At 46.2% G+C, this 65,340-nt stretch overlaps 1 protein-coding gene across 1 annotated transcript; it reads left to right on the forward strand.

The window, feature by feature from the left end:
- Window positions 1-18,902: 18,902 nt before the first annotated feature.
- Window positions 18,903-36,857, forward strand: LOC120917038 (cyclin-dependent kinase inhibitor 1B-like). The gene is made up of 3 exons (XM_040328031.1): window positions 18,903-19,675; window positions 32,967-33,081; window positions 36,181-36,857. The coding sequence occupies exons 1-2, from the start codon at window positions 19,042-19,044 to the stop codon at window positions 33,074-33,076; spliced, it is 744 nt and encodes a 247-aa protein (XP_040183965.1). The 5' UTR covers window positions 18,903-19,041; the 3' UTR covers window positions 33,077-33,081; window positions 36,181-36,857.
- Window positions 36,858-65,340: the final 28,483 nt, after the last annotated feature.

Genomic DNA, 65,340 nt, shown 5'->3' on the forward strand with positions numbered 1-65,340 from the left:
AATATGTCCCCGGATTTCATTTTAAAAATCTGGTCACCTTACCTTATAGGGAAAACCTTATTAATAACATTGTCATTGATCCCATTGTTACCGCAATGAAATACCGGCCAGGTGGCAACCTTACCAAGTACATACTTTTCATAACAGGAATACATCGAAAACAGGAAGTTCTACCACAAAATCTTTGTAATTATCCATTGACTAGCCGACATTGAGTTCCACCTACGGGGGGACGCTGCTCGCTATGGCCAACTCCTCCCCTTTTCTTTACATCTACCTTGTCAAGGGCCCTCCAGCCCTAATGAGCAGATGGTGCCATATTCATCGGACTATATACATTCCTGTAGTCTGACAGGTCAGATAGATGACTTGTACAGCACACGGCCATCTGCTGTCCTCCATAGAATTTTTAGTTTACCTCAGCTGAGGCAAACTAGGGTCTCCACGGCGACGAGGAGCAGCGTGTTTTACTAGGCCTCATCCGGCTCACTTGTGTTTGCTGTGCGTCGGCCTATTGTTGGATTTTACTGCTTGGTTACTCAGAGACTGAGGATACATGTGTGTATGAGGTCCGCCGAGCGCAGCCCATTGTCCTCCCAGTTTATTTAATTAACTGGCTTTTCAGCAGGCTGCTGTGTTTAAGCGGCACATGTGTCAGAGACGGATAAATAATCGAAGAGTTTAGGTTTGGTGGTGGCTGTAGGGGGGGAAATGGGCACATAGGCCCCACTGACAGACCAGGCCAAATATTTACCCTTCGTGCTCTGAGGAGGCCTCCGAACCCGGGCCGCTTCAAAAGCAAACAGCTTTGTATTTTCAGACTTGAGTTATTGTAGTGTTTGACTTTAGGCCTCGTTTACACGGGGGGCAGTAAAAATAGGCGACTGAGCTGTAGTTTTACTGCCTTCTGACCACCCATGGCCATCGGCCACGTGTGGCACTGGCATGGCAAAAAATGATACCCAATAACAAGTTTGGCGAACAGTACTGTAACTAAACGCAACACATTCAAATGAATTGGGCTGAGCCCTTCCCATTCAAAATCCATGAACAGCGGAATAAAAATAAAAAAAGAAGGCATTCAGGAAGCGGCAGTATTGAATGCCAGACAGCCGTTGCTTCTTACCCACTTGATCCCCAGGCCGATTCTGGCATTTCTCACATACGTGTAAAAATCTAAATTTTTTGCTAGAAAGTTACTTGCTAGAACCCCCAAACATTATATTTTTTTAAGCAGAGACCCTGGAGAATAAATGGGTAAATCGACGTAGGCTCTTTTGATAAATAGGGAGTACTCGGAATGGTCAGGGGTGGGTAGTAGGGCCCCCTCCCCCCCCCCCCCAGGGTTCTGTCCTGGGACCAATCCTGTTTAATTTGTTCATAAACAAGGATGGGGTAACCAGTGCAATCTCTGTATTTGCGGACAATACTAAGCTAAGCAGGGCAATAACTTCTCCGCAGGATGTGGAAACAAATTATTGTGGTGGGCAACTACATGGCAAATGAGGTTTAATGTAGAAAAATGTAAAATAATGCATTTAGGTGGCAAAAGTACAAAATGCAATTTATACACTGGGGGGAGAACCTCTGGGGGAACCTAGGATGGAAAAGGACCTGGGGGCTCAGCAATGCCAAGCTGCTGCTAACGAAGCAAACAGAATATTGACATTAACCACTTAACCCCCAGACCATATTGCTGGTCAAAGACCAGAGCACTTTTTGCGATTCGGCACTGCGTCGCTTTAACTGACAATTGTGCGGTCGTGCGACGTGGCTCCCAAACAAAATTGGCGTCCTTTTTTTCCCACAAATAGAGCTTTCTTTTGGTGGTATTTGATCACCTCTGCGGTTTTTCGTTTTTGCGATATAAACAAAAATAGAGCGACAATTTTGAAAAAAAATTATATTTTTAACTTTTTGCTATAATAAACATCCCCCAAAAATATATAAAAAAACATTTTTTTCCCTCAGTTTAGGCCGATACGCATTCTTCTACATATTTTTCGTAAAAAAATCACAATAAGCGTTTATTGATTGGTTTGTGCAAAAGTTATAGCGTTTACAAAATAGGGGGTATTTTTATGGCATTTTTATTAATATTGTTTTTTTTACTAGCGATTTTTTTTCGGTACTGCGACATTATGGCGAACACTTCGGACACTTTTGACACATTTTTGGGACCATTGGCATTTTTATAGCGATCAGTGCTGTAAAAATGCATTGATTACTATAAAAATGCCACTGGCAAGGAAGGGGTTAACACTAGGGGGCGGGGAAGGGGTTAAGTATGTTCCCTGGGTGTGTTCTAACTGTAGGGGGGTGGACTCACTAGGGGAAATGACTGATCGCTGTTCATACATTGTATGAACAGAAGATCAACATTTCTTCCCCTGACAGGATCGGGAGCTGTGTGTTTACACCCACAGCTCCCGGTCCCCGCTCTGTAACGAGCAATTGCGGGTGCCCGGCGGCGATCGCGCCCGCCGGGCACGCGCACAGGGGTCGGGGGCGAGCGGGGGGCGCGCGCACGCCTCGGGCGGAGCGCACACGCCCCTAGTGGCCTGCGCGAGAGCCGACGTTATATTACGTGCTCTCGCGCGGGGGAGCCAACCTGCCGCCGTAAAACGACGGCGGCAGGTCGGCAAGTGGTTAAAAAGGGGATTAACTCAGAGATAAAACGATAATTCTCCTGCTCCACAAGACTCTGGTGAGTATGCCATGCAGTTCTCGGCACCAGTCCTCAGGAAGGAAGTACTGGAAATGGAGAGAGTACAGAGAAGGGCAACAAAGCTAATAAAGGGTCTGGAGGATATTAGTTATGAGGAAAGGTGGGAGCACTGAACTTATTCTCTCTGGAGAAGAGACGCCTGATTTCAATTTACAAATACCGTACTGGTGACCCCACAATGGGGAAAAAACTTGTTCGCAGAAGAGAGTTTAATAAGACACGTGGCCACTCATTAAAATTAGAAGAAAAGAGGTTCAACCTTAAACTGCCTAGAGGGTTCTTTACTGTAAGAGCGGCAAGGATGTGGAATTCCCTTCCACAGGCGGTGGTCTCAGCGGGGGGCATTGATGGTTTCATAAAACTATTAGATAAGCCCCCGAACGACCACAACACACAGGGATATACAATGTAATACTGACATATAATCACACACATAGGTTGGACTTGATGGACTTGTGTCTTTTTTCAACCTCACCTACTATGTAACTGTGTGATCAGTTGTGTCCAATCACAGCCTAAACAGGAAATGCCGTATATCGGCTTTCCCCCCGCTCACACTGACAGACGCAAGTAGAGGAGAGCCGATCTGCTGTCTCCTAACAGGGGGGGGGGGGTCTGGGCTGATTGATTATCAGTGCAGCCCCCCAGGATGCCCACCCCCGCCCACCAAAGATGCCGACCCAAGACCACCAGGGTTGCCAATCAGTACCCATTAGAGGAGCCAATCAGTACCCATCAGTAATGCCTGCCAGTGCCTCCTCATCAGTGCTGCCTATCAGAGCCATCTATCAGTGGACATCAGTGCCACCTAAAGGTGCCCATCAGTGGGGCCTTTCAGTGCCCATCATTGTCGCTTAACAGTGCCACCTATAAGTGCCCATCAGTGTCGCCTATCAATGCCCATCAGTGCTGCATATCAGTGCCACCTAAGAGTACCGCCTATCAGTACCCATCAGTGCCACAAATGAGTGCCTCATAATCAGTGCCACCTCATCAGTGCCCATCAGTGCTGTATATTAGTGCCACCTCATCAGTGCCCATCAGTGCTGTATATTAGTGCCACCTTATCAGTGCCCATTAGTGCAGCATCATCAGTGCCCATCAGTGAAGGAGAAAACATACTTACTTACAACATTTTATAACAGAAACAAAGGTAAAAACAATATTTTTTTTGGTCAGTCCTTTTTTATTTGTTTAGCAAAAAATAAAAACCGCAGAGGTGATCAAATACCACCATAAGAAAGCTCTATTTATGGGGAAAAAAATGAAAAAAAATTGTTTGGGTACATTTTTTTTTTTTTTTTTTTAACCGCTTGCCGACGAGCCGCCGCAGTTTTACGGCGGCAGGTCGGCTCGGCTGCGCAAAATCACGTAATATTACGTGATTTCGCATTTCAGCCACTAGGAGCGCGCGTCCCCTGCTCGCCCCTGGTGCCGCGCATGTGCCCGGCGGGCGCGATCACTGCCAGGCACACGCGTTCGCTCGTTACAGAGCGTGAACCGGGAGCTGTGTGTGTAAACACACAGCTCCCGGTCCTGTCAGGGGGAGAAATTACTGTTCGTCTGTTCATACAATGTATGAACAGCAATCTGTCATTTCCCCCAGTCAGTCCACCCCCCTACAGTTAGAACACACCCAGGGAACATAATTAACCCCTTTCCTCGCCCCCTAGTGTTAACCCCTTCCCTGCCAGTGACATTGCATTTTTATAGCACTGATCGCTATAAAAATGCCAATGGTCCCAAAAGTGTGTCAAAAGTGTCTGATGTGTCCGCCATAATGTCGCAGTACCGATAAAAATCGCTGATCGCCGCCATTACTAGTAAAAAAAAAATATATATATTAATAAAAATGCCATAAAACTATCCCCTATTTCGTAGACGCTATAACTTTTGCGCAAACCAATCAATAAACGCTTATTGCGATTTTTTACGTAAAAAATGTAGAAGAATACGTATCGGCCTAAACTGAGGAAAAAACGTTTTTTTTTATATATTTTTGGGGGATATTTATTATAGCAAAAAGTACAAAATATTGAATTTTTTTCAAAATTGTCGCTCTATTTTTGTTTATAGCGCAAAAAATAAAAAACGCAGAGGTGATCAAATACCACCAAAAGAAAGCTCTATTTGTGGGGAAAAAAAGGACGCCAATTTTGTTTGGGAGCCACGTCGCACGACCGCGCAATTGTCAGTTAAAGCGACGCAGTGCCGAATCGCAAAAAGTGGCCCAGTCATTGACCAGCAAAATGGTCCGGGGCTGAAGTGGTTAATAAAACCTGTTACAGGCTGCGGAGAGGGAGAGAACCAGCAGGACTTTTTTAAGTGAGATTCCACTTTGAGAGCTTACCAGTGGCTGTTCCCATGTCACATGACAGGTTCACTTTAACAATATTTGTTGCAAACGCAATGTGAAGAGTTTACCACCAGGTGGCGACAGTCTCCAACAATGTAAACCTGTGTCCGGTCAGCTACTGGTGGATTGTTAGATCTCTCCCCATTGCAAACACAAGCCTTGGCATTGTTTCCTTTTACCTGCTTGAGTCCCTGGGCCTTTTTCTCCTAAAATCCCCTCAACTTCCACACATTATATCTTTTAAGTACTGTAGTCTACCCTCATGTATTATACTGAGGGTGAGAGATGAGATTATTATTATTATTTTTTTTTCAAATGTAAAATTTTGGTAATTTTTGACCCCCCAAAAAAATATCACAAGACATGACCCACAAATTCTGATTAACATGACTCCTGGGTGAAAACCACATCCAATTCGCACATATGTGAGCCCGGCAGTGGCGGCTGGTGTTCAAAATTTTTTGGGGGGCGCAAACGGAAAAAAAAAATTGCAGCCTCACTGTGCCCATCAAATGCAGCCACTGTGCCATGAATTATCACCACTGTGCCATGCCACCAAACGCAGCCACTGTGCCATCAATTTGCACCACTGTGCCATGAATTGTCACCACTGTTCCATGCCATCAAATGCAGTCACTATGCCATGCCATTAAACGCAGCCACTGTGCCATGAATTGTCACCACTGTTCCATGCCATCAAACGCAGCCACTGTGCCATCAATTCGCACCACTGTGCCATGAATTGTCACCACTGTTCCATGCCATCAAATGCAGCCACTGTGCCATCAAACACAGCCACTGTGCCATCAATTCGCACCACTGTGCCATTAATTGTCACCACTGTTCCATGCCATTAAACGCAGCCACTGTGCCATCAATTGTCACCACTGTGCCATGCCATCAAACGCAGCCACTGTGCCATGCCATCAAACGCAGCCACTGTGTCATCAATTGTTGCCACAGTGCCAATTGTCACCACTGTGCCCTTTAATTGTCGCCACTGTGCCCATTGTCGCCACTGTGCCCATTGATGTCACTGTGCCCTTTAATTGTCGCCACTGTGCCCATTCATGCCGCTGTGCCAATTGTCCCCACTGTGCCCATTGTCCCCACTGTGCCCATTGTCCCCACTGTGCCTATTGTCGCCACTGTGCCCATTGATGTCACTTTAATTGTCGCCACTGTGCCCATTCATGCCGCTGTGCCAATTGTCCCCATTGTCCCAACTGTGCCCATTGATGTCACTGTGCCCTTCGTCGCCGCTGTGCCCTGTAAACCCCCCCCCCCCCCCCGGCACTTACCTTTACTGGAGTCAGCCATCCACGTCCTCTTCCCTCGATGTCGAGGATAAGCTTCCGGGGACCCGAGTGCTGTACTCGGAAAGCCGCTGGCTCTGATAGGCACTTCCGTACAGCCAACCAGCTGCCGTTATTCAGATAGTCGTCGCCTCATGTCCGGCCATCTGAATAGAACAGCGGCAGCGGCGACAATAACATAGATTTGTGCAATGCATGAATCTATGTTATTAGACTCAGTGGCGGTGCGGAGCCAGAGGGGGCGGCGCTCCAGCGCCCTCTTTGGACGAACCGCCACTGGAGCCCGGCCTTAGAGGAGGCCGTCGGTAAGTGGTTAAGTTATGGGTCAAGCCTGGTGGGCCAAGTCAGTCTCTGGCTTCTTATAGCATATATCTGATGTACTCCAGTGCTGGGGTCTACCTTCTCAATTCCCGATTCTGTTCCTGTCCACCTTGGAGTTTTGGGTGTCCCCACGTACCTTTGTATGTTTGGTCCAAAATAGTAAAAAAATATTAAAATATATATATATAAAAAAATAATTTAGCTGTATATTTTTTGCTGTCACAATAACCTCCCACCGAAAAAAAAATCACAAATAAATTCTCCTGCTCCTGACCATCACAACGACACGACATATGTGTATATTATTTGTTGTTTGTACCCGTAGTGGGGCACAGAAACAATAGTGCGCATTTTGCTTATTTTTTTTATCTTACCGAAAATATACTGATAATTTAAAAAAATGCTTTTTTTAACCACTTGAGCTCCAGAAGGTTTGCATTTTTTGAAGTTGTGATTTTTATTTATTTAAAAAAAAAAATGTGTTTTTTTCACTTTTTTTTTTTAACATACTGTCACCAGTGCAGTACAGGGACACTGACTGGTGACAGTATGTAAAAAAAAAAAAATTAAATAATTTTTAACCACTTCCATACCAGGTACTTACGCAGCTTCCCGCCCAAGCCAATTTTCAGCTTTCAGCACTGTCGCACTTTGAATGGCAATTGCGCGGTCATGCTACACTGTACCCAAACAAAATTGGCGTTCTTTTTTTCCCCACAAATAGAGCTTTCTTTTGGTGGTATTTGATCACCTCTGCGATTTTTTTTTTTTTGCGCAACAACTAAAAAAAGGCTGAAAATTTGGAAAAAAAATTACGTTTTTATTTTTTTCTGTTAATTTTTTTGTAAATAAGTTTTCTCTTTCAATTACGGGCACTGATATGGCGGCACTAATGGGCACCGATGAGATGGCACTGATGGACATCGATGAGGTAGTACTGACGGGCACAGATGAGGTGGCACTGATTGGCGGCGCTGGTATGCGACACTGATGGGCACACATAGGCGGCACTGATGGGCACACATAGGCGGCACTGATGGGCACACATAGGCGGCACTGATGGGCACACATAGGCGGCACTGATGGGCACACATAGGCGGCACTGATGGGCATTAATGGGCGGCACTGGGCACTCATAGGCGGCACAGATGGGCACTCATGGGCGGCACTGATGGATACTTATGGGTGGCACAGATGGGCACTGCTAGGTGGGCACTGGGCATGGATGGGCACTGTGGGGTGGCACTGATGGACACTGGGGTGGCGCTGATGGACACTGGGGTGGCGCTGATGGACACTGGGGTGGCGCTGATGGACACTGGGGTGGCAGCACTGATTGTTGCCAGTCAGTGCCCATTTGTGGGCACTGACTGGCATCTTTTTTCTTTATGTTTTTTTTTTTATTTATTTTTTACACTTTTTTTTTTTTTTTCTGGCTTTTTTTTTTTTTTTGCCCACCCTGGTGCTCCAGGGTGGGCATCCCTGGTGGTCCATTGTGGCGATCCGAGGGGGGGCTGTGCTGATAAACAATCAGCGCGAACCCCCCCTGTCAGGAGAGCCGCCGATCGGCTATCCTCTACTCGCGTCTGTCAGACGCGAGTGAGGAAGAGCCATCGGCGGCTCTTCCTGTTTACATCGTGATCAGCCGTGGTTGGACACGGCTGATCACGTGGTAAAGAGTCTCCGCCGGAGGCTCTTTACCGAGATCGGAGATGCAGGGTGTCAGACTGACACCCCGCATCACCGATCGCCGCGATGCGCGCCCCCACGGGCGCGCTCGGCATGAAATCCTGCAGGACGTTCTAGAACGTCCTGTCAGGATTTCATAACCACTTCCCGGACGTAAATCGGCCATAGGCCGGGCGGGAAGTGGTTAATTCAAATTTTTTTAAAAAACATTTTCTTTTTAAAACTTTTTTAAATATTTTTTTGTTTTGTTATCAGAGTATTTCAGTATTACCATAGTGACAATGTACTACTCTGTGGGGGGGGGGGGGGGGTATTAGGTTTTTTTTTTTTTATTTACACTGTTGCAATGGATAAGCCAGTGTTTCTCAACTCCAGCCCTCAAGGGGTCCCAACAGGTCATGTTTTCAGGTTTTCCCTCGGATGAAACAGCTGTTGTAATTACTAAGGCAGCGAAACTGATCAAATCACCTGTGCAAAATAACGGAGAGCCTGAAAACCTGACCTGTTGGGGCGCCTTGAGGACTGGAGTTGAGAAAGACTGAGATAAGCACTAGTTTTAGCCGCCATGAATGGGGTTAAGCTTCATGAACAGCTTGCTTATGATTGTGATCTGTGATTGCCTACAGCCTCACACTGACCACAGCTGCTTGGTCTCAGGTGTTCCCTATCCATGCTGTATCATGCCAACTTCAATGGAAGTGTGCTGCTTGTTTGAATGAAGTATTTTTTATTTGATACGGACCTCAGCACCCTGCTGTTTGTTTTCTTCGACATTGAGTTGATCCTACCCAGATCTTCTGCGGAGGTTCTAGTCTCGGTCTGATCTCCTGTCCAGCCATCCAGTTGTCTCATCTATTCCTCTACCTTGCTGATGGTCTACAGATAAAAGTACCAACGGACTTTGCATTTCTCCAAGGTGCGCCGTGTTTCCTGTATACCTATACACTCTCTGGATTTGCTTAACCACTTAAGACCCGGACCTTTATGCAGGTAAAGGACCCGGCCAGTTTTTGCGATTTGGCACTGCGTCGCTTTAAGGCTGCATTCACACCTTGGCGTATTTACGCCCGACGCTCGTGCCGCTGGAGGGGTGATTTTACATTGTTGTCTATGGAGATGGTTCACATCTCCACGCCGAAACGCCGTACGCCTGAAGCTCAAAACAAGTCCCGGACCCTTTTTTTCAGGCGGCTTTCGGCGTTCGGCATAGACAACAATGTGTTGTAAAAAAAACAAAAAGGTTAAAACGACCCATTTTGTCGCGGCAAATCGCGGTACAATACGCCGCAATTTGTCGCGGCAAAATACGCTGCATTATAGTGTGAATGCAGCCTAACTGACAATTGCGCGGTCGTGCGACGTGGCTCCCAAACAAAATTGGCCTTTTTTTTCCCCCTACAAATAGAGCTTTCTTTTGGTGGTATTTGATCACCTCCTGCGGTTTTTATTTTTTTGCGCTATAAACAAAAATAGAGCGACGATTTTGCAAAAATATGATTTTTTTTTTTTTTTTTTTGCTATAATAAATCCCCCAAAAAATTATATATAGATATATATATATATATATATATATATATATATATATATATATATATATATATATATATAGATATATATATATAGATAAAAAATTCTCAGTTTAGGCCGATATGTATTCTTCTACATATTTTTGGTAAAAAAAAAACGCAATAAGCGTTTATCGATTTGGCTTGCACACAATTTATAGCGTTTAAAAAAATAGGAGATAGTTTTATTGCATTTTAATTAATATTTTTTTTTTTTTTACTACTAATGGCGGCAATTTTTTTTTTTTTTTTTTCCGCGACATTATGGCGGACACATAGAACAATTTTGACACATATTTTTGGGACCATTTTCACAGAAAAAAAATGCTATAAAAATGCATTGTTTACTGTGAAAATGACAATTGCAGTTTGGGAGTTAACCACTAGGGGGTGCTGAAGGAGTTAAGTGTGACCTCATATGTGTTTCTAACTGTAGGGGGGGCTGGACATGTGACGTCATTTATCGTGTTTCCCTATAACAGGGAACACACGATCAATGACTGCGTTGCAGTGAAGAACGGGGAAGCTGTATTTACAAATAGCTCTCCTCGTTCTTCAGCTCCGGAGGACCGATCGCGGGACACCGGCGGCGATCGGGTCCCGGAGCTTCGGACCGGGTCGCGTGCGCGCGACCCCATGGCTGGGCTTAAAGGGCAACGTACACGTACGTGCCCACCAGCCGTTCCATTCTGCCGACGTATATCGGCGTGAAGGGGTGGTTAAAGCGGAATTCCACCCACAAATTTAACTTCTGCTTTTACGGTCCCCCCCCCCCCCCTCCGGTGTCACATTTGCCACTTTTCGGGGGGGGGGGAGCAGATGCCTGTCCAATACAGGTATTTGCTCCCACTTCTGGCAATAGATCGCCACAGATTAGGACGGTGCCATTGCCGGCAATTGCCGCTGATTTGACATGTCAAATTGTACCAATGTGAACCAGGGCTCAAGGACTGGAGTTGAGAAACACCGGCCTAGTCATTGTTTTACTATACTGGGTGAGGTGCTTTTTACTATGGGAAGAGATGCAATTATTGTCCCCTGCTTTGCAGGGACACAAACTCCATACCCTCTCCCTGTCAGAACAGTGATCTGCCTTGTTTACATAGGCCGGTTGTAGTTCTGGCTCTTTCCAACGATCGGCGGGTACCGGTGGGCATCGAGTGCCCTGCACCTGCCGATCAGCATCCGCAGTGGTACTGCGTCGCCGGCGTGCCCCTATCCGGCACAAGCGTGCCCCTATCCGGAAGTGACAAGTCACGTACTACTGTAGGTACGTGATCTGGAGCAGCAGGGCCGACTTGCTGCCGTATATCCAAGTTATTCGGTCGGCAAGTGGTTGATGAAATTGAATTGTGCTGTGGGCTTTCTCTTGCTTTTCTGGGAATGCGACTTGGGGGAGTATTCTGCTGAAGGGAGATATAGGGAAATGCGGTTTTATGTTGCGGTCCTATGGAATGGAACAGTTGCTGTGATGGGAGGTCCGGCATTTCTGGCGTGTCTGCTTTGTAGAGGTCGGTGGAGTGCGACTCACTGGGTGCAGCACTGGAGAAGAAGCATTTATATCACATATAAGGAATTTCTGGTCACACACATTACAGAGGTCCTGAACACAGACGGGGGGAATTCTGGGGTGGATGGAGCTTGAGGGGGTACTTGGAGGCTAGTTCTCCATCAGGTCCACCTTATTTTTGGTGGAAAGTGCACCACAGTGGGTGGATTTTAAAGCTGCCATCAGACTAAGTAGCGGCCATGGATCCCCCTACTGCCATAGGTTGTCACTCTAGATTCTTGTTTCCCCACCAGGCTCTGCCCACGGTCCTACAAAGCACCTCAGCAATGCACCTGTCATTGTGTTCCTCCACCCCAAGCTCTCTCATCCATGTCTTTATGGACCTTGCTTTGTACACTGGTGTGCAGTCATGTTGGAACAGGAAGAGGCCATCCCCAAACTGTTCCCACAAAGTTAGGAGCATGAAATTGTCCAAAATGTCTTGGTATGCTGATGCCTTAAAGGGGTTGTAAAGGTAATCCCCCCCCCCCCCCCAAATAGCTTCCTTTCCCTTAGTGCCGTCCTCCTTCACTTACCTCATCCTTCCATTTTGCTTTTAAATGTCCTTATTTCTTCTGAGAAATCCTCACTTCCTGTTCTTCTGTCTGTAACTCCACACAGTAATGCAAGGCTTTCTCCCTGGTGTTGAGAGCCTCTTGAGGGGGGGGGGGGGGAGAGGAGTGTCAGGATGCTCTCTACTTTGCAGCTCTCTACTTTGCAGATAGAGAAAGGAGCTGTGTGTTAGTGGGCGTCTGACACTCCTGCTTGCCCCCCCCCCCCCCCCCTCAAGAGGCTTTCTCCACACCGTGCATTTTTTTTTTCCTTTTCGATGGAATGTTGGCTCAAACTTATCTTGCATACACACGGTCACACAAATGCTGTCGGAAATTCCGAACGCCAAGAACGCGGTGACGTACAACACGTACGGCGAGCCGAGAAAAATGAAGTTCAACAGCCAGTGCGGCTCTTCTGCTTGATTCAGAGCATGCGTGTTTTTTTTTTTTTTTTTGTGCGTCGGAATTTGCTACACACGATTAAAATTTCCGACAAGACTTTTTTTGTTTGTCGGAAAAATTGAGAACCAGCTCTCAACATTTTGTTGTTGGGAATTCCGGGTAGCAAATGTCCGATGGCGCCTTTTTATGCGGTCGGTTTTTCCGACAACAAGCTCACATCGAACATTTGTTTCTCGGAAATTCCGACCACATGTACGCGGCATAAGACTGGGATGCCATTAAAGTTCATGGGCTAGATCCAGATAGGTTACGCGGATCTTTAGATCCGCGTAACCTATCTGATTTACATTACGCCGCCGCAAGTTTTTGAGGCAAGTGCTTTATTCAGAAACTTGCACTTGCGGCGTATCGTAAATCCCCCGGCGGAATTCAAATTCCACGGCTAGGGGGCGTGTAAAATTTAAATCGGGTGCGTCCCCGCGCCGAACGAACTGCGCATGCGCCGTCCGTCATATTTCCCAGCGTGCATTGCTCTAAATGACGTCGCTAGGACGTCATTGGTTTCGACGTGAACGTAAATTACGTCCATCCGTATTCGCAAACGACTTACGCAAACGACGTAAAAAATTAAAAACTTGGCGCAGGAACGACGGCCATACTTAACATAGGATACGCCGCATATAGCAGGGGTAACTATACGCCGGAAAAAGCCGAATGCAAATGACGTAAAAAAAAACGCCAATCGGTCGTTCGTTTCTGAATCGGCGTGACTCCTCATTTGCATATTCCTTGCGTAATAATACGGAAGCGCCACCTAGGGGCCAGTGTGAGATTGCAGCCTAAGATCCGACGGTGTAAGTCACTTACACCTGTCGGATCTTAGGGAGATTTATGCGTAACGGATTCTATGAATCAGGCGCATAGATACGCCGTCGTATCAGGAGATACTCCGTATCTTCTTTCTGAATCCGGGCCCGTGTGTGTAAAGGCAGGCGTCCCAATACTTTTGGTAATATAGTGTATACGGCTAGTCTAATGCACAATAGAAAGGGGAATTTTTTGGATCGAGTTTTGAAAAACGAGACAAAAAAAAGAGCCGCTGCCAAAATAAGACAACCAAATTGGCGACGATCGTCTTCGCTCGTAGCGGTGGATTTGCTCTGGCGAAAAAGTGACTTGGGGTCATTTCGGGGTTACGTCTGTGACTGCGCTGGCAGCAGGTCAGGCGGTGTCACTTTCAGCTGTAGGCCAGGCTCCGCCCACTCACTACACGCAGAGCTGACAGCCGCATACTACACAGCAAACAAAGGACAAGTGTCTGCAGGGTGCTGAGGACCTGTCACGTCACTACTACACAGTGTACACAGACTGGCCCAGACTCCGCCTCTAATTGGACATCACTGGAAGCTGGGCGGGGGATAATGCTCTGCAGAGAGCGAGACGGTCTGCTGGGTCCTAGAGAAGCCCTGGCAGCGGCAGAAACCGATCAGGATGTTTCTGATATGGATATGGAGGCACGTGACGCAGCTCACAGTCCACCATAATCAGACGTTTGTTTTGTGCGTCAAAGCGGGACCCTTGGCTCAGGTCCTTGAAGACCACTGTGCCAGCTGCAGAAAAAAGTGTATTATCCTATCGAAGACCAGGCTTTTTCTGGCACTTTTTGTTTACTTCAGTCATTTTTGCTAGAAAATTACTTATAACCCCCAAACATTATGGGGTAGATCCACAAAGAAATTACGCCGGCGTATCTACTTATACGCCGGCGTAATTTTAAAATTCCCGCGTCGTATCTTTGTTTTGAATCCTCAAAACAAGATACGACGGCATCTCGGCTAGATCAGAGAGGCGTAGGTCTTCGTACGCCTTCGGATCTTAGATGCAATTTTTCGGCGTCCGCTAGGTGGCGTTTCCGCGTCGAGTATGCAAATTGGCTATTTCCGACGATCCACAAACGTACGCGCGGCCGTCGCATTCTTTTACGTCGTTTCCGTTCGGCTTTTTCCGGCGTATAGTTAAAGCTGCTATATGGTGGCGTACTCAATGATAAGTATGGCTGTCGTTCCCGCGTCTAATTTTGAAAATTTTGCGTAAGTCGTCCGTGAATGGGGCTGGACGCCATTTACGTTCACGTCAAAACGAATGACATCCTTGCGACGTCATTTAGCGCAATGCACGGCGGGAAATTTTAGGGACGGCGCGGTTCGTTCGGCGCGGGGACGCGCTTCATTTAAATGAAACACGCCCCCCTACCCACCGCATTTGAATTACGCGCCCTTACGCCGCGAGAGATAAACTACGCCGCCGTAACTTGCGGCGCAAATTCTTTCAGGATTCAAACCAAAGCCAGGTAAGTTACGGCGGCGTAGCGTATCTCAGATACGCTGCGCCGGTGCAGATTTTTGTGGATCTGCCCCATACTTTTTTTTAGCAGAGACCCTAGGGAATAAAATGGTAATCGTTGCAATTGTTTATATCACACGGTATTTGCCCAACGCCTTTGCATAAGCAATTTTTGGGGGGAAAAATGCACTTTAATGACTTGTACCCCAATTTTTTTGGACAGTGTGAAAGAGAAGATGATGTTACGCCGAGCAAATAGACCTAATATGTCACGCTTTCAAATTGCGCACGCTTGTGGAATTGTGGCAAACTACAATACTTAAAAATCTCAATAGGCAAAGCTTTAAAAAAAAAAATCAGGTTACCTGTTTAGTTAAAGCGGTGGTCTAGTGCTGGAATTATTGCTCTCGCTCTAACGATCGCGGCGATCCCTCGCATGTGTAGTGCAAATACCATGTACATACAGGGCCGGTGCTACCACTAGGCAGTGCACTGTTGCCTAGGGGGGTGCCCGGCCAGAGGACGGCTCTCTAATTAGGCAAAGAAGTTGGTCACCTAAGGCCTTGTGCTTTCAGGGACCTCGCGACCGTCCTAATTTGCCTGATGTATGTGATGGAATGAGAGGGAATGTCCCCGGTCAGTGTCCCCAAGCTGACAGGGTGAGCGGGCCGGGCTGGTAAAGGATCGCCGTCTTTCGTATCCAGCGCTGCCTGCTGCAGACAAATTCTAGATTTGGAGGCGGAGCTGCTGGCCGCTGCTGAACTCGCCAGGAGGTAGAGACGGATTGGGCCGGGGGAGGGGCAGGGAGGTCTCTGATGCCTCATAAAAATTGCGTTATTTTTTTTATCGCTTGAATTATTTTTCCCATTATGGCCATAAGTGGGGCCTCATGTCTAAGTTTTGCATAAGGCCTCACAAAGCCTAGAGCCACATCTGCGCCCGGCCACTGGTGTTTCTACACTTTTTTCTCTCTGCGGCAAGTCTCCGCATCAGCAGGCAGCCACTGCTCTGTTCGCACATAGTGTCAGAGGCGCAGCGGCAGAGGACTGTGTCCCGACTCCCAAATGAATAGAAGCAAGCAAACATTCATTGATGGGCGCTGGTGAGGCTGCATTTGATGGGCGCTGGTGAGGTTGCATTTGATGGGCGCTGGTGAGGTTGCATTTGATGGGCGCGGGTGAGGCTGCATTTGATGGGCGCGGGTGAGGCTGCATTTGATGGGCGCGGGTGAGGCTGCATTTGATGGGCGCGGGTGAGGCTGCATTTGATGGGCGCGGGTGAGGCTGCATTTGATGGGCGCGGGTGAGGCTGCATTTGATGGGCGCTGGTGAGGCTGCATTTGATGGGCGCGGGTGAGGCTGCATTTGATGGGCGTGGGTGAGGCTGCATTTGATGGGCGCTGGTGAGTCTGCATTTGATGGGCGCTGGTGAGTCTGCATTTGATGGGCGCTGGTGAGTCTGCATTTGATGGGCGCTGGTGAGTCTGCATTTGATGGGCGCGGGTGAGGCTGCATTTGATGGGCGCTGGTGAGGCTGCATTTGATGGGTGCTGGTGGACTGGGCACTTCATTAAAAAGGTGGGGGTATACATGGGCAGGGCAAAGGGGGTGGAGTCAGGTGTGGAGCTAGGGGGGCGGCAAAATTAGGTTTCGCCTAGGGTGTCAAAAATCCTTGCACCAGTCCTGGTGACACCAATCAGTGCCCATTAGTGCTGCCCAGGGCACCCATCAGAAATTTTGAGGCCCCTTACACAGCTTTAGACATGAGCCCCCAAAATTCTCTTCTCTCTCCAGCCACGAGCAGAGAACGGGGGGGGGGCCTGGGGACATTCGGCCCCCTTGCATATGTAATGTCTGTACCGCATCGATGGCGGCCCCGGAGCTGCCTTTCAGTGCCGCCTATCAATGCCCACCAGTGCTGCCTATCAGTGCCACCTATTGGTGCCCATCAGTGCGGCATATTGGTGCCACCTCATCAGCGCACATCAGTGAAGGGGAAAAAATACTTATTTACAAACTTTACTGACAGAAACTAAGTAAACCTTTTCAAAATTTTAAATATATTTATTTTTAAACAAAAAAAAATTAAATCCAGTGGTGGTTTAATACAACAAAAAGAAAGCCCAATTTCTGTAAAAACTTAATTTGGGTATAGTGTTGCATGACCGCGCAATTGTCATTCAAAGTGTGAGAGTGCTCAAGGGGTCTATCATTTTTATCATGGGTCTATTTTAGATGATACAGAATATCAACCAAACATCCAGGAAAAACAAATGATACAAATGTTATAAATGGAGTTGCAGTTCAGTGAGTAAAATAAGTATTGGATCCCCCTACCCACCAACAATATTTCTGCCCCCCCCACAGACGGGTCATGTGGTACACAGATTACCCCTGTCAGTGGAAGAAGGTTCTCCTGACGACGTCTCGTTATGTGTATGAAAGACACCTGTCCACAGAATCTTTCTTCCATCATGGGGAAGACCAAAGAGCTGTCGGGCCGGGGTCACGCTGCTGCGACACCACACTCGTCCTACTTTGGATCCGACTTGGGTCTGGTATGGATTTTAAGGGTTCCCCCAAAATCCATACCAGACCCTTATCCGAGTAGGCAGCCCAGCCGGTTGGGAAAGGGGGTGGGGGCGAGTGAGCGCCTATTAGGCATCCAATCATAGCAGAGGATGAGAGAAGACTTTGAGGAGCATGGAGGACACCGCTCGCTGCCCGCCGCTGACACCTGCTGCCCCATCGAGACAGGGTAAGTGCCTGGCAGATGGTGGGCGGGGGGACACAGTGTGGGCAATTGATAATACAGTGGGGCACAGTGGGGACAATGATTGCACAGTGGGGACAATTGATGGCACAGTGGGCCGCCCGCCACCGACACCCGCTGCCCCATCGAGACAGGGTAAGTGCCTGGCAGATGGTGGGCAATTGATGGCACAGTGGGGACAATTGATGGCACAGAGGGCCGCCCGCCACTGACACCCACTGCCCCATCGAGACAGGGTAAGTGCCTGGCAGATGGTGGGCGGGGGGCACAGTGGGGGCAATTGATGGGCACAGTGGGGGCAATTGATGGGCACAGTGGGCCACCGACACCCGCTGCCCCAATCGAGACAGGGTAAATGCCTGGCAGATGGTAGGCGGGGGGGCACAGTGGGGGCAATTGATGGCACAGTGGGAACAATTGATAGCACAGTGGGCCGCCTGCCACCGACACCCGCTGCCCCATCCAGACAGGGTAAGTGCCTGGCAGATGGTGGGCGGGGGGACACAGTGGCTGCGTTTGATGGCACAGTGGCTGCGTTTGATGGCACAGTGGCTGCGTTTGAGGGCACATTGGGGGCAATTGATGGCACAGTGGGGACAATTGATGGCACAGTGGGCCGCCCGCTACCGACACCCGCTGCCCCATCGAGACAGGGTAAGTGCCTGGCAGATGGTGGGCGGGGGGCACAGTGGGGGCAATTGATGGCACAGTGGGGCGCCCGCTACCGACACCCGCTGCCCCATCGAGACAAGGTAAGTGCCTGGCAGATGGTGGGCGGGGGACACACAGTGGCAGCATTTTATGGCACAGTGGGGACAATTGATGGGCACAGTGGTGGCAATTGTTTTTTTTTTTTTTTTTTTCTGAATTTTTCAGTTTGTTTGCGCCTGCCCAAATTTTGAGCACCAGCCGCCGCTGGCCCTCGGGCCACTGGTTGGGCACCCCTGATCTAGGGTCTATGACCAGCTTTTTCCATGCCTCATGCTTCTGATTAGTGAAATGTTTACAAGCCCCAGCCTTAAATTTTCTCTTAAAGGAATTTCCCTTTTTGGAAAGTTCCCCAGCTGGATCCAGGCTTTGTTTATAACCCCGATCTGCTCTTCTCTATGCAGGGAGTTCTCCCTCTAGGACCCAGCAGACGCCTGTCTCTCAGGCTCGTAGTAGAGTAACCTGAACCCTCCCTTTCCCCCTCCGATGAGTGCAGAGTGGGCGTGGCCTGACTCCACCCCTTCGCAGCGGAATCAGCTGTGTTAGCGTTACACCTCGGGGCGTCCAATCGCTGCGCGCCGGGGGCGGGCCCTGCCCTGTGTTTTGGGCGGGGCCCCTGAGTGTGTGTAGAAAACAGCGATTGTCCCCTGGTTGAGCCGCAGCCGGGCGGACAGGGTGGAGGAGCAGCCGGGAAGGTGATCGCGTTTGGCCCCTGGGAGGAAAAAATAAATAAAGAAGATGTGCAATGTACAGCAGGCAGAAGTGGCCCCCAGGCCGGGCCCCGCGGTGTGCAGGAGCCTGTTCGGACCGGTGGATCATGCCGAGCTGAGCCGGGAGCTGCACAGCAGGCTGCGGGAGATAGAAGAGGAGAGCAGCCGCAGGTGGGACTTCGACTTCCACAGGGAGGTGCCCCTGCCCAGCAGCCGCTATGTCTGGGAGGAGAGAGGGGGGGACTCGGTGCCAGCCTTCTACAGGGCACCCCACAGGGTGAGGGGCACCAACAACACCCTACAGGGCCCTGGGGACACCCAGACTGAACCCAGTGCCAGCACCCAGACTGCACCCAATGCCAACTGCATTCCCCCTAATGCCAGCCAGCCTGCAACCAGTGCCAGCACCCAGCCTGAGCCCAATGCCAGCCAGCGGTGCCAAGCGACCCAACCTGAGCCCAAGGCCAGCCAACGGTGCCAGGCCGCCAGCAGCAGCCCCCAGCCTGCCCCCAATGCCAGCACTGAACTCCCCAACAGCACCCAACCTGCTGCCATTGTCCAGCCTGCCCCCAGTTCCAGCACTCAACCCAACAGGACCCAGCCTGCCCTCAGTGCCAGCAGTGGACCCTGCAAGAGGAGCCACCCCGTGTCTCATATTACAGGTAATGTTACATTGTTGGAGCAAAAACCGATCAGAAAGGGCTGTTTACTATTCACAGGGATGTTACATTGTATCCGTTTATCCTACAATGTCATGCATTGCTAACCAATTATTAATCAATTGTTTTTTTGGAAACCGATTAAGCGGATAGATCGGCGATCAATGGATTTCCAGTTGCTTGGTCGGATAGATCAGCGATCGATGGATTTCCAGTTGCTTGGTCGGATAGATCAGCGATCGATGGATTTCCAGTTGCTTGGTCGGATAGATCAGGGATCACGTACGATCGCGTTCAAGGTGAACCAAATTGGGTGGATGGACCAATAATCGACGTGATGGATTATGCGCAATGCATTTCCAGTTGGCATTGGTTGCTTGGATAGATCGGCGATCGGTGTGATTAAATCTTTTACACTGGATTCCCAGTTGACCCGAATTGATCGGGTGGATAGATCAGGGATCAAAGCGAACGATTGTGTACAATGTGCTTCCAGTTGATCGGGTGGATATGTCACTTATCAGAGCGATCAATCGTATACACAATGTATTTTCGGATGACCCATGTTGGTTGGGGGGGGGGATAATCGATGATCGGAGCAATCAATCATGTACAATGTACTATCCCTCCAAACCAACACAAGGCAACGAAGTACATTGTACACGATCGATTGCTCTAATCATTGATCTATTCCCCCCCCCCCCCCCAACCAACCAACATGGGTCAACTGGAAGATCAATGGTCACAGCAATCGATCATGTACAATGTATTTTGCGGCTGACACATGTTGGTCAATGATCAGATCGACTGATCGCGTACAACGTATTTTGGTTGAATAGATCAAATCGATTGATCATGTACAATGTATTTCCGGTTGGCCCATGTTTGGGCGGATAGATAAACGATCAAATCGATTGATCATGTACAATGTGTTTCCGGTTGACCCGTGTTGGTTGGGGGGATAGATCAATGATCAGAGCAGTCGATCACATACCATGTACTTCCAGTTGACCCGTGTTGGTTGGGGGGGATAGATCAATGATCAGATCGATTGATCATGTACAATGTATTTCCGGTCGGCCCATATTTGGGCGGATAAACGATCAAATCGATTGATCATGTACAATGTGTTTCCGGTTGACCTGTGTTGGTTTTGGGGGGGGGGGGGATAGATCAATGATCAGAGCAGTCGATCACATACCATGTACTTCCAGTTGACCCGTGTTGGCTGGGGGGATAGATCAATGATCAGATCCATTGATCATGTACAATGTATTTCGGTTGATCCATTTTAGTTGAATAGATCAATGAGCAAAGGGATTGCGCTTATGTACAACGTATTTCCGGTTGGCCCATGTTGTATGGGTGGATCGATCAATCATCCGATCGATTGATCATGTACAATGTGTTTCCGGTTCACCCATGTTGGTTTGGTGAATGGATCAATAAGTAAAGCGATTTGCTGGTGTACAATGTATTTCCGGCTGACACTAACACATTTTTGGTTTTTCCATAACCTCAATCCTCACATCTATGTTACCTTCTGCTGCACTGCACAGGTGGTGTTGGCTCTTTTCTTTGCTTCCCCCCAGTTGTTACATTGTATCCTGTTCTATATACACCCTTTGTACTGAGAGAGGACCTATTATGATACATTAGATGGTAATGGGAGCTCTCTGTTTACAATCCAAATGTTCTGCCTTGGTTATCCTAGTGGTGGCTGTTAGAGTTACATTGTAGCCTGTTATCCTTCCAGTGTCCTTTGCCTGATGGAGCATTTTACATTGTTCCATTGTTACTGTTGTGTCTTGATGGATTATTGTTACATCATACCTCAAGTTGGCCAAGATTGTTATAACGTATCCTGGCCCATCTATTCTATTACACTGTAATGTCTATGTATACAATGTATCCTGGCATATCTATAATATTACCTTTGTAATCGGGTCTATATACTTGGTTACAATGTATCCCTGGCATATTAGATTACCCTGTAATGATGTCCATATACACATTACAATGTATCCCTGGCACATCAATGATAAAACCTTGTAATGATGTCTATATACTTGGTTACACAATGTATCCTGGCCCATCTATTATATTACCCTGTAATGTCTATGTACATGATGTTACAATGTATCCAGGCATATCTATACCTATGGGGTCTATATACACGTTGCAATGTATACTGGCATATTAATTAGATTACCCTGTATTGATGTCTATATACACGTTGCGATGTATCCTTTTTTTTGAGAGGTAATGACTCCATATCTATTATTACCCTGTAATGTTGTCTATATACACATTACAATGTATCCTTCCATATCTATTATTACCCTGTAATGTTGTCTATATACACATTACAATGTATCCTTCCATATCTATTATTACCCTGTAATGTTGTCTATATACACATTACAATGTATCCTTCCATATCTATTATTACCCTGTAATGTTGTCTATATGCTCATTGCAATGTATCCTGCCATATCTTTTTTTATTTTATTTTTTTGAGAGGTAATGACTCTATTTTTATTATTACCCTGTAATGTTGTCTATATACACATTGCAATGTATCCCACCCAATCTATTATAATCACCCTGTAATGGGGTCTATAGACATTGTTAAAATGTATCCCGGCCTATCTATTTATATGAACCCAGTAATGATGTCTATATACATGTTGCCATGTATCCCACCCAATCAATATTGCCCTGTAACAATGTCTATATACACATTTATATGGTATACCGTGGCCTATTATCACCATGTTCTTATACAGGATTTATAAAGCCGCCAACAGTTATGTAGCGCTTTACAATATAAAAAGGGAGACACTATAGTTGTAATACAATAAAATGCAAGAGGATTAAGTGTTTTTTATTTATTTTTTTGGCAATGGGGGGGGGGGGGGGAGAGAGAGAGAGAGAAATCAGGGGATCTACCTCCTATTATCTGTTTGTTTTTATTGGTAGGTTTGTGTTTTTTTTTTTTTTTTTGTTTTTTTTTGTATGGTATTTGTAAAGAAAAATCCATAAAGTATAAGATTATTTACTTTAATAATCTTAAACTTTTATAGATTTTTTTTTTTTTCTTTACAAATACCATACAAAAAAAGACTAACATACCACTAAAAACAGATAATAGACGGTAACTCCCCTGATGTTTTTCCCTATTTCCCTGGCATATCGATGATAAAACCCTGTAATGATGGTTACAATGTATCCGGCCATATCTATTATTACCCTGTGATGTTGTCTATATACACATTACAATGTATCCTGCCATATCTACTATTATTTATTTTTTATATATATATATATATATAATATATATATATATATATATATATATATATATATATATATATATATATATATATATATATATATATATATATAATTATATATATAATTATTTTTTTTTGAGAGGTAATGACTCCATTTTTATTATTACCCTTACAATTTAATAATAATGGGGGTCTATATACACATTAACCATGTGTCCCAGCTATTCTATGATGCTACTTTTAATCCAGTCAGCTGATCTGACCAATTTTTCTTTTTTTTTTTTTTTTTTTTTTTTTTTTTTTTAATCATCCTTTGTTAGATTGTAATCCCTTTTTTTTTTTTTATTTTTTTTTTTTTTTATTTTTTTTTTTTTTCGTGGAAGGTAACGGACCGTTTTATGCTTTTCAATAAAAGCTAAAGTTCTAAATTGGGCATCATTCTCATGCAGAATTTATTTAAAAATGTTATATATATATATATATATATATATTTTGTCTTAAAAAGAAACACGCCATTTTTGACTCGACTATCAATCTTAAATGTCCCCAAACTTCTGAATAGGTTTTAAATCAAATCAATTATTAGAAATGGTGTTGTCGGTCTTGCAATGCATCTCAACTGATGCATCCCCCCCTATTCCTGTAATGGGTCCAATAAATTTCATTGTTGGGATTTTGGCCAGCCCCTCTCCTCTGCATTCTAAAGGTGCTCCTTTTTTGTTAGGCAGCATTGGGAGTAATCTGTCTTGATAGAATCTTGCTGTATCCTCAGTTCCCCTCTGCCCTCCCCTCCCCTGCTCTGCCGGTTGCATTGTATTTACTGGCTGCATTGTGTCACTCGCCGTGGCTTTGTTGCGGTTCTTCCAGGATTGTGTCCTAACACTGATTCGCCTCACTTGTGTACTGGAGGCATTGCTACACTTTTTTTTACACTGATTTTGGGACACTGGAGATGTAAGCGCTGCTTTACGATTGCTACACCCTGATTGCAGTCTTTGGCTGAATATTGCATCACCTGCTTGTTGGAGACCTGCCCTCTCCACCGTGAAATCCCATTTACTACGTACAGTAATATAGCTGAGAGGAGATTCTGCAGCTTCTGGTGTTGGTGGGACTTTAGTTTTTAATATGACTCTTCTAGTTCCTCTTTTTTTTGCCCTCATTTTTAGGACACCAAATAAATTGCAGACAGCAGAATCTGCAAATCTGGAAGTTTACAAAACTGATGAGTTTTTGGTTACAAAGTCTCTGACGTCCTATGTGACCTCTATTCTCCAAACGCAAAATTCCCCCTTCCGTAATTTCTGTCCACCTAAAAGTTCTACGTGTCCCACAACTTTTGTGTACTCCAGTGGTCTCCAAACTGCGGGCACCTCGGACACTATTTCTCCCACTGATGCAAGGAACTATTCCTTTTACACCAAAGGGGCGTAATTCCTGTCACTAATATCAACAATGGTGCGCTATTCCTCTCCAATGATCCCCAACGATGGTGCGCTATTCCTCTCAATGATCCCCAACGATGGTGCGCTATTTCTCTCAATGACCCCCGGGCGATGGGGCGCTATTTCTCCTCAATGATCCCCCGGGCGATGGGGCGCTATTCCTCTCAATGATCCCCAGGCGTTGGGGCACGCTATTTGGGGCGCCATGCCTCCCCAATGATCCCCGGGCGATGGGGCGCCATGCCTCCCCAATGATCCCCGGGCGTTGAGGCACGCTATTTGGGGCGCTATTCCTCCCAATGACCCCCAACGATGGGGCATTCTTTACTCGCACAGGCCACAGTCTGCCCCCCTCAAAAATCTGAAGGACAGTAAACCGGCCCTTTGTCCCTGGTACATACTGTTGCTGTTCATCTCCATTTAATAATGTGAAAAGAATAAAAAAAAGTCCAGGAAGAAAAGTAGGAGTTTCTCGTAGTGGGTGTGTTGACCTCTCTACAATAGAGTCCCTTAGATATATAAAGGAAACATGTCAGGTGGGTGACTGGTACCTTTCAATAAAATAGCAGGCCTAACCTCAAACTTTTTGACCCCCCCCCCCCCCTTATATGAATGTAGCATACATGCATCGGAGTAACAGTCTTTCTGTAAACCGTTGGGATGATGCATCACGATCCTTCAGTTCCTAGCTATGGTCAAGGGGGGGGGGGGGGGGGTCTGTCTGGTGAGGCACTGATTGTCTATAAGGGCAGAGGGAGCCAATTATTGCTCTGTCTGGTCCTGGGCAGGTACTTTTTTTTTCTAGAACAGCATTTTTAACAGAGGAACCCTTGAGATGACTTTCTGATCTCAACGAACCCCCTGCTAAAAAAATGACTATATATCTACAACTCGTGATACATGATGGTCAGTGGAACGAGTGCTCCTTACACCCAGGGGCAGACTGATAACTCGTGGGGCCCCCAGGCAATAGGAGATTATGGGGCCATACAGTATGCATATACACATACACACACACACACACTAAAAAGGTACTGGAACGGCGGGGCAGCTATAATCTTGGGATTTTTTTTTTTTAGACGTAAGGGACATTTCAGGGACAGAGGAAAAAAAAAAAAGATTTTTACATACTGTCTCTGGCTTTACTGAGGCTGGCAACCCTGATGGGGGGGCCCTAGTGGCATTGGGCCCTCGGGCAGTGCCTGAATGGTCAGGCCGCCCCCTGCTTACACTTGTGAACATTGGGAAGAAATACCCCGTTTATAGATGGCTAAAAAGATTATTCATGTCAGTGGGAACTCATCTGAGAAGCATAAATTGCTCAAGGAACCCCTAGCAACCTCTGAGGGAACCTCAGGGTTCCATGGAACCCTGGTTGAGAACCTCTGAACTAGAATCTTGTAAGACTCCGACATTCGCTGACCTGACTAGGCATGATGGGCATTGTAGTTCCTGAACAACTGGAGGGCCATCGTTTTGAGGACCCATGATGTAGGGTAAGCATATGGGGCATCTTCAACACCGAGACAGACTAACAAGGTGGTTGTATTGAGAATGTAGGTCCTTTTTTTTTAACCAGACAGCAGATCTAACAAAAGAAAAATGTATCCAATATCCAGTGTTGCAACGTTTGAAGGCCAACCATAGATACAAGAGCACTTTTTCTTGTGGTCTGTCGCAGTAAGATCTTATCTGTGTCCCAACTGTAGACACATCCTAGGTGACCAATCTTGAAAATAATTATTATCCAATGGATTGCTCCATATGATTTTTTATCCTTACTCCAGTATACCCGTTTAGGGCATAGGCATGCCCACTTGGGCAAAATGATGCTGCAGGTGGTTTGTCCACAGAACTAATCCTGCAACTATCAAGATATTGAACAAATAAACATGAATGTTGGAATTGCTCAACTGCAAAAATGTGTATAATATATCCTTCGCCGACAGAAATGGTGGGGGGGGGGGGTTGGGGGTCTAATTTATATTCAACTGGCTGAGGGCACGCAATCCAAAAATCTCAGTTTGCCAAGTCGGATCTGCAGTGTTTTTTTTGCAGCAGGGCGTTTTGGAGACTCTTCACTTTGTCCTGGGAGCTTGGGCCGCCCCGCCCCCCCCCCCCCCCCCTCCCTCCCTTTTGGCTGCCTTTCCGCCAGTACAATAGAAGTGCTGGCACAGCAGTTTTGTGGCCTGCTGATCTCAGCTGAGCCAAGCAGACGTACAATGCTGCAAGGAGCTGTCAAATCACTTGCCCTAAATGGGGAAGATTTAGTGGATCCTGAACAAAACTAAAAGCGCATTTAATTAACTTTTTTTTTTATTTATTTTTTCTCCCCTGGGCCAGACAATACATTGGAGCCCCCGAAGGTTCTTAAAGTGGAATACAAGTCGGGCTATAAAAAAGTACAACAATCTAATTTTTTTAAATGTAAAAAGTGTTTTTAAAGTTTTTGATTATGCAACAAATTTTATTTTTAAATTTTCTGTAGTAACTGTTTAATCTTATCACTTAAAAGCTAAAGTGCAAGCGCCCTGGGGCGATTTAGTTTGCATTTGTAGCGCTATACAAGTTACTCATTCATTCAATTCGCCTAGAGATACTTGTGAGACGGGGTTGATCTGGAGTGGTGCTGGGGGGTCTGGGGGGTCGTCTAAATTTATTGACGGAAATGGCAGTTTGAGGTCTCCTTGTGGCCAGTAGACTTCTCCTAGACTGCAGTTGCTCTCTACCCATTTTAAGGACCTTTTGGTAATGACTAGAGGTGTCAATATGGCCACCCAGCTGCTCATAGACCAGGGTGGCATTATTGTGAAGAAGAAAGACCAGGGTTGTCTTCATATAATTACCAAAGGTTCCTCAACATGCAGAAGACCACCCTGGTCTTTTTAAATTTTGTTTTCTTCACAATAAGGCCACCCTGGTCTATGAGCAGCTGGGTAGCCACATTGACACTTCAAGTTGTTGCCAAAGGTTCCTCAACATGTTTTTTTCCTTCTTCATAATAAGGCCACCCTGGTCCATGAGCAGCTGGGTAGCCACATTGACACTTCAAGTTGTTGCCAAAGGTTCCTCAACATGTTTTTTTCCTTCTTCATAATAAGGCCACCCTGGTCCATGAGCAGCTGGGTAGCCACCTTGACACTTCACGTTATTGCCAAAGGTTCCTCAACATGTAGACGTGTCATGTGGTTATCCAGCTGCTCATGGACCAGGGTGGCCTTATTATGAAGAAGGGGAAAAAAAAGACCAGGGTGGTCTTCTACATGTTGAGGTGTGAAGTGTCAATGTGGCTACCCAGCTGCTCATAGACCAGGGTTAGGTTGCCCTCTACCCACTGAGGAACCTTTTTGGCAATAACTTGGTGTCAATGTCACCAAGCAGGCCAACCCTAGACCACGGTTGCTCACCTGTTGAGGGACCTTGGGTAATACTTGGAGGTGCCAATGTGGCCAGCTGGCTGCTTCTAGGCCAAGGTTGTGCTTTTTTACTTTTTGAAGGACCATGGGAATCGACCTGAAGTGTAGAGCTCCAAAGAGATGAAACCGAGTCGTTCAAATCGTATTAAGTCGGTGGCCAGTGAATTTGGGGGGGGTTTGACAATTCCGTCTTAACTCCTATAAGACTGGTCAGGCACTGGATTGCTACTACTCTGACTAATGCATCTTGGGCACACTGCTTTGCTCGGCTGCTCTTTGACTGTTCTGTGCAGAACTCCATGAAGAATGCCTCGTACACCCGACCGGTTTTCCCGGCAGGAAAACTGCTATGAGAGCTTTTTGGCCGGGAATCCCGACAGGAAAAACTGCGATGGAGCATACACACGGCCGGGATTCCCAGCCAAAGCTCTCACCGCAGTTTTCCCTACGGGAAAACCTCTCGTGTGTACAGGGGGAAAGTTACAGAGCAGGTTTAGAGTCTTTAAAGCGGAGGTTCACACAAAAAGTGAACCTCCGCTTTTTGGATCGCTCCCCCCCTCCGGTGACACATTTGGCACCTTTTTAGTGGGGTGCAGATACCTGTCTGAGACAGGTATTTGCACCACTTCCGGGTCTGATCCCCGCTGGGAATCCAGCCTGTGACGTCACTCCCCCCGCTGTCTTCTGGAAAACACTGTTCCCAGGAGAGAGCGGGGACCAGTGACGGCGCGCCGCGATCCTCCCACATGCGCAGTAGGGAATCGGGCAGTGAAGCCATCAGGCTTCCCTTCCTGGTTCCCTCACCGCGGATGGCGGCGGTAGCAGCCGAGGACCGAGCGATTGCTCAGCCTCGGCTGCTGACATCGCGGGCGCGCTGGACAGGTAAGTGTCCATTTTTTTAAAAGTCAGCTGCTGCCGTATTTGTTAAAAAAAAATCGGTAGAACCTCCGCTTTAATCTCTGAAACTCTCAGACGGAATTCCGCTCAAGCTGTCTTGCATACACAGGGTCACACCAAATTCCGCCAGTCAAGAACTATGTTGAGGCACTCAGGATAAGCAGATACCTGAGGCCCACTTACTTCTAGTCCCCGCAGATTTGTGTTGCTCCATAGGTTGGGCCAAAGCTTGTCTATCCAAACTCTGGATTGTATTGTATATATTTTGTTTTGCCGAGGTTCCCTCACTGCTAGGAGGTGCTTCAGCTTTTTGTCCACAAGATGCTCACTTTGGAGCAGATGTAGTTCTCTAGCTTTGGGGCAGCATTGAATTTGGTTCCATTACAAATCCTCCATTTGACCTCTTACCATTGTCATAGATTTTATATATTGATTTTATATATTGATTTTTTTTTTTTTTTTTTTTAGCCCTTGTATTGATCCTTTTAATTAAATGTATTCCATTTGATTGAGCTTTTTCTTATGCTACTTAATAAACCTGTACTTTTACTTCCAAAAAAAAAATACTATTTACTTTTAGCTTTAGCTGGTAAAAAAAATCTCTGTTCTCATTGCCAACTGTCGAGGCCTCTCAATGTAGTGGTGGTGATTTTATTTTTATCCTTGAACCCCCACCTTTTTTTTGTGGACAACAAATTGTGAAAGGAGATCCTCTCGGCAGTTGTCACTGGAACAGGTGTCCCCCGTGGTGACAACTGCAAAACTGGGTTGCTCGCACTTTCAGTCCGGGGGATGATGGACAAATGGAGTGGGGGGGAATTCCATGCAATTTTTCTCCTTGCGCTTTAGATCTTCTAAAAAATTGTGACTTATTGTTTATATACAAAACATTTTTTGCCTTCCTGTTCCCCTGCCATACATCAACTGAAGCGTAAAATCTGTCTTGACATGGGGGGTTCCTGATCTATATATTCTGTGTGCACTGGTGTAGGGGGGGGGGTCCAGGTAGGCTTGGGGGGGGGGGGGTTAAGTGTCCCCTAGAACGGTGCTCTCCAAACTTCCGTGCCTTGCCCCTATTCCTCCCACTGGCGCCCAATGACGGGGGGGTGGCGGCCCTATTCCTCCCACTGGCGCCCAATGACGGGGGGGGTGGCGGCCCTATTCCTCCCACTGGCGCCCAATGACGGGGGGGTGGCGGCCCTATTCCTCCCACTGGCGCCCAATGACGGGGGGTGGCGGCCCTATTCCTCCCACTGGCGCCCAATGACGATGGGGGGGCCCTATTCCTCCCACTGGCGCCCAATGACGGGGGGTGGCCCTATTCCTCCCACTGGCGCCCAATGACGGGGGGTGGCGGCCCTATTCCTCCCACTGGCGCCCAATGACGATGGGGGGGCCCTATTCCTCCCACTGGCGCCCAATGACGGGGGGTGGCCCTATTCCTCCCACTGGCGCCCAATGACGGGGGGGTTGCCCTATTTCTCCCACTGGCGCTTAATGACGGGCCATTGTTACCAATGCCGGGGCATTTTCTACTATTGGCCACAGTCTGGGCCCCCCCCCCCCCTAAAGTCTGAAGGATATTAAACTTTTGTTTAGAAAATTTGTAGACCCCCCCCCCCCCCCCCCCGGTCTAGAATGTTTTGTTGGGAGTCCAGAGTAGATAGTAGGTGGGCAGTGGTACGGGGTCTTCTGAATGACCGGATCGTTGTACGGTAGGGGTGGGGGGGGGGGGGGGGGGGTTGCCTTTAGCAGATAATTGGGTTCTCCATTATATATTTCACTGGTAGGTTTTTGTACACTTTGGAAACTCTTCCCCCACCACCTCCTCTGTGAATTTCTGATGTGAATCCATACTTTCAATGATGCACACTCGCTTTCCATTGTTGGGCAGCGTTTAGTACGGAGATAGACCGGGGCAAAAGGTTAAGCCATGCATGCAGATTAGATGACGGTCGGAAGTTTCAACTGGCGAACAATCGTTTGTGCAAACAATCATTGCATGCTTGGATTGCTCAAGTGTACATGTTAATGCCAACTGTGGAGAAGGGGAAGAATATCCAGACAACCCTAGTGTTGGCCTAATCCCAGGGCATCAATACCAACTGGGTTAGCAAATTTCAACCCAGACAAAGAAGTACCCAAACCCCCTCCAACGGTCACGAGAACATTAAGCCGTGGGGATGTCATCATGGTAATGCCATCCTATTCCGCCACAGGAAAGCATTTTGGGCTTGTCTCCGCCCCCTCATGTACTTTTCTGCAGGCATCCTGTAGTGGGTGGGGCCTAATTATATAAAAATTATTATAATATTATAAAAATGTATAAAACCTTAACGCCTATGGATGTAGAAGTTGATATCGGCTGTAGAACAAGACTTGCTAAACAGCAAAAAAAGCAACAAACACTGATAAGAAAATTGCCACGCTAGATATTGATCAGATATAAAATATAAATATACTGGACAAACATACAATACTCAATATGTCACAAAAGTATCATAGAAATTGTTATATATAAAAATATAATTTTTTATATATATATATATATATATATATATATATATATATATATATATATATATATATATATATATATATATATATATATATATATATTCTATGATACTTTTGTGACATATTGAGTATTGTATTTTTATATCTAGCGCAGTAATTTTCTTATCAGTGGGTGGAGCCTGCTGGGACCCTCTCAAAACACTGCACAGACTATGTGCAGAACAGTAATTACTGTATGCAAGTGGTGCACCAAAATAAAAATTCATTCATTGAAGTCGGTGAGATGCATCATGCCATTTTCGGCACTTTTATTTTATTTTTTTTACTATTGAAAAATTATATTTAAATTTATTTTTGTGCCTGGAGTTCAGCTTTAAATTTTCAGATCCTTTAGGACTGGAACACTCATCTTTGGTTATCTCTTTTGTGTACACCTTTTTTTTTATAAATCCCTTTCTAGTTTCGCTAATACAAATTCCCTTGTAGTGGGTCTTTTTTTTTGGGGGGGGGGGAGGGTACATAAAGCTTCAAAGAAACCAATCTAATCTTCAGTTACAACTAAGCACCTGCAGGATTAAAAGTACACCTGCTCTCCACCAACCCCCCCACCCATCATCCCCCTAGACTTATACTTTCAAAGGGCACCAAAAAAAAAAAGGGAAAAAATAAAAAAAATGTTGCTCCTTCCATGGGTTACTTTTTTTTTTTTATTTTTTTTTACGAGTGTGTATGTATGTATGTATGTATGTATGTATGTATGTAATATATATATAAATTCGTCAAAAAAATAAAAGTATTTTTTAAATTAAATATTTTTTCCTCCTTACGAGATATCAGGATTTTGGAGTTTTATGCGAAACGCAGAGAAGCATAAAAAAGAAGGTGATCTTGTGACCTGCACCGTGGCTTTCAATGCATTGTATTTATACATTTCTTAATGTGCTTTTGTGTGTCAGGCCACTCGGTATATGCACACAGGTGTCTGGGGGGGGGGGGAGGCACAGGCAAATAAAATACCCGTCATGGGGGGGGTGCTCTTTCACTATTCTTGAGTTTCGTGCCATGAATGCTTTGTTTGTTTTTTTTTGCTAAGTCTGTGCACTGAAGGGTACGACGGGGGGCCCTATACATTTCCAGAAATTTTATTTTTGTAAATGCACATAAAAATAAAGTGTAGAAAAATGTAAGAAAGGAAAGATACACTCTCAAAAAAATAAAAAATAAATATATATATATAAATATAATTTTGGGGGGGAAAAAAAAAAATCCTTTTGCAATTAGGGAGAAGGGGGAAAATATTTTTTGTGTGTGTGTGTGTGTGTGTATATATGTGTGTGTGTGTGTGTGTGTGTGTGTATATATATATATATATATATATATTTAAATTAAATATATATTTTCTCCCTAATTGCAAAAGTATATACACACACATAATTTTGGGACTACAAAAAATAAAAATCCTTTTGCAATTAGGGAGAAAAAAAAATAGTTTATAAATATCTATATCTAACTATTTTCTTTTCTCCCTAACTGCAAAGGATTTTTTTTTTTGTAGTCCCAAAATATATACATATAGAATTTTGGACTACAAAAAAAAAAATGCTTTTGCAGAAATGGTTATATTTTCATATATATTTATATTAACTTTTCTTTTCTCCCTAATTGCAAAGTATGTATGTCTTTGTAGACTAACGTTGAAATCTTTTCTGTTTCTTTGTTGCAGGTTTCTTTCCAGTGAAGAAAAAGTCAAAAGTTGTGAAGGCACTTTGTGACAAGTTGCACTCGCATTCCCCCATCCTGACAGAGCACACGCCCCGCAAGATGCTCCGATGATTGAGGTACGGAGATTTCCCCGCTAATCCCATTCTTTGAAGAGATGGTTTACATTTTAGGAGCGTTTTTTTTACTAGGTTTTAATATGAAACTTCCAAGGCTAGAGCTTCAAAGACGTTTTTTTTGTTGTAGCTTAAACATGTTAGTAGCCGTCAATTAGAGATTTGACCGGGACAAGGTCATCCAGTGCCCGGGGTGACGATACCAAACTAAAAACCTTTTAAAATTGGCTTTAAACAGAGTTCATTCATAGATAACCCAACAACCCCCCCCCCCCCCCAAATCTACAAGGGCCATTGAGGTGTATTGCATGAAGTTGGGTTTTACTGGACCCTACTGCTGTACTCCAAAATGTTGGTCCTGTCGCAGCAGGAAGAGAGACTAGGGTAAAATAAGCCCCATCATTGGTAGAGGCAGTAATGGGGCCCCAGCACTGAAGCCTGCAACTGCAGCAATGGGTACCCCCCAGCATTGGCCGCTGGGTCCCTCCTTTAACCAATGACATTTCATCTGTCTGTGGGATTTTCCTCCCCACCAGCTGTCTCCCCCCTGTCCTGAAGGACTGAGGGCAGTGCCATCTAAGTGCAGAATGACTGCTATTTAAATGTATAAAAGGTAAGAAATGCACTCACAAGGTTAAACAAATCCAGCATAAATAATGATTGTGGTGTTCATCCGCTGTACTCTCGGGTGGTCACTTCTGGATACGTCATCTGCCCCCCCCCAATCCTGTCTCAGAGTTTACCAGGAAGCCACCAGCACCCCCGGACCTGCGGCTACCACCCGAGAGCACATCAGATGAACACCACATTCGTCATTTATGCTGGATTTGTTTTTAACCTTGTGAGTGCATTTCTAACTTTTTATACATTAAAATTGCGGGCATACTGCACTTGTATGGTGCTGCTCCATGTCCTGTGTGTGTTACCAGAGTCCCCCTCTATCTCCTGTCCCCCCTCCCTTCCCTGCCCCCCCTTACCCCCCCCCCCCCCCCGACTGACATGCAATTGGGTAATGCCTTGACCAATGGCTGGATATTTTTTAATCTACAAGGTAAGCGTAGGAGTGCTTCTTGTCACATGGGTGTTTATTTACTGAAATCTAAAGCAGCTGTGCATGGTAGCCAATCCGCTTCTAACTTCAGCTTGTTCTATTAAACTTTGACAATACAACATGGAAGCCGATAGGTTTCTAAGCACAGCTGCACCAGATTTCGCACGCTCCAATTTTAGAAAATCTCCTGCTTGGTGTCGAATGGTGCTTATGCATGCGTCTAGAAGCTACGGGATGAGGTGCCGACACATGTTCAGCCTGTGTCTCTGCGATGATGGAACTTCCGTGTAAACAGGGCCAGACAGGGGGGGGTTGGGCAGCGGGGGGGACAGCTGCCTCAGATGCAGTGTTTACATGGGGAAAGTGGGAGCTCTGCTGCAGTGCTCTCTCCTAGTTTCCAGGACCGCAGAGTGGCAGCAGGTGCCCTGTGCTGGCACATTGAGCTTGTCACAAAGGGGCATCATAGATCAGTGCCACCCTTGATGCAGATCACCCATCAGTACCAGTACCTGCCCGTAAGTGGCAGTCCTATACTTCTTTCCCAGGTCATATGACCCATCACATGGCCATTCACTACTATGGGGCAGCTGCTGTAATCCCAGACATGGAAATATGCCTGCAATTTATTTTAAGGTCTAATGTAGTGGTCATCAACCCTGTCCTCGGGGCCCGCTAACAGCTGGGCTACCATGCACAGCCGCTTTAGATTTCAGTGTACCAGTTTCAGTAAATAAAACCCCCATGTGACAAGAAGCACTCCTACACTTGCCTTTTTAGATTAAAAATTATCCAGCGATTGGTCATGTGACCAATGCCAAGGCAATACCCAATTGCAGCATGTCAGTCATATGACCAGGGAAAAAAAAGTACAGGACTGCCACTTACTGGCAGGCACTGGTACTGATGGGCGGTCTGCATCAAGGGTGGCACTGATCTACGATGCCTCTTTGTGACCCCTGATGGAGCTCAATGTGCCAGCACAGGGCACCTGCTGCCACTGCCGTCCTGGAAACTAGGAGAGGGGCAGGGTTGATGACCACCGTTCTAATGCATATGGCCGCTTTTGAGCATCCAACATGCAGGCACCTGGAGACTCTGCTTCAGAGTACACAATACATGCCAACAGGACTGGGACAAAGGGTGGGTTGCTCTGGGTGCAGTGAAGCAAAGGGGGAGAAAAAAAATGGATGCAGGTTGGTACATCCATGTATTAATAGTGGGGGAGGGGGGGGGTGCATCTCTGGATCCTTGCCCAGCTATCACATTAGAGGCAACTCCATATCACTTAAAGCGGGGGTTCACCCTAAAAAAAAAAATTTTTTTTTCTCTAGCATTCCATCAAGCATACTAGCGTGAGCTACAGTATGCCTTTATTTAATTTTTTGGCGCCGTACTCACAGTTTAATCCCGTAGTGAAGTTTCAGACTCCCCGCGGGGAATGGGCGTTCCTATGCAGAGGGAAGATGATTGACGGCCGGCTATGGCGCGTCACGATTCCCGAAAATAGCTGAAATAGGACTTGGCTCTTCACGACGCCTGCGCAGTCAGCTCCTAGTCTGTGCGCAGGCACCATATAGCGCCGCGAAGAGCCGAGACCTACTCCGGCTATTTTCGGGAAGCGTGACGCGCCATAGCCGGCCGTCAATCGTCTTCCCTCTGCATAGGAACGCCATTCCCCGCGGGGAGTCGCTAGTATGCTGGATTTAATGGTAGAAACTTGTTATTTAGGGTGAACCACCGCTTTAAGCATGCCCGCCATTACAGGTTGACCCACCTTCCATTTTTATTTTGTTCCTTTATTATATGGTCTGCTTTAAATTTTCAAGTCCTCCTGATAAATGTTTAGCTCTGCTGGAGCCATCTGTCCCACCATCACCACCAAGGGGTGTGACGGGCTCCTAGCGACTTGGTCACTTCCATGTGGCTGAGGATCTCCTAGAAGAAGGTCACATTTTCCACTGAGCTCGGTGTCCTATGATCTCAAGTGTTTTTTTTTTTTTTTTTTTTTTCCAGCCCTGACCGATAATTTCCTTCTCTTCTCATCCCCACAGATTTGCACTTACAGAGCTGCCCAAACCTCAGCACAAAGGAGGAGACTGGGACAAGCCGGAGAGTCTCCCTGAGCCGCCAACGTACGAGGAATTAAAGAAGACTGGCGACAAAAAAAATAAAAAAACATCGGCCAATAAATGAGCACCAACTGTGATTTCTTTACAAACCATGTGTAGAACTGCTGTGGCTGGAAATCCCTTCTGAAAATGCCGGTTGCCTGGTCGTCATGCTCATCCGTTACGCTCAGTACTTTGTAAGCCGCTGACCCGCGGGACAAGTCTACAGCTCAGGACTTCCTACTATGTGTGTTCCCCAGGTCAGCGACGCCGAGAACTGAACCCACAGACAGCCAGGGAGATGGCATTTTTAGAAGAACATTTTGGAATGGCAGCCCCTGTTTTTTTTTTTTTTTTTTTTTTTTTAAACAGGCTTCCTTTTTTATTTTTTATTTTTTTTAGGACATTTTCACCCAAAACTGAGATTTCAGTTGGCGAGTCAAATCACTCTTTAGGTTCTTGTACAGATCAGGATATCCTCTTGTGAGAACGCGTTCTGCCCCGGCGACAAGAAACCAGTATTTCTATAATATTCATTGCAATGTAAGAAATGGCGGCATTCATTAAAGGGGAAAGGTATTAAGGAGTTTGGGGTCTTTATCTTGGAATATATATATATATATATATATATATATATATATATATATATATATATATATATATATATATAATATTTAAAACAAAAACACACTTTTATATTGAATATCATTTTTATAGTTTTACCTAATTGCAAAAGGGAAATATTTTTTAGTGTTGAATTTATTTATTTTTATATTAAAATCTTTTTTTTTTTTTTTTTTTTTAATTAAATTTAGCAATAAAAAAAAATTTCCATTTTGCAATTAGAGAATAAAAATGATTAAAAAAAATAATAATAAAGAAAAAACAACACAATTGTATATCTAATAATTTGTTTTTTTTATATATATATATATATATATATATATATATATATATATATATATATTTTACAAAAATGAGATGACCCTCAGTCTGCTTGCTTGTAATCAGCCTTTGTATAACTGACTAAGCCGGGAGTTACCATCTGTGCTAGAGAGAGGAAGGGGGGATGTGTCTCCTCTTGCATTTTGTGTACACTGCTCTCTCCAGCTGTTCTCCTGTGTTATTTTAACTGAGCTAAACCCACCATCGGAGCTACTGCTCTTGCTGAGTGAGCGCAAATGGTAAAGAACATGTTTTATTATAACAAAAAGTCATTTGTTTTGCAATTGGTGGGGTGGGGCTTTAAATAATAATAATAAAAAAAAATTAAATATAAGAAAAGAAAAAACACAATTTTATATCTATTTTAGTTTTGTTTAATTGCCAAAGGGAAATATCTTTTAGTGCTGAAATTAAAAAAAAAAAAGTGTGTGTGTGTGTGTGTGTGTGTGTGTGTGTGTGTGTGTGTGTGTGTGTGTGTGTGTGTGTATATATATATATACATATACACACACATTTGTGTATATATACAATTTTATTTTATTTTTATTTATTTTTTTATAAATTCAGCACTAAAGAATTTCCCTTTTGCAATTAGGGAAAAATAAAAATTGTTCGCTATAAAATTGTTTTTTTTTTCTTTATTATATTTTTAATATTTTTTTATTCTCTAATTGCAAACATTAATCAAAAATTTTTTATATCATTCTTTTTATAAATTCGACACTAAAAAATATTTCCCTTTTGCAATTAGGGAAAACTATAAAAAAATTATATTAAATCTAAAATTGTGTTTTTTTTTTTGTTTTTTTTTTTTATTTGTATTATTATTATTATTATTATTATTATTATTATTATTATTATTTAATACAGCACCCTACCAATTGCAAAACAAAAAAAGCTAAAAAAAACAAACAAAAAAAAAGATTCTTTAGCAGTTCGCTCATTAAAAACACAGAACAGCTGGAGAGACCAGTGTACACAAAATGCAAGAGAAGACACCCTTTATATTCAATATAACATTTTGTTTTTATTCCACTTCCTCTTCCCAATTTGCACAACAAAATACATTTTTAACCATCTGAAAAAAGGGGCAAGAAACACATACAATTTTTATTTTATTTTTTTATATTGGGTGTTTTCTTGCCTCCTTCAGATGAGTTTTATATATATATATATATATATATATATATATATATATATATATATATATATATATATATATATATATATATATACTCATCTGAAGGAGGCAAGAAAACACCCAATATATAAAAAAATGTGTGGGGTTTTTTTTTTTTTAATGTGTTTTTCTTGCCCCTTTTTCAGAAAAATAAAAATGTATTTTGTTTTGCAAATTGGGGAAGAGGGTGCAATAAAAAAAACATAGAGAGAGAGAGAGAATAAAAAAAAAAAAAAAAAAGATATATATCTATATCTCTCCCTCCCGCCCCCCCCCAAAAAAAATCCCTTTAATGAAGTAGCGGGTAAATAGAGCTGAGATTTGAATTGTAAACCTCTCTGCAAGTTATCACAAGAATTTGACTTAAAAAAAAAAAACAGAAATCTCAGTTTGGATCTGACTGCCTTTTGAATGGTCTTTGATTTTTTTTTTATATATATTTTTACTTTACCACAATTTTAAACAGTCGGTACTTTTTTTTTATCCATGTGCCTCATGCTGACACATCGCCGCTAGAGAACTAAATGGCGGCGTGTTCCATGACATCACATAAGGAGGCAAAACCGATTCCTCTTCTATGTACGGCCAATCGGGGAAGTATTCTTCGTAATCTGAGCTTTTTTTTTTATTTGCGTTGCACGTTCTATAGATATGTGCCTGGTACCGGAATACGGTTTAAATTTCTTGCTTTTTTGTTTGTTTTTGTTTTTTTGTTGTGTTGAGTTTGAAAGAGTTTACTACTAACTTATATTCCTTATTTATATACGTGTGAATGAGCTTATAATATTCAGTAAGTTAAAAGCACTATATTTGCAAAGCGTGACTTGTTTTATTATTTTAATTTTTTTGTTTTTTTTTTATTTTTATTTTTTTACATTGAAGTTTTGTATATGAAAAACAAAAATTGCTGCACATTCTGTTTTTGAGCTGTTTAGCCTTAATGAGCCTTGTTATTGTTATTATAATTATTATTATTATTATTACTGTTTAATAAAAATGTTTTTATTAAACGTTTTACACGTGCCAGACTTTTTTTATTGGTGCTATAAGGCAACGCTGCCAGCAGGTGACGCCAGAGCTTCCTTTTTACCAAGTTTCACATACACTATGGGCTAGATTCAGATAGAATGGTGTATCTATGCGCCCGGCGTAACGTATCTCAGATACGTTACGCCGCCGTAATTTAGGGCGCAAGTTCTGTATTCAGAAACAACTTGCGCCCTAAGTTACGGCGGCGTAACGTATCCGTGTCGGCGTAAGCCCGCCTAATTCAAATGTGGATGATGTGGGCGTGTTTTATGTACATTAACTGTGACCCCGCGTATTTTACGTTTTTTTTTTTTTTTTTTTTTTTACGAACGGCGCATGCGGCGTTCGTGAAAAAAATCCCAGTGCGCATGCTCGAAATTCCGCCGCAAAACGTCATTGCTTTCGACGTGAACGTAAATTACGTCCAGCCCTATTCGCGAACGACTTACGCAAACGACGTAAAATTTTAAAAACTCGACGCGGGAACGACGGCCATACTTAACCACTTCCATACCGGGCACTTGCGCACCTTCCCGCCCAAGCCAATTTTCAGCTTTCAGCGCTGTCGCACTTTGAATGGCAATTGCATGGTCATGCTACACTGTAGCCAAACTTTTGGTGGTATTTGATCACCTCTGCGTTTTTTTTTTTTTGTTTTTTTGTTTTTTGCGCAACAACTAAAAAAAGACTGAAAATTTTGAAAAAAAATGACGTTTTTATTTTCTGTAAAAAAAATTTTTTTGTAAATAAGTACGTTTTCTCTTTCAATTACGGGCACTGATATGGCGGCACTGATGGACATCGATGAGGTAGTACTGACTGGCATAAATGAGGCGGCACTGATGGGCACACGTAGGCGACACTGATGGGCACACATAGGCGGCACTGATGGGCACACATAGGCGGCACTGATGGGCACTCATGGGTGGCACTGATGGACACTGTGGGGTGGCACTGATGGACACTGTGGGGTGGCACTGATGGACACTGTGGGGTGGCACTGATGGACACTGTGGGGTGGCACTGATGGACACTGTGGGGTGGCACTGATTTACCCATGTTGCCAATCAGTGCCCATTTGTGGGCACTGATTGGCATTTTATTTTTTTTGCCCTTCCCTGGTGGTCCAGGGTGGGCTTCCCTGGTGGTCCAGTGTGGCGATCCGAGGGGGGGCTGCGCTGATAAACAATCAGCGCGAACCCCCCCCTGTCAGGAGAGCCTCCGATCGGCTCTCCTCTACTCGCGTCTGTCAGACGCGAGTGAGGAAGAGCCATCAACTGCTCTTCCTGTTTACATCGTGATCAGCTGTGATTGGACACGGCTGATCACGTGGTAAAGAGCCTCCGTGAGAGACTCTTTACCGAGATCGGTGTTGCGGGGTGTCAGACTGACACCCTGCAGCAACGATCGCCGTGATGCACGCCCCCGGGGGGCTCAGAATCCTGAGGACGTCATATGACCTCCAGTCAGGATTCTACAACCACTTTGCTGACGTCAATCTGTCATTGGCGGGCGGCAAGTGGTTAACATAGGATACGCCTCATCTAGCAGGGGTAACTATACGCCGAAAAAAGCCTGACGTAAAAAAAATGCGCCGGACGTACGTTTCTGAATCGGCGTATCTAGCTCATTTGCATATTCCTTGTGTAAATCTACAGAAGCGCCACCTAGCGGCCAGCGTAAATATGCACTTAAGATACGACGGCGTAAGACACTTGCGCCGGTCGGATCTTAGGGAAATCTATGCGTAACTGATTGTCTGGATCGGGCGCATAGATACGACGTTGTATCTTCTCTCTGAATCGGGCGCATAGATACGACCACGCGCTCTCAGATACGCTGTCATATCTTCTCTCTGACTCTAGCCCTATATTTCCAGAAGTATTGGGACACCTGCCTTTACACACACACAAACTTTAATGGCATCCCAGTCTTATTCCGCATACACACGATCGGTTAAACCGATGAGAATGGTCTGATGGACCGTTTTCATCGGTCAAAACCGATCGTGTGTGTGGGCGCCATCGGTTAAAAAAAAAAAAAGCAAGCTTGCTTTAAATTTAACGGATGGATTCCTAACCGATAGGTCAAAAACGATCGTTAGTAGGCACGTCCATCGGTTAAAAACCCGCGCATGCTCAGAATCAAGTCGACGCATGCTCGGAAGCATTGAAGTTGTGTTTTACGTCACCGCGTTCTGACACGATTGGGTTTTTAACCGATGGTGTGTAAGCGCGACGGACCATCAGTCAGCTTCATCGGTTAACAGATGAAAACAGTCCATCGGTCCGTTCTCATCGGACGGACTGATCGCGTGTACGCGGCATTAGTCCGTAGGGTTCAATATTGAGTTGGCCCCGCCCTTTGCAGCTATAACAGCTTCACCTCTTCTGGGAAGGCTGCCCACAAGGTTTAGGAGTGTGTCTATGGGAAGGTTTGACCATTCTTCCAGAAGCGCATTTGTGAGGTCAGGCACTGATGTGGACGAGAAGGCCTGGCTCGCAGTCTCCGCTCTAATTCATCTCAAAGGTGTTCTATCGGGTTGAGGTCAGGACTCTGTGCAGGCCAGTCAAGTTTCTCCACCACAAACTCGCTCATCCATGTCTTTATGGACCTTGCTTTGTGCTCTGGTGAGCAGTCATGTTGGAACAGGAAGGGGCCGTCCCCAAACTCCTCCCACAAAGTTGGGAGCATGAAATTGTCCATCATGTCTTGGTATGCTGACACCTTAAGAGTTCTCTTCACTGGAACTAAGGGGCCAACCCAACCCCTGAAAAACAACCCCCCACACCATAATCCCCCCTCCCCCACACCATAATCCCCCCTCCACCAAATGATGTGGACCAGTGCACAATGGAAGGTCAATAAAAGACATGGATGAGAGTGTTTGGATTGCATGAACTTGACTGGCCTGCACAGAGTCCTGACCTCCAATAGAACATCTTTCGGAGACACTTCTGAGCTACAGTGAACTACAGACGGGGTTTTCTTGGCTAACGCACCCTGTATGCCTGAGCTAAGGGCAGACGAATTCCAGGAAGTAAATGCCACATGAGTCTGCCCTTACTCAAGATGGCCACTGCCAGAAATGCTAGGGGGGGGGGTGTGTTCAAAGTGGTGGGCTGGCTGCCCTGGGCACCATGGGGGGGGAGCTCCACAAAGAGATTAGGGGAGAGGGCAAGTATTGTTTTAGTTGGTAAATTTTGCATTGGGGTGCTAAGAGTGGTGATTTAGGGGGATTTGGTTTGGGATGGGGGGGGGGGAGACTATTTATGCTAGAAGGGGGGGGGGATTTGTGCTGTTAGGGGGAATCTGGGGGGATTTTGTGCTTGGATGGGGGAGGGGAAGAAAATTCATGCTAGGAGGGTGGATTTGGGGGAAATTTGTGCTTAGAAAGGGGGGGAGGGGGTTGGAGAGAATTTTTGTGCTGGGAGAGGGGATTTGGAGGGAATTTGTGCTGGGAGGGGGAATTTGTGCTGGGAGGGGGGAGGGAATTTGTGCTGGGAGGGGGGATTTGTGCTGGGGGGGGGATTTGGGGGCAATTCGTTATTTGGGGGGAATTTGTGCTGGGGGGGGGGGGTTTGGAGGGAATTTGTGCTGGGAGGGGGGGGGATTTGTGCTGGGGGGGGTTTGGAGGGAATTTGTGCTGGGAGGGGGGGGGATTTGTGCTGGGGGGGGTTTGGAGGGAATTTGTGCTGGGGGGGGGGGGGTTTGGAAGGAATTTGTGCTGGGGGGGTTGGAGGGGATTTGTGCTCAGAGGGGGGTGGATTTGTGCTGGGGAAGGGGGATTTGAAGTGGGGGGGAGAGATGTGTACTAGGAGTGGACATTTTAGGGGTAGAGGATTTGTGCTAGGATGAGTGATTTTGGGGGATCGGGGGCAAAGTTTTGTGGCGAGAGGGGGGGGGGGATTTTCGCAGGGAGGTGAATTAATATTGAGAGGAGGGGGGATTTATTCTGGGGGGGGGGGGGAGTGGTAAGCATGAAAATTGATGCCCGGTGTTTTTGTGGGAGAGATTTTTGCTGACAAATAATGCTCCCACATCTTGGAGGGCGGGGGGGGGGGGGGGGGGGTTGTGCAGTTTGGCATGTACGCCCTGGGCTTTAGATGACCTTGTCCCAGCACTGCCTCCCGCCATGATCTGCCTGTGTTGCATAGAGAAGCACAGAGACCCGGTGATGACATCATTGGGTGTATAATAAGGTATATTTATGTTGGTGGGAGGAACCAGGGAAGATGAAAATATGAAGTTCAGTGTTACTCGAGGACAGCTGTCCCTTTTTTCTATTGGCCGGTATTATGGGATTCATGGCTCTGGATGTCCCATGTGGCCCCTCCCCCCCCCCCCCCCCCCCCCCCCCCCCCCCCCGATAAGCCCGAGCTTTCACTAAATTCCTGTCGCCCTATTTATTGCCTCCCCCCCCCCCCCATGAATCGCCGTACAGTCCCAGCCCTTCAAATTGCTGTTTTTAATATGTTTTTATGGGAAGTTAAAAATAACCCGACGGGGGCGATTTTCCTGCCGCTCCTCCTCCCCCGCCCGCTCCGCGGTTTCATAGGTATCGCTTTCAGGCCGTTTTTCGGGGTATTTTTAGCTCTAATGCTTTCTGTGGCATGTAAAGTCTTCTCGCCGCAGCCCGCCGGGTCCTGGCAACGCGCTGATCCCAAATAACCAGAAAAAAAAGAAGAAAATTACCGTGTTTTCCAAAGAAAGCCGTAAATTTGGGGTCTTAAAGCGTGCCGGCGCTCGAAGGGGGCGGTCCTAGACCCGGGCCCATGATAAAGAGGCGATTGTCTAGGAAATATCGGGACAGGTTTAAGGAGCCTGAAAGAAGAACTGTCTGTGTTTTCTTATGGCAGCCAGTCAGATCGCCCCTCTCTCTCTCTCTCTTCTCTCTGTCTCTCTCTGTGTCTCTCTCTCTGTCTCTGTGTCTCTCTTTCTGTCTCTGTCTCTCTATGTCTGGCCCTGTCTGTCTCTCTCTGTCTCTGTCACTCTCTCTCTCTCTCTCTCTGTCGCTCGCTCTCTCTCTGTCGCTCTCTCTCTCTGTCGCTCTCTCTCTCTCTCTCTGTCGCGCTCTCTCTTTCTGTCGCGCTCTCTCTCTCTCTGTCGCGCTCTCTCTCTCTCTGTCGCGCTCTCTCTCTCTCTGTCGCGCTCTCTCTCTCTCTGTCGCGCTCTCTCTCTCTCTGTCGCGCTCTCTCTCTCTCTGTCGCGCTCTCTCTCTCTCTGTCGCGCTCTCTCTCTCTCTGTCGCGCTCTCTCTCTCTCTGTCGCGCTCTCTCTCTCTGTCGCGCTCTCTCTCTCTGTCGCGCTCTCTCTCTCTGTCGCGCTCTCTCTGTCGCGCTCTCTCTGTCGCGCTCTCTCTGTCGCTCTCTCTCTGTCGCTCTCTCTCTGTCGCTCTCTCTCTCTCTGTCGCTCTCTCTCTCTCTGTCGCTCTCTCTCTCTCTGTCGCGCTCTCTCTCTCTCTGTCGCGCTCTCTCTCTCTGTCGCGCTCTCTCTCTCTCTCTCTCTGTCGCTCTCTCTCTGTCGCTCTCTCTCTCTCTGTCGCTCTCTCTCTCTCTGTCGCTCTCTCTCTCTCTGTCGCGCTCTCTCTCTCTCTGTCGCGCTCTCTCTCTCTCTGTCGCGCTCTCTCTCTCTCTGTCGCGCTCTCTCTCTCTCTGTCGCGCTCTCTCTCTCTCTGTCGCGCTCTCTCTCTCTCTGTCGCTCTCTCTCGCTCTCTCTCTCTCTGTCTTTGTCTTTCTCTCTCTCTCTGTCTTTCTCTCTCTCTAATAGGGGCACTGTGATGGGGACACTTTAATGGGGGCACTGTGATTAGGACAACGGGTGTAAAGAAGTAATCTAATAGGGGCACAGTGATGGGGACACCTGATGTAAGGGGGCAATCTGATAAGGACACCTGATGTAAGGGGGCACTATGATGGGGACACTTGATGTAAGGGGGCACTTTAATGGGGGCACTGTGATTAGGACAACGGGTGTAAAGAAGTAATCTAATAGGGGCACTGTGATGGGGACACCTGATGTAAGGGGACACTGATGAGGACACCTGATGTAAGGAGACACTCTAATGGGGGCACTGTGATTAGGACAACGGATGTAAAGAAGCAATCTAATAGGGGCACTGTGGTGGGGACACCTGATGTAAGGGGGGCACTGTGAGGGGGACACCTGATGTAAGGGGGGCACTGTGAGGGGGACACCTGATGTAAGGGGGGCACTGTGAGGGGGACACCTGATGTAAGGGGACGCTGAGATGGGGACACCTGATGTAAGGGAGCACTGTGAGGGGGACACCTGATGTAAGGGGGGCACTGTGAGGGGGACACCTGATGTAAGGGGGGCACTGTGAGGGGGACACCTGATGTAAGGGGACGCTGAGATGGGGACACCTGATGTAAGGGAGCACTGTGATGGGGACACTTTAATGGGGGCACTGTGATTAGGACAACGGGTGTAAAGAAGTAATCTAGTAGGGGCACTGTGATGGGGACACCTGATGTAAGGGGGGCGCTGTGATGGGGTCTGGGGACACCTGATGTACGGGGGTCACTGTGATGGGGACACCTGATGTAAGGAGGGCACTGTGATGGGGTCTGGGGAAACCTGATGTAAGGGGGCACTGATGAGGACACCTGATGTAAGGGGGCACTATGATGGGGACACTTGATGTAAGGGGACACCTGATGTAAGGGGACATTTTAATGGGGGCACTGTGATTAGGACAACAGGTGTAAAGAAGTAATCTAATAGGGGCACTGTGATGGGGTCTGGGGACACCTGATGTAAGGAGACACTCTAATGGGGGCACTGTGATTAGGACAACGGATGTAAAGAAGCAATCTAATAGGGGCACTGTGGTGGGGACACCTGATGCAAGGGGGCACTGTGAGGGGGGGGCACCCGATGTAAGGGGGCGACATCTGATGTAAGGGGGGCACTGTGATGGGGACACCGATGTAAGGGGGCACTGTAAGGAGGACACCTGTTGTAAGGGGGGCACTGTGAGGGGGGGGGAGACACTTGATGTAAGGGGGCACTGTGATGGGGACACCTGATGTAAGGGGGCACTGTGATGGGGACATCTGATGTAAGGGGGCACTCTGATGAGGACACCTGATGTAAGGAGGACACCTGATGTAAGGGGGCACTGTGATGGGGACACCTGATGTAAGGGGGGCACTCTGATGGGGTCAATGTTATGATAGACATACAGTATATCCCATCCAATTCATAGCACAAACATGAGATTCGGCCCGCGGCTAGAAGGAAATGTTACTGTCTGTACCTCGTTGAATTTGAATTCAGTGCCCCCTGCTGTAGTACATACCAACTCTGAACCCCCTTTGTGTACTTAGTTTTATACTTAAAATATTCAATAAACTTTTCCTAATTAAAAAAAAAAGAACGTTTGTATTATTACATTGTATACGGAATAAAGCGCTCGGCGTGTGCTGCAACCCATCATAGAGGTGAAGGGTCAGAGGGGGTTCCCTCCCCATCATAGAGGTGAAGGGTCAGAGGGGGTTCCCCCCCTTGCTGGACGCACACATGTAAAGAGACACGCATGCCGCTTCAGCCATTGACTTTGTCATACATCTATAAAATGAGAGAAGATACCGCACGACGATAATTACTTTACTGTTGACTTGTGCTGTAAGAAGTCCCTTTGTTGCGCAGACACAGGCCGCACTGTTCCTGGAGGATCGGCGAACGCACAGAAGGCTTCGCATGTTGGCCTTGAATGTCGCCTATTGTCCCCAACCCTCACCCAGTTTATTTTGGACTCTTGTCTTCTTACATTAAGTGGTCACAGCCGGGCAGCTATCTCCCTGAAGATGATGGACAACGAGGAGGGGGGAGGGGATATTTGTCCTTGAGGGACTTGATGGGACCTCTCTGTATCCTCATGTGACTGGTCATACATTGTTTGAATGTTGGACAGTTCCTGATTACTGGGTGGTCCTGTTGGTGCCCTCTACTGCCCGCCACTGAAAAATTAAAGGAGCCCGGCTTGAATTGTCGGTTGAACAGTGGCTGCATCTATTGGGATGCAGCTGCCATTTTGGTATTCTGACAGCCGGCTGTCAGAATACAATGGCTGTAGCGGGAAATTAATCTGCGCTGTACGGCGTGGATGGAGGAAGGTATGGGGGCTGCTCAGGGCTTTTCTCAGAATAGGTGCAGATACACCCGTCTTCTGGGTCACCCCCTTTCGAGAATACAGAACCATCATTTATGGTGCGAAGAAATTTGCATGGAATTTGTTAATAGGAAAAGCAGTAAAATAGATGCCCTGCAGCCGGAAAAATCCATTGTTGCTGGCTGCAGGGTATCTGTTTTATTGCTTCTCCTATTAACAAATTCCATGCAAATTTCTTAGCACCATAAATGAACCCCCAAGGGGTCTACATTGTTGTTGGGGGGCAGCAACAATAGACCCAACAATAGATTCCCCCATCAACAACAGTTTCCCCCCCATAAAATACCCCCCTAGCAATAGATCCTCCCCATCCACAATAGACCCCTGCCAGCAACAGTACACTCCTCCCCTCAGCAGTGTGCTCCTCCCCTCAGCAGTACGCTCCTCCCCTCAACAGCACACTCCTCCCCTCAACAGCACACTCCTCCCCTCAACAGCTCACTCCTCCCCTCAACAACACACTCCTCCCCTCAACAGCACACTCCACCCCTCAACAGCACACTCCTCTCCTCCCCTCAACAGCACACTCCTCTCCTCCCCTCAACAGTACGCTCCTCCCCTCAACAGTACGCTCCTCCCCTCAGCAGTACGCTCCTCCCCTCAACAGTACGCTCCTCCCCTCAGCAGTACGCTCCTCCCCTCAGCAGTACGCTCCTCCCCTCAGCAGTACGCTCCTCCCCTCAGCAGTACGCTCCTCCCCTCAACAGTACGCTCCTCCCCTCAGCAGTACGCTCCTCCCCTCAGCAGTACGCTCCTCCCCTCAGCAGTACGCTCCTCCCCTCAGCAGCACGCTCCTCCCCTCAACAGCACACTCCTCCCCTCAGCAGCACCTCAACAGCACACTCCTCCCCTCAGCAGCACCTCAACAGCACACTCCTCCCCTCAACAGCACACTCCTCCCCTCAACAGCACACTCCTCCCCTCAACAGCACACTCCTCCCCTCAACAGCACACTCCTCCCCTCAACAGCACACTCCTCCCCTCAACAGCACACTCCTCCCCTCAACAGCTCACTCCTCCCCTCAACAGCACACTCCTCCCCTCAACAGCACACTCCACCCCTCAACAGCACACTCCTCTCCTCCCCTCAACAGTACACTCCTCCCCTCAACCGCACACTCCTCCCCTCAACACTACACCCCTCCCCTCAACACTACACCCCTCCCCTCAACAGTAAACCCCTCCCCTCAACAGTAAACTCCCTCCCCTCAACAGTAAACCCCTTGCAGCAATATAAGACCTCCCCAGCAATATATGACCCTCCAGCAACAATAGATCCCTCAACAATAGACCTCCCCAGCAAAAATAGATCCCCCTCAATGACAAAAGGTCCCCCAGCAGCCACCAACAGTAGACTTGTCCAGCACACCCCACCGACCCCTTGCCATTACATACTGTACAATCAGTGCTGGAGGAGACGCTGGAAGTGCCGGTGACTTGTCCTTAAGGTTCCCCTAACGAGAAAGATCCTTCAAGGACTGCGCAGGCGCAAACTTGCCGACGGAAATCTCCGAACCTCGGCCGGCATCCAGGCTCATTCTTTTAACATCCCAGTGGATTGGAGGATGTTAAAAAAAGAGCCAGAAGGCCGACTGGCCACTTTCCTCAAAATCCACGACGCCCTGAATGCCGGCCGAGGTTCGGAGATTTCCGTCGGCAAGTTTGCGCCTGCACAGTCCTTAAAGGAACTTTCTCGTTAGCCGGAACCAGGGCTGGACTGGGACAACAATTTGGCCCTGGACTTCATCCAGACCGGCCCACTTTAATTCAATAAAATGCTGCCCCCACCCCCCAAAAAATCATGCCCACCAAAAGGCCCCTACATCCATTATTGTATATCATGAGAGGGTGAGAGAGAGGGGAATGAGAGAGAGGGAGGGTTGAGGGAAAGGGGGTGAGAGGGGGTGGGCGAGAGAGGGGGGTGAGTGTAAGGAAAAGAGAGTGAGTGTAAAAGAGAGGGGGTGAGTGTAGGACCCCTTTTTACACTGAGGCATTTTTTAGGCACTTTTGGGCTAAAAATAGCGCCTGTAAAGCGACTGAAAAACGCTTCCGCTGCAGTCCCAGTGTGAAAGCCTGAGTGCTTTCACACTGGGGTGCTGCCAGGACGTTAGAAAAAGTCCTCCAAGCAGCATCTCTGTTTTAAAAAACGGCCCACTGAGCCATCGGCCCACCGGGAAACTCCCTGTAGTCCCTATGGCCAGTCCATCCCTGGCCGGAACCATATCGGCAGATCAGATTGCGCCTGCGCAGGAACTTTCACGTTAGCCGGAACCATATCGACAGATCACCGGAACTACGTCCCTACCAAATTGCCTGCTGAAAAGACGCCCTGGATCTTCTTATAAAACATGTCACAAGCACTCGTCCAAGCTGCATGAATTTACCTGTATTTTCTCTAATGCTATTCTTTCCAAACAGCCTCAGCCCCATCTAGTGACCAAAATGCTGTGTATTTTCTGAATGGGGCATTTCAGAAAAATGTACTGCATTTGGGCCACTGCAGGCAGCCGTGATATGCACGGAGCTCTTGTTAGCGCAACATAACTTATGGGGTCGTTGTACTGATTCTCCCTCTCCTAGTCGGAGCTCTGTTGTAGAAAAGGGACAAATCAGGTCAAATTCTGGTACTTACACTGCTTGCCATAAAAAAACACAAAAAAAAAAAACATTAAAAGGGTTGTTAACCTACGTGTTTTTTCACCTTGATGCATCCTATTCATCAAGGTGAAAAAAAAACTTGCTGTGTCCGACCCCCCCCCCCCCCCCCCCCCCTACCATTTTATTAACCTGAGCTTTGAATTTCCCTGGGTGCGTCTCCGCCGTCGCTCTCTCTATGGGTTCCTGGCTCTTTATTGGATAGATTGATAGCAGTGCAGCCGTTGGCTCCCGCTGCTGTCAATCAAATCCAATGGTGCGGGGACGAGTCTGGAATTCGGCATTGACTGCTGAATGCTGACTCGGGAGGGCGCCCGCAAGGTAACCCCCCCCCCCCCCCACATGTAACATTTCCCAAAGGTAAACAACTTTGTTTCTATTGAAGAGTTAAGCTGCCTGTGGATGATGCCAAGTCAGCAGGTGACCATACTGTCTGGATAGACTGGGTCTAAGTAGACAGAGGCGGATCCGGGGCGGGGGGGGGGGAGTGTGCAACAGGGCAATTGACACCCCGGAGAAATTAGCTCATTTCTAGTTGCGGAATTCGCGGGCGCCGGGGAGTCTGAGCGGGAGTCCATGCGAGTGACAGCGTGGGCTGCTGGGTGCTTTGGTGTGTGGGCGGGCAGCGAGTGAGAGTCATAGAGTGGGTGGTCAGCTGGTCGGCTCTGTGGGTGAGCGGGCAGCTGGACAATCAACAAGCCGGCGGCCCGGGGGAGCAGAGAGATGACATCATCTCTCACCACCCCGCGCCCGCCCTGCATCCCTGCAGTAACTTCCGCCCTCACTGTGCAGACGGCAGAGAGATTACATCATCTCTCTGCTGCCTGACTCTGACCAGCAAAACGCCACCTTAGCACGTGACAATCCGCAAGGTCTGGCAGGTGACGTGGCAAGTGACAATCTTCATCTGGTGGCAGGCAAATGAAATTTCTGCAACTTATGGCAGGTGACGTGGCAAGTGACAATCCGCAACTTGTGGCAAGTGACAATCCGCAACATGTGGCAGGTGACGTGGCAAGTGACAATCCGCAACATGTGGCAGGCAAATGACATTCCGCAACTTATGGCAAGTGACAATCCGCAACATGTGGCAGGTGACGTGGCAAGTGACAATCCGCAATGTGTGGCAGGTGACGTGGCAAGTGATAATCTGCATCTGGTGGCAGGCAAATGACATTCCGCAACTTGTGGCAAGTGACAATCTGCAACATGTGGCAGGTGATGTGGCAAGTGGCAAGTGACAATCCGCAACGTGTGGCAAGTGACAATCTGCATCTGGTGGCAGGCAAGTGACAATCCGCAACGTGTGGCAGGTGACGTGGCAAGCTGCATCTGGTGGCAGGTGACGTGGCAAGTGACAAGCTGCATCTGGTGGCAGGTGACGTGGCAAGTGACAATCCGCACCGTGTGGCAGGTGACGTGGCAAGTGACAAGCTGCATCTGGTGGCAGGTGACGTGGCAAGTGACACACTCGGGGCTCCAACTGATAATGCAATTTAGGTGAGTTGAACCATTTAATTTTATATTACAATGTAATAATATAAATAATGCGCTTCAATCACCCTGACACCATAACAACCATGGTGCCGTGATCATTAAAGCGCCAACACCAGCCATTTCCCTGATAAATTTCCCCCCCCCAAAAAAATATTTTCTGGTAGTGCCCCTCCCGAGACTAGACTCCTGTAAGTAGACCAATGTCAATGCATAAAGCGAAAGTTGAAACAAAATACAATGCGTTATTTAAAATTTACAAACCGTCTTATATATATAAAAAAAATCTATTGCGATCCTCGCCCGCTACACTGGAATGTTCGGATTGGCTCCTTTCATTGTTGCCGATATACAGTGCAGCTTCAATCTGTTAGAAATTATCTCTAAATGACAGCAGGTGTCTGATGTTTTCTCATTCTCTAGAAGATTGGAAGCAGATTTGGAAAAGCAAAAAAAAATAACTCATTTCAGACCAAATAAAACTTTAAATAGTTCAAGTCCATAGCAGCCAATCAGCCATCAGATCTCACTGCAGGCAGAAGCTATGGCGCTATAAACATTTATTTATTCCCGTTATGTTTGCAAGAAGACCGATGACTTTACACCGCGACACCTGAGCCCATGGGGACAATAGCATTTGTTTTTCCTGGCTGGGGTGGCGCCTTGCACTGAAGGAAGACCACCCAGCGGATCCTGGGACCCCCCAGCTGTGGCCCCCCCCCCCTGACATCAGCAAGAGGCCGCAGATAATATTCAATATTTGTAATGCTGAAGACATATGGCAATTGTTGAATTGAATTGATGACTTGAACCAGTCCCATTACAAATAAATGCTCCTGATCCCCCCTACTGACTGCTAAGGCTTTAGGGCCACACAACAAGTACCAGAAGGCCCCAGGGACCCAATGACTACAGCACCTCAAACACTCTTTGTGCAGAACTTACAAAAAATATATACATATGAGTGTTATCTTTTTTTTCCCCAGAGAGGATCCTTGATTGGTCTGGTTGGTCATGTGCCATAGGCATTGGTCCCATATTCACTGCTGATACAGGGGATCTTCTAGCTGTCTGTAAGGCTGCTTTCACATTGAGGCGTGCAGCCGCGGTGACAATATAGCCGTGCTATTTGTAGCGCGGCTATACCGTCATATTTACCGCGATATTCGGGCGCTAGCGGTGAGGTTTTAACGGCCGAAAAAGGGTTAATACCGCCCGCGTTGCGGGCGGTATTACCGCGGTATTACTGTGCTTTCCCATTGATTTCAATGGGAAGGCGTGGTATAGGAGCGGTGAACACACCGCTCCTATACTGCGGTAAAGATGCAGCTAGCAGGACTTTTGGAGCGCTCCTGCTAGCGCACCGCTTCAATGTGAAAGCCTTCGGGCTTTCACATTGAACACTACAGGGCATGATTTTTCATGCGGTATAGCAGCGCTATTTTTAGCGCTGTACCGCATGAAAAACGCCTCAATGTGAAAGGGGCCTAAGGGGGGCATTTTTCCCTTTGACTGGTTTTACCAGGAGTGGTGGGAGCGTGTGACTCCCCCCTAAATCTACAATATGAGGGGGCTGGGCTGCCAATAGAAGAAAGGGGGCCCTAGGGTTAAGGAATACAAGTTGTTTCCCTGAGTGTTACATCCATTAACCAGGGTGGGCCCTTGGATGATTGGATGACCAATGATCTTTTTAGTTGTCTAAAATGCCCCGTACACACGATCGGAAATTCCAACAAGAAAAGTCTTTTGGTTGGAAATTCCGACCGTGTGTGTAGGCTCCATCGGACTTTTGCTGTCGGAATTTCCGCCAACAAAAGATTGAGAGCAGGTTTTCAATTTTTCCAATCGGAAATTCCGATCGTCTGTAGCAATCCTGACGTGCAAAATTCCGACACATGCTCGGAAACAATTCGACTCATGCTCGGAAGCATTGAACTTCATTTTCTCAGCTTGTCGTAGTGTTGTACGTCACCGCTTTCTTGACGGTTGAAAGTTCAGAGAACTTTTGTAAGTGACCGTGTGTATGCAAGCCAAGCTTGACCATCCAAGGTTTTTCTGACGGAAATTCCGATCGTGTGTACGCGGCATAAGGGGTGCATTTTTTTTCCCTTTGACTGACCCCCAGTGAATTGGTTTTACCAGGAGTTCTCTGAGACCTAAAAATGATTTCAAGGTTTCCTCCTCCAGGTAGGAAGGTTGGGAAAGGCGGCTCTGGATGGAACAGCTGGACAGGTCTTCTTCATAGAAGGCATTTAGTTACACAAGTCACTTCCCTTCGAGGCTCTGTACACTTCATTCACTTCTGTACGAGGCATTTCCTGACTTGCCTGCAGCAGTACAGAATCTCATCTGGCAGGCTTGGTATTCTATTACAGTCCCTCGTGGACGGGGGATGATTTTAGTGTCCATGTCAGGGACAGCTGATCGCTGGTCTATGTCTATACACTCTGCATCTCAGAAAAGCATACACCCCATCCTCATTTCAGCAGGAGCATTTTCAGACAAATTCAATTCCGACAGAAAAAGTCCGATGGGGCCTACACACGGTCGGAATTTCCGACCTAAAGCTCACATCGGACATTTCTTGATGGAAATTCCGATCGTGTGTACGCGGCATAAGAGGTGGCCAGGATATAGAAGTTTTGGTAGGTGGTAGGTACATTTCTGCACCCATGTCTATGAGCCATAGTTCCTCTTCCAGAAAACACAATAATGGTTACACAGTCTGCCGGACTCCATGGAAGGCGGACAATAGGCTGGTGTCCAGCAGACGACGGACTCATTATACAGTGTGGGCAGGGAGAAGCACAAAACCACAACATTCATATGGAGATTCCGTCCTTCATGACGCCCCGGATTTTACATTAGACTCCCATTTCTGAATCAGAACAATTCCGTCCTGTTATATCAACATATCAACATACAACGAGACCGATAGAACAATTCCACATTATCACCCCGCTGACGACAATCCCCATCCTCCGTGTAGTCTACACAGGACCGGCCACTGGAAATATGCAATAAATTCATTAGAGAGGCTCAACATATGGCGTGCGTCCCGCCTGACGTCCACTTCCTGCGATTACTGCGCTAATCATTCTCAGCTGTCTGCCCAACATAGATTAGATTGTCCGATGTTTAATGGAAGCAGGTGTGAGGGATCTGTCCTGTGTTTGATGTCAAATCCCCAGCGCAGCATGCGGGGCCCATTATTAAAGATTGGCCCTTGGTGGCCCTTCCGGATTTCTATTATGTATTTTTTTTTATCTATTATCTATCTTTCATCTATTATTTATCTTTCATCTATTATCTATCTTTTTTTATCTATCTTTCATCTATTTTTTTATCTATTATCTATCTTTCATCTATTATCTATCTTTTTTATCTATTATCTATCTTTCATCTATTTTTTTATCTATTATCTATCTTTCATCTATTATCTATCTTTTTTATCTATTATCTATCTTTCATCTATTATCTATTTTTTCTATTATCTATCTTTCATCTATTATCTATATTTTTTATCTATTATCTATCTTTGATCTATTATCATTTTTTTTATCTATTATCTATCTTTCATCTATTATCTATTTTTTTTATTATCTATCTTTCATCTATTATCAATTTTTAGTATCTATTATCTATCTTTCATCTATTATCATTTTTTTTATCTATTATCTATCTTTCATCCATTATCTATTTTTTTCATTATCTATCTTTCATCTATTATCTATCTTTTTTATCTATTATCTATCTTATATCTATTATAATTTTTTTTGTATCTATTATCTATCTTTCATCTATTATCTATTTTTTTTTATCTATTATCTATCTTTCATCTATTATCTATTTTTTTTATCTATTATCTATCTTTCGTCTATTATCATTTTTTTTTATCTATTATCTATCTTTCATCTATTTTTTTTATCTTTTATCTATTTTTTTTATCTATTATCTATCTTTCATCTACAATATTTTTTTTATCTATTATCTATCTTTCGTCTATTATCAATTTTTTTTATCTATTATCTATCTTTCATCTATTTTTTTTATCTATTATCATTTTTTTTATCTATTATCTATCTTTCATCATTTTTTTTTATCTTTTATCTATTATCTATCTTTTTTATCTATTATCTATTTTTCATCTATTATCAATTTTTTTTTATCTATTATCTATCTTTCATCTATTTTTTTATCAATTATCTATCGTTCATCTATTTTTTTTATCTATGATCTATCTTTCATCTATTATCTATTTTTTTTATCCATTATCTATCTTTCATCTATTATCATTTTTTTATCTATTATCTATATTTCATCTATTATCTATTTTGGTTTATCTATTATCTATCTTTCATCTATTATCTAGCGATTCATTTTAAATTATCCTTTATAAATTGTAATTGATCTACAGTATCTAATTATCTTTCTATGCATTATTTTATCTATTCATTGTTTTTAATTATTATCTATTTTTCTATATCAATTGATCAATTATCTTTCTATCCATTTTATCTAGTATCTATCTACTAAGCAATTATAAATCTGTCTATTCATTTCTTATCTATTATCTAACTATCTGGTCATAATTTATTTGTCTGTCTATCTTGTTTTCATATCTATCTATTGCTAATTTATCTATCTAGCGATCTATCTCACCTACAATGTATCTATCTATCATTGTATATATATATATATATACACACACACACACACACATAGAGATTTAGATTTGCTATATATACCGTATATAGATAGAGAGATATCTCTCTCTCTCTCTCTCTCTCTCTCTCTCTCTCTCTCTCTCTCTCTCTCTCTCTCTCTATATATATATATATATATATATATATAAATTCTACCTATATATCACTTATCTATCTCTCTAACTGTTCATTATTTTATCCATCAGTTATCTATCTATCCATTTTATCTATTATCTAGCTATCTATTCAGTAATTATAAATCTATCTAATATTTTTTTATCTAATATCTACCTATCTAGTCATCACTTATCTGTTATCTATCTCTCTAACTGTTAATTGTATCAATCTATCTATTCACTAAGTATAAATCCATCTAATAATATTTTATCTATTATCTACCTATCTAGTCATAATTTATCTAACGATTCATTTATCTATCTCCTACAACATATATATCTCCCTATATTCAATATTCTATAATTTTATCTAGTATCTTACCATATTATTTCTATCAATTCATCAATTATCTTTCTATCCATTTGATCTATTATCTATCTGTATTAAGCAATTATAAATCTATCTTTCTAGCTATTCATTTTTTTATCTAGTCATAATTTATCTATCTATCCAACTATTCATTATTCTATCTATCCAACTATCTAGTCATAATTTATATTTTTAACTATTATTCTATCTATCTTGTTTCCACGTCTATCTAGTCATTTCACCATCTCTTTTGTGGGAGGAGTCGGGAACCCACGCTGTATTGGGGTTCAGTCACCCCAAGTGCTCTGAGCGGAGTTGATCTGCGCAGGCTCAGGACTCATTACTGTCCATGGGGCAGATCCACAAAGAAATTACGCCGGCGTATCTATTGATACGCTGGCGTAATTTCAAAATTCCCGCGTCGTATCATTGTTTTGAATCCTCAAAACATGATACAACGGCATCTGGGCTAGATCCGTCAGTACACCGTCGGATCTAAGATGCAATTTTTCGGCGGCCGCTAGGTGGCGTTTTCGTCGAAATCCGCATCGAGTATGCAAATTAGCTATTTACAGCGATCCATGAACGTATGTCCGGCCGGCGCATTTTTTTTCCGTCGTTTGCGTTCGGCTTTTTCCGGCGTATAGTTAAAGCTGCTATATGGTGGCGTACTCAATGTTAAGTATGGCCGTACTTCCCGCGTACAATTTTGAATTTTTTGCGTAGTTTGCGTAAGTCGTTCACGAATAGGAATTTGCGTAGAATGACGTCACCGTCGTAAGCATTGGCGGGTTCCGGTTTAATTTTGAGCATGCGCACTGGGATACCCCCAGGGACGGCGCATGCACAGTTCAAAAAAACGTTGTTTACGTCGGGTCACGACGTATTGACATAAAACACGCCCCCATCACAGCCATTTGAATACAGCGCCCTTACGCCGCGAGAGATACACTACGCCGCCATAACCTATGGCGCGGATTCGTTGAGGATTCAAACTTAAAAAGATAAGTTACGGCGGCGTAGTGTATCTTAGATATGCTGTGCCCGGCGCAGATGTCTGTGGATCTGCCCCCATGTGTCCAGTTCTGGGTTCTTGGCGCAGACATGCTGCGTTTGTTTGCAGAGCATAAAACATGATAACGTGTGTCAACGCACTTCATCGCACAGAACTACACAGGGATTTTTTTTTTTAAAAGGGGGAAAAAAACAAAATGCGTTTTATATTTGGGTCAAAGCTCTAAATCTGAGAATATATTTTTAGCAAGTGCGCCGTATCCGATGGAGCCTGAATCTGCGTCCGTACCTCCCCCAGCCGTCATCACTCATAGAAACAAAGCTCATCAGTGAAATGTATGGGGCGCCTGTACTGGAGGATTTAGTTACAATGATCTGAGCACTTTATGACAACCTCTTGTCATCGTTGTCATAAAACCCATTTCTTAGCTTTTCTGGTGCCGCCATATGGCAGAGCCCGGCACAGTTTTTGTTCACACACACTGACGCAGGGACAATTGGAACTGTGTTTGGCATCTATTATTGATGGGGGATCATTAAGTGCAGGCACTGTGTGTCTGCTGGGGACATATGTCATTGGGTGGTGGTGGCTTGTCTGACATTTGTCACTAAGGGGCAGATGTCCATACACCACAGCCAATGGAGGACACAAAGTGTAGTTCATTAAATATTAAAAGAGGTCCCTGCCTATTGTTTGCCGGATCCCAGAGCTGGATGTGAGCATAGGCAAATCCCCTCTCCAAAGACAAGGTGGATTATCACTGGAAGCAAGGCTACCGGGCTTATCCAGGACAATAACCCCAGCCTGCTGTATGGAGTGTCAGCGTGGCTTCAACCAAATTTCCCAGCATGGTCTGCATCTCACACACAGACGACATGCATTTATTTAAAATACGGATTAATTAATTTTTTTTTATATTTACTTAAAATTTTATATATATATATATATATATATATATATATATATATATATATTATATTTTTTTAAATGTATCATTTTGTTTTTTGTATTTAATTGATTATTAAAATTATTATTTCATTAATTTATTCAATTCATTCACTCATTAATTTTTGGTATTTTTTAAATATTTTATTCTGATTATCAGCAGGGAGGACAATGTAGTGCAGAGTTCAGGGGTCTGCGGGACGGAGGACGGGGGTCTATGGGACAGAGGACGGGGGTCTAGGGGACAAAGGACGGGGGTCTGCGCGACAGAGGACGGGGGTCTGCGGGACGGAGGAAGGGGGTCTGCGGGACGGAGGACGGGGGTCTGCGGGACGGAGGACGGGGGTCTGCGGGACAGAGGACGGGGGTCTGCGGGACAGGGGACGGGGGTCTGCGGGACAGGGGACGGGGGTCTAGGGGACAAAGGACGGGGGTCTGCGCGACAGAGGACGGGGGTCTGCGGGACGGAGGAAGGGGGTCTGCGGGACGGAGGACGGGGGTCTGCGGGACAGAGGACGGGGGTCTGCGGGACAGAGGACGGGGGTCTGCGGGACAGGGGACGGGGGTCTATGGGACAGAGGACGGGGGTCTAGGGGACAAAGGACGGGGGTCTGCGCGACAGAGGACGGGGGTCTGCGGGACGGAGGAAGGGGGTCTGCGGGACGGAGGACGGGGGTCTGCGGGACAGAGGACGGGGGTCTGCGGGACAGAGGACGGGGGTCTGCGGGACAGGGGACGGGGGTCTGCGGGACAGGGGACGGGGGTCTGCGGGACAGAGGACTGGGGTCTGCGGGACTGAGGACGGGGGTCTGCGGGACAGAGGACAGGGGGTCTGCGGGACAGAGGACGGGGGTCTGCGGGACAGAGGACGGGGGTCTGCGGGACAGAGGACGGGGGTCTGCGGGACAGAGGACAGGGGGTCTGCGGGACAGAGGACGGGGGTCTGCGGGACAGAGGACGGGGGGCTGCAGAACAGGGGACAGGGGTCTGCGGGACAAAGGACTGGGGTCTGCGGGACAGAGGACGGGGGTCTGCGGGACAGAGGACGGGGGTCTGCGGGACAGAGGGCGGGGGTCTGCGAGACAGAGGACGGGGGTCTATGGGACAGAGGACAAGGGTCTGCGGGACAGAGGACGGGGGTCTATGGGACAGAGGACGAGGGTCTGCGGGACAGAGGACGGAGGTCTGCGGGACAGAGGACGGGGGTCTGCGGGACAGAGGACGGAGGTCTGCGGAACAGAGGACGGGGGTCTGCGGGACAGAGGTCTGCGGGACAGAGGACGGGGGTCTGCGGAACAGAGGTCTGCGGGACAGAGGACGGGGGTCTGCGGACAAAGGACGGGGGTCTGCGGGACAAAGGACGGGGGTCTGCGGGACTAAGGACGGGGGTCTGCGGAACAGAGGACGGAGGTCTGCGGAACAGAGGACGGAGGTCTGCGGAACAGAGGACGGGGGTCTGCGGGACAGAGGACGGGGGTCTGCGGGACAGAGGACGGGGGTCTGCGGGACAGAGGACTGGGGTCTGCGGGACAGAGGGATAGGGGTTAGCGGGACAGGGGTACAGAGGGACAGGGGTACAGAGGGACAGGGGTACAGAGGTCAGCGGCACAGAGGAACAGGGGTCAGCAGCACAGAGGGACAGGGGTTAGGGGGACAGAGGGTCAGCGGGACAGGGGACAGGGGTCAGCGGGACAAGGGTCAGCGGGACAGGGGTCATGGGGTCAGAGGGACAGGGGTCAGCGGGACAGAGGGTCAGCAGGACAGAGAAACAGGGGACAGAGGGACAGGGGTCAGTGGGCAGGGGGTCAGTAGGGCAAGGTACAGGGGGTCAAATCTCTCCAATTCTCCCCTTAGCCAAAATCCACCCACACCCTTCTAGCAAGAGGCCCCTCCATTCCTACTCCTGAGACAGCCCCCCCGCACTCCCAAATTACCCTTTCCAGCACAAATAGCTCTCCATCCCCTCTCTACAAACCTCTAATCCCATGCACAAATGATTTTCAGGCCCCCCCACCCAATTATGTTACCAGTACAACTTCCCCCACCTCCTGAAACTGACAGGTGGGAATTTGTTAGAGTCAGGAGGAGGTGCGGGCTGTGCTCTCCCACCCCTGTCATAACAGAGCTCCCCCATACAGCAGATGACACAGGATTGCTGGATTGAAGTGTACACACACAGTTTGATTACGGCCCCCCCCCCATGTCCTCCAAGGGCTGCTCATCTCCTGGCAGCAGGAAGTGTGGGGGGGGGGGGCTGGATAATTAAACTGCGCATAGTGCAATGTAAATTGTGTCATCTACTGTATGGAGATTTAGTGTTATGACAGAAGGGGAGAGCACAACACCTCCCCCTCCCTGCTCTCTCCATTGTGCCGCTGTCACTTCTGGCTGGAATTTTTTACACATTGCTCACTCAGTGTGGGGATTGGGGGGGGGTGGGGAGCTCAGTGGCCAGACACAATGGGGGAGATTCAGATAGAGATACGCCGTCATATCTCTGAGATCCGACGGTCGGATCTATGCGCCTGATTCATAGAATCAGTTACGCATAGATCCCCCTTAGATCCGACAGGTGTAAGTGACTTACACCGTCGGATCTTAGGCTGCAATCTCCCGCCGGCCGCTAGGTGGCGCTTCCGTTTGTATACGCGACGAATATGCAAACGAGGAGATCCGCCGATTCAGAAACGAACGCCCGCCCGTCGCTTTTTTTTTTTACGTCGTTTGCGTTCGGCTTTTTCCGGCGGATAGTTACCCCTGCTATATGCGGCGTATCCTATGTTAAGTATGGCCGTCGTTCCCGCGCGCCGAGTTTTGAATTTTTAACGTCGTTTGCGTAAGTCGGTCGTGAATACGGATGGACGTAATTTACGTTCACGCCGAAACCAATGACGTCCTAGCCACGTCATTGGGAGCAATGCACGCTGGGAAATTTAGCCGGCGGGGCATGCGCATTTAAATCGGCGCGGGGACGCGCCTGATTTAAATACTACACTCCCCCTAGCCGCGGAATTTGAATTCCGCCGGGGGGTTTGCCGCCGCAAGTTTCGAGGTAAGTGCTTTCTGAATACTGCACTAGCCTCTCAAATTTGCGCCGGCGGATCGTAAATCAGATAGATTACGCGGATCTAAAGACCTGCTAATCTATCTGAATCTACCCCACTGTCCATGGGGTGGCCGGGGTGGGGGTCGGTAGTCACAACTGAAATCTGGGGAGTCGCCTATCTCCATGGACGTCTTATAGCTGGGAATTGATTAACCTCCCTGGCGGTATGATTCTGTCTGGAATTACGTACCAAAAGCGGTACAATTATTTTGCAAGGAAATTTGGCGTTTTATACTGTAGGCCTGTAATTTTTAGAAATAACTCACTTAAATCTGACCAAACAAGAGTCTAATAGGCATCCCGGGTATGATTTTTTTTTTTAAAACAAAATTATAAATTATAATATAATAAATAATTATAAATAATTATAACAAATAATAATATAATTATAATAAAAATTATTCAATAATGTAATCAACTCAAAATCACTGAAATGTGCTCAGTTGCAGAATTGTCGCTGTCATTTTTTTTTTTTATGACGAATTTCCCCGCAAATCGCTATCGCACATTTCTGCAATTGATTTTAATTTATTATCGCTGTTTTCTAGCTGATCTAAAACCATTTTTGACATAAAGGGACACTTTTGGACAATCTACAGTTTTTAGGCAGAAAGAACAGTTTTTATTATATAAAAGTACATGTAGGGCACTGGGCAGACCACTAGGGACAAGGGGGGGGTGTATTTTTTACATACAGTACTGTAATCTATAAGATTACAGTATACTGTATGTAAAGTGTTTGTTTACTTTTTAGAATTTGGCGCCGTTCTCCGCTCCCGTGCGTCGTAACGTCGCAGGGAACGGAGATCGGCGGCACACGGGGAGACTGTGAATCGAGCAAGGAGGTCCCGCTCGCTCACACAGCGGGGTGGCATCGCTGGATCCAGGGACAAGGTAAGTAACTTGCCTGTGGATCCAGCGAAAGGTAAGCCGCACCGCTGCACACTCTGCACGTCCAGCCCGAGCGTGACTCGGGGTTACCGATCCTAACATGAAAAACCAACCCCGAGTCACGCTCGGGTTTACCGCCAGGGAGGTTAAAGTGGTTCATGTAGATTGAGAGATTTTGTGCCTGGCGCTCACTTTTGGATGGATGGCATATTTGTATTTATTGGTTCTCAGCTTTAAAAACATTAACCACTTGCTGACCAGCCGCCCGTCACACAGCGGCAGGTCGACTCGTTTCCACGAATCGCCGTAGCTGTACGTTGGCCCTTTTAAGAGCTATAGCCGGAGCGCGTTTGCGCTGAACGGCAGGAGAGTCGATGCGCACGGCCGCGATATCCGCCGGCCACCCGCGATTCGCTCCACAGATAGCCAGAACAAGGATCTGTCAATGTAAACAAACGGATCTTTGTTTTGACAGGTAAGTACAGAGTGATCATTTGTTCCTAGAGATCAGGAACAGCGATCTCTCTCCTCCACCAGTCAGTCCCCTGCTCCCACAGTTATAAACACCTCCCTAGGAAACACATTTAACCCCTTGATCACTTCCTAGTGTTAACCCCTTTCCATGCCAGGGACATTTATACAGTAATCAGTGCATTTTTATAGCACTGATCGCTATATAAATGTCATTGGTCCCAAAAAAAATGTCAAAAGTGTCCGATGTGTCCGCTGCAATGTCGCAGTCCAACAAAAAATAGCCAATCGTCGCCATTACTAGTAAAAAAAAATAATAAAAATGCCATAAATCTATCCCCTTTTTTGTAGACGCTATAACTTTTGCACAAATCAATGCTTATTGTGATTTTTTTTTTTTTTTTTACCAAAAATATGTAGAAGAATACAAATTGGCCTAAACTGAGGAAGACATTTGTTTTAAAAAAAAGTTTGGGGGGGATATTTATTATAGCAAAAAGTAAAAAATATATATTTTTCCCAAATTTTCACTTTTTTTTGTTTATAGCGAAAAAAATAAAAACCGCAGAGGTGATCAAATACCACCAAAGGAAAGCTCTATTTGTGGGGATAAAAGGACGTCAATTTTGTTTGGGTACGACGTCGCACGACCGCGCAATTGTCAGTTAAAGCGACGCAGTGCCGAATCACAAAAAAATTCCTGGTCATGAAGGAGGAAAATCTTCCGGTCCTTAAGTGGTTGAAATACAAAAAAACAAAACAAAAGGAGCAGATCGGCACACCAGCCCATAGCTCTCCCAACTGTCCCTGATTTGGAGGGACTGTCACTGATTTGGGGCAATGTCCCTCTGTCCCTCTTTCCCCCTCATTTTGGTCTGATCTCTATAATTGTATATAAAATGCACTTTTTATCTATCAAAAAGTGTTTCCCGGCGCTAAACCTTTCGTCCGATTTCTAAATTGCTGCATTTGAAAATTTTAAAAGCCAATATAAAAGTAATAATAGAGGTTAAAAAAAGCACTTGTGGATTTAATTAACCTTTTTTGGGGGGTTAATTCACCTTTAAGGGGGTGTGGCAGGGGGCGTGTCCTATGCCTACTTACGCTTGCTAGTAGGTGTCCCTCATTCCCATCTCAAAATGTTGGGAGGTATGCCAGCCTGATCGCGCCCCCCCCCCCCAGCCAAAGGTTATTTACCTTATTTGATTGCACTCTTGGCTATGCTCTACACGTCCCTGCGAAGCGCGTCCCGGTAATCCCATTACCATTTTCACTGCTGATTATCTCTTAGCAGGTGAAACGTATTTCTCTTATATTGATCCCGGAGAAAGGAGAAGAATAGCGTGCGTCCGAGCCATCTGTCAGCCCCCCCCCGTCCCATAAGGGTGGACTGTGCGCCGATCGGACAGCAGGAGGCTCTGCTACTGATCAATCAGCCTGGGCAGATATTGATCAGGAGCAAGCCGTGATGTCTTAGATCTCTGTATAGGATCCACTTTAACCGTCTCTTTTAGGAAAGTTCATTGAGCCTCTTTCCTGTGCCCATTCTTCTACATATTTTTGTTTAAAAAAAATCGCAATAAGCGTATATTGATTGGTTTGCGCAAAAGTTATAGCGCCTACAAAATAGGGGATAGATTTATGATTTTTTTTTTTTTTTACTAGTAATGGCGGCGATCTGCGATTTTTTTTTTTTGTCAGGCCTGCGATATTTCGGCGGACACATCGGACACTTTTGACCCAATTTTGGGACCATTCACATTTATACAGCGATCGGTGCTATAAAAATGCACTAATTACTGTATAAATGTGACTGGCAGAGAAGGGGTTAACACTAGGGGATGAGGAAGGGGTTAAATCCTGCCTGGAACCGAAAATGTCCAATAGGATCAATTTGCTAAAGCATGACAGCCGCAGTCAGGGCTGCTGTTAGAAATCACAGGACCCTGTACAGCCTAACAGCCCCCCTACTCTCCCCACACAC

The sequence above is a fragment of the Rana temporaria genome, chromosome 11 (genome assembly GCF_905171775.1).
Source record: "Rana temporaria chromosome 11, aRanTem1.1, whole genome shotgun sequence".
NCBI lineage: Eukaryota > Metazoa > Chordata > Amphibia > Anura > Ranidae > Rana > Rana temporaria.

What these genes read in the sequence shown, in the direction of transcription:
- LOC120917038 (XM_040328031.1), top strand. Translation starts at nt 19,042, where the DNA reads ATGTGCAATGTACAGCAGGCAGAAGTGGCCCCCAGGCCGGGCCCCGCG. An exon ending in CCCCGTGTCTCATATTACAG is followed by an intron (nt 19,676 to 32,966) that starts GTAATGTTACAT and finishes TCTTTGTTGCAG; the next exon opens with GTTTCTTTCCAGTGAAGAAA.